At 46.2% G+C, this 72,089-nt stretch overlaps 1 protein-coding gene and 1 long non-coding RNA gene across 2 annotated transcripts; both read left to right on the forward strand.

Moving 5' to 3' along the window:
• Window positions 1–1,066: 1,066 nt before the first annotated feature.
• On the forward strand, window positions 1,067–6,386 carry LOC141152970 (uncharacterized). The gene is made up of 3 exons (XR_012247207.1): window positions 1,067–1,155; window positions 2,260–2,349; window positions 4,973–6,386. It is a non-coding gene; the product is annotated as an uncharacterized lncRNA (long non-coding RNA).
• Window positions 6,387–20,870: 14,484 nt separating this feature from the next.
• PLEKHO1 (pleckstrin homology domain containing O1) lies at window positions 20,871–59,021 on the forward strand. The gene is made up of 6 exons (XM_073639423.1): window positions 20,871–21,209; window positions 29,355–29,501; window positions 54,269–54,409; window positions 55,847–55,951; window positions 56,192–56,293; window positions 57,214–59,021. The coding sequence occupies exons 1-6, from the start codon at window positions 21,183–21,185 to the stop codon at window positions 57,910–57,912; spliced, it is 1,221 nt and encodes a 406-aa protein (XP_073495524.1). The 5' UTR covers window positions 20,871–21,182; the 3' UTR covers window positions 57,913–59,021.
• The last annotated feature ends 13,068 nt before the right edge of the window (window positions 59,022–72,089 follow it).

Below are 72,089 nucleotides of genomic sequence, written 5' to 3' on the forward strand. Positions count from 1 at the left end.
GGTGGTTATCTGAAAACTACCACATTAGGGGTGACCATGCACTTAGCAATTTGTGTCACAGAGCTTTGTGCTGCAGTTTTCAAGTCCCAGTTTGTACGGGTTAAGTATATTAAAACAATGTGTTCAATCTTTATGGCGGTTGGATCTACAAAACATTGCTGATCCTGTATTGTATGACGGCGCACAGTGGGGTTTTTATCACGTACTTGTACATAAGTTATTGGTGTGGCATTTGTGGCCACTTTCCATTTTCTCCCCCTGTGACTGAGCATCTTCTGAATGACATGTCCACAGACAGCAAAGAAACACAACCGTCCTGGCCATTGTTTCCTAAGAAAACTGAGCATTGTGTTGCCTCCAGATTCCCAGGGTCTATTATCTTGGAAAACAGCAGGGCTGCAGTGGGGATATGTGATGTGTGAAACTCCCTCCTATTGCAATAATGAGTTAAAGGGACAGCGCCATCAAGAACATTGCCTTTTAGTGTTCACTTATCGTGAGCTGTAGGTATAGGTCATATAAGGGGTATTCTGATTCTTCTTCGTATTATACATTTCTATTTTAACCCTTTAATCTTCACATTATATGTTTCTATTTTAACCCTTTTAAGCTTATTGGAGCTTAATGGCATGTAAACTTTTAATAGGTTTGCCTCATTGCTTTTCTTAACTTTTTTTTTTTTTTTTATTGACGTTACTGTATGAGGCTTTGTTTTAAGCAGGTGTAATTTATTATTTTCTACTGTTCGGTGATACATATACATATAGTATCATGTCAATTCATGTATGATGATGTGGCGGAACTACCGACCGTGCAGCCGGTTCATTGAACGGGGGCCCCGAGGGAGAGGGGGCCCCTCCAGCCTCCAGCAGGGCCGCCATCAGGGCATGACTGCCCTGACTCCAGTATGGGGCCCGGCCGGTAGGGGCCCCCTCGGAGCCCCCCCTCTTGTGCGTCTCTCTCCTCATGGGGCCCCCGGCCCCATGCTAAGCGCCGGGTCCGGGACATCAGCGCTGCGCTGCTCTGCTGAGGCAGCGCCTTTATGATTCCCCTGACTTCCGGTCATGTGACCGCGCCGTCACATGACCGGAAGTCAGGAGAACCTGGTGTCAGCGATTTGGACGAGCGCCAGGATTCTGCAGGGATCGCATGGGGGTAAGTATAACAAGTTTTATTTTTTTTTTTTAAATACAATTAACTAGGAGTGGGGGGAAATGGGAGATGCACATGGGGGGGAAGGGGAATGGGAGATGCACATATGGGGGGGGGGATGGGAGATGCACATGGGGGGGAAGGGGAATGGGAGATGCACATATGGGGGGGGGGATGGGAGATGCACATGGGGGGGAAGGGGAATGGGAGATGCACATATGGGGGGGGGAAATGGGAGATGCACATATGGGGGGGGGAAATGGGAGATGCACATATGGGGGGGGGAAATGGGAGATGCACATATGGGGGGGGGAAATGGGAGATGCACATATGGAGGGGGGGGGGGAAATGGGAGATGCACATATGGGGGGGGAATGGGAGATGAACATGGGGGGGGAATGGGAGATGCACATGGGGGTAGGGGGATGAGAGAGGTGCACATGGGGGGGGAATGGGAGATGCACATGGGGGGAGGGGGATGAGAGGTGCACATGTGGGGGAGGGGGATGAGAGAGGTGCACATGTGGGGGAGGGGGATGAGAGAGGTGCACATGTGGGGGATGAGAGAGCTGCACATGGGGGGGGTGGTGAGAGCTGCACATGTGGGGGGGATGAGAGATGCACATGGGGAGGGGGATGAGAGATGTGCACATGGGGGGGATGAGAGCTGCACATGGGGGAATTGGGAGAAAATGAGCTGCACATGGGGGAATTGGGAGTAGGGGGATAATGAGCTGCACATAATGAATGTGGGGTGGGGGAGAGTAAATGATGATGGGGTGGGGAGAGCACGGACATGATATAATGAATTGGGGCAGGGGGTGCATGTAAATAATGAATGCGGGGAGCAGGAAGTATAGAGTAGGGGGCGTTGCGGATGCAGGAGTGTAACTGGTAACAAATTGGTGGAAAGAGTAGAGGTTCTAATTAAATTATATATTAAGTGCCTATTTACAGTTAATGGAGGCACCGTGGTGGATTACAATTTATATTTGGAATGGTGGGTGGCATAATAACTATATATTAATGGTGGGTGCACGTCTGTATTCAGCTGCGTAATGTAGAAGTTGGGGAATGTGCTCTAGATAACTGTGTTATTTTATGCAGAGACGAGTCCTGGCTGGAAGACGTGATGGCGGTCTGTGCTGGATGAAGGAGAAAAGCGTAGCTGAAGGACTTCACCTAGAGACGTCACCAGTGAGTCAGTGTATTACATGTACACTTACACTATATACTATGTACCGGGCTCCTGTGTATAATGTCACTGGTGATCACTGTATTACCTGTACACTGACACTATATACAGAGCTCCTGTGTATAATGTCACTGGTGATCACTGTATTACCTGTACACTGACACTATATACAGAGCTCCTGTGTATAATGTCACTGGTGATCACTAGATTACCTGGACACTTAAATTATACATACCATGTATAGAGCTCCCGTGTATAATGACACTTATGGTAATATTAGTAATGTGGTGGTAATATGTGGTCTGGTCATGGTGTGGCAGTTTTTCTTCCTTCTGTGTGGTATTATTCGGTCACTATGTTGTGGTAATATGTGGTCTGGTCATGGTGTGGCGGTATTCCCTGTATGTGGTATTATTGGTCATTTAAAAAAAAATGTATATGACACATTCCCTTAAAGAAAACGAAATAAAAATATATCTAAAAAGAGTATTGGATGTTTTAAGAAAATTTTAATAGGTTAGAGTAGGGCCCGGCCAGAAGAGTCTACCTTATCGTGGTGGCGGCTTTAAAAATCTTTTGGCCAAAACAAAAGCTGCTGGCTATGTATGTGCCGCCGTCACATGGCCGAACGTCAGGAGAACCTGGTGGCAGCGACGTGGACGAGTGCCAGGATTCTGCAGGGATCGCATGGGGGTAAGTATAACAAGTTTTATTTTTTTTAAATACAATTAATTAACTAGGAACGGGGGGGATGAGATGCACGGGGGGGATGAGATGCACGGGGGGGATGAGAGATGCACATGGGGGGGGGGTGAGAGATGCACATGGGGGGGGATGAGAGATGCACATGGGGGGGGATGAGAGATGCACATGGGGGGGATGAGAGATGCACATGGGGGGCGATGAAAGATGCACATGGGGGGCGATGAAAGATGCACATGGGGGGCGATGAAAGATGCACATGGGGGGGGATGAGAGATGCACATGGGGGGCGATGAAAGATGCACATGGGGGGCGATGAAAGATGCACATGGGGGGGGATGAGAGATGCACATGGGGGGGTTATGTTTACATAACTTTGTTGCCTTATGAAGGGCAGGGGGGGGCCCCAAAAATTTCTTGCACAGGGGCCCACTACAGTCTGTGTCCGCCCCTGATGATGTGTGGGGGTAATTAGAAAGTAGCTGATTGATTTGCAGGTCTCTTGTCCAGTGGCCAAGTCAGTATTTCAGCTGGATGGCAGTAGTGTGAACTGCCTCCTAAATGCTGGCATCCCCATCTCTTCTTTTGATTGCATTGCGTGACGTCATTGTTACAGAATGGATCAATTGTTGAACCAGTGGTGCTGCCATTTCTCCAAAGTGCCCCAGAAGCTGTTTTTGAACACGACAACTGCAGGCCGCATGTTGCTGGTGCTACTGTGAGCAGCATGTGTGGCCTAAACCTGCTACCATGGCCTGCAGCGTCTCCAGACTTATCTCCCATTGGTCGGCAATTGTAGAGAGATCTGCCATCAGGGGATCTTGATGATTTGCCCAAGTGCATTCAGCGCACTCGAACCTTCCTCATAACCATTAATAACCTCAGTGATAGCAGCCGGGGCTGTAAGTGCGCGGATTTCTGCACGTGGCTCATACTCCAAACTGAATAAATTGAGATGTTTTGAAAAATTTTGTTCCCATTTTTTTCATCATTTGCAGATCAGTAACGTCTCCATCCTGTGATTTCCATCATTCCACAACTTTTCCTTCTTGGTGTTACAATATCACTCTTGAGAGGTTGATCTAAACACACGTAACACAGCATCGAGCAGAGCCTCAGCGCGTGGCCTGTCCTCCGTGCACATGTACAGGGTCTTGTTGTGTCCCTACATCAGCCGTGACGTGTAGTGTTGATGCTGATCTCTCAGACAACCCTCCATTACGATTGTTCACACAGACAGGAATCTGATAGATGTTTCCTGTTAGAACTTTCCCACGATTGTGACTCTTTTTATGGGAAAAACATCATAATCCTGTAACTGAAAGGGGTCATTTTTTCTCATTATTATATGTTCTAAATATTTATATTTTTGGTAAATTAGGCACAAGAATTTGTATACATACAGTATATATATATATATATATATATATATATATATATATATATATATATACACACTACCGTTCAAAAGTTTGGGGTCATTTAGAAATTTCATTATTTTTGAAAGAAAAGCACATTTTTTTTCAATGAAGCTAACATTAAATGAATCAGAAATCCACTCTATACATTGTTAATGTGGTAAATGACTATTCTAGCTGCAAACGTCTTGTTTTTACTGCAATATCTACATAGGTGTATAGAGGCCCATTTCCAACAACCACCACTCCAGTGTTTTAATGGTACACTGTGTTTGCTAACTGTGTAAGAAGGCTAATGGATGTTTAGAAAACCCTAGAAAACCCTTGCACAAGTATGTTAGCCCAGCTGAAAACGGTTTGGCTGATTTGAGAAGCTATAAAATCGACTTTTCTTTGAGCTAGTTGGGAATCTGGAGCATTACATTTGTTTGTTCTATGAAACTCTCAAAATGGCCAGAAAAAGAGAACTTTCATGTGAAACTCAACAGTCTATTCTTGTTCTTAGAAATGAAGGCTATTCCATGCGAGAATTTGCCAAGAAACTGAAGATTTCCTATAATGGTGTGTACTACTCCCTCCAGAGGAGAGCACAAACAGGCTCTAACCAGAGTAGAAAGAGAAGTGGGAGGCCCCGCTGCACAACTGAGCAACCAGACAAGTACATTAGAGTCTTTATTCTGAGAAATCGATGCCTCACAGCTCCTCAACTGGCAGCTTCATTAAATAGTACACGCAAAACGCCAGTGTCAACGTCTACAGTGAAGAGGCGACTCCGGGATGCTGGCCTTCAGGGCAAAGTGGCAAAGAAAAAGTCATATCTGAGACTGGCTAATAAAAGGAAAAGATTAATATGGGCAAAAGAACACAGACATTGGACAGAGGAAGATTGGAAAAAAGTTTTATGGACAGACGAATCAAAGTTTGAGGTGTTTGGATCACACAGAAGAACATTTGTGAGACGCAGAACAACTGAAAAGATGCTGGAAGAGTGCCTGACACCATCTGTCAAGCATGGTGGAGGTAATGTGGGGGTCTGGGGTTGCTTTGGTTCCGGCTAAAGTGGGAGATTTGTACAAGGTAAATGGTATTTTGAATAAGGAAGGCTATCACTCCATTTTGCAACGCCATGTCATACCTGTTATGATCTGCAACATGTACTAAGGCAAGATAGGGGAAGCTGTCCCTACAGTAAGACTAAGCTGAATCCCTACGATGTAGCGGGCTGCCTGTTCCTAGCGAACAGACCCGCCTTAGTCCTCGGCTAGTCTGAACGAAGACCTATAGCATAAGGGGAGGGGTCCCTAAAAGAACTAAGGACTGGAACAAAAATGGGACACCTCCTAAACAGAGAAGTTGTTGCAGAACACAAAAAGACAAACTGACAAAAAGGTACTAGAGGTCCCAGAAGGACCAAGCGAACTGACAGAGATAAGCACAGAAGCACCTGGCTAGAAAAACAGTCAAACACTGAAGTCCAGCACAGCCAGAAGGGCGGAGCTGGAATATAAAGGCAGGTGGTCACGTGACCGCAATACACAAGATAGTAAAAACAAACAGGAGGGTTCTAACAGTACCCTGTGGACAGCGCTTGATTGGAGCCAATTTCATCCTACAACAGGACAATGACCCAAAGCGCACCTCCAAATTATGCATGAACTATTTAGGGAAGAAGCAGGCAGCTAGTATTCTATCTGTAATGGAGTGGCCAGCGCAGTCACCAGATCTCAACCCCATTGAGCTGTTGTGGGAGCAGCTTGACCGTATGGTACGCAAAAAGTGCCCATCAAGCCAATCCAACTTGTGGGAGGGGTTTCAGGAAGCATGGGGGGAAATTTCTCAAGATTACCTCACCAAATTAACAGCTAGAATGCCAAAGGTCTGCAATGCTATAATTGCTGCAAAGGAGCATTCTTTGACGAAAGCAAAGTTTGAAGGAGAAAATTATTCTTTCAAATAAAAATCATTATTTCTAACCTTGTCAATGTCTGGACTATATTTTCTATTCATTTTGCAACTCATTTGATCAATAAAAGTATGAGTTTTCATGGAAAACACAAAATTGTCTGGGTGACCCCAAACTTTTGAACTGTAGTGTATATATATATATATACACTGCTCAAAAAAATAAAGGGAGCACTCAAATAACACATCCTAGATCTGAATGAATGAAATATTCTCATTGAATACTTTGTTCTGTATAAAGCTGAATGTGCTGACAACAAAATCACACAAAAATCATCAATGGAAATCACATTTATTAACCAATGGAGGCCTGGATTTGGAGTCACCCCCAAAATTAAAGTGGAAAAACACACTACTGGCTGATCCAACTTTGATGTAATGTCCTTAAAACAAGTCAAAATGAGGCTGAGTATTGTGTGTGGCCTCCACGTGCCTGTGTGACCTCCCTACAACGCCTGGGCATGCTCCTGATGAGGCTGAGTATTGTGTGTGGCCTCCACGTGTCTGTATGACCTCCCTACAACGCCTGGGTATGCTCCTGATGAGGCTGAGTATTGTGTGTGGCCTCCACGTTCCTGTATGACCTCCCTACAACGCCTGGGTATGCTCCTGATGAGGCTGAGTATTGTGTGTGGCCTCCACGTGCCTGTGTGACCTCCCTACAACGCCTGGACATGCTCCTGATGAGGCTGAGTATTGTGTGTGGCCTCCACGTGCCTGTATGACCTCCCTACAACGCCTGGACATGCTCCTGATGAGGCTGAGTATTGTGTGTGGCCTCCACGTGCCTGTATGACCTCCCTACAACGCCTGGGCATGCTCCTGATGAGGCTCAGTAGTGTGTGTGGCCTCCACGTGCCTGTATGACCTCCCTACAACGCCTGGGCATGCTCCTGATGAGGCTGAGTATTGTGTGTGGCCTCCACGTGCCTGTATGACCTCCCTACAATGCCTGGGCATGCTCCTGATGAGGCTGAGTATTGTGTGTGGCCTCCACGTGCCTGTATGACCTCCCTACAACGCCTGGGCATGCTCCTGATGAGGCTCAGTAGTGTGTGTGGCCTCCACGTGCCTGTATGACCTCCCTACAACGCCTGGGCATGCTCCTGATGAGGCTGATTATTGTGTGTGGCCTCCACGTACCTGTATGACCTCCCTACAACGCCTGGGCATGCTCCTGATGAGGTTGCGGATGGTCTCCTGAGGGATCTCATCCCAGACCTGGACTAAAGCATCCGCCAACTCCTGGACAGTCTGTGGTGCAACGTGACGTTGGTGGATGGAGCGAGACATGATGTCCCAGATGTGCTCAATCGGATTCAGGTCTGGGGAACGGGCGGCCAGTCCATAGCTTCAATGCCTTCATCTTGCAGGAACTGCTGACACACTCCAGCCACATGAGGTCTGGCATTGTCCTGCATTAGAAGGAACCCAGGGCCAACAGCACCAGCATATGGTGTCACAAGGGGGTCTGAGGATCTCATCTCGGAACCTAATGGCAGTCAGGTGCTCAGTGTGAACCTGCTTTCATCTGTGAAGAGCACAGGGCGCCAGTGGCGACTTTGCCAATCCTGGTGTTCTGTGGCAAATGCCAAGCATCCTGCACGGTGTTGGGCTGTGAGCACAACCCCCATCTGTGGACGTCGGGCCCTCATACCACCCTCATGGAGTTGGTTTCTAACCGTTTGTGCAGACACATGCACATATGTGGCCTGCTGGAGGTCCTTCCTAAGTGGACATGACGCACCCCTGGGCCTGTGTCGCGCAGCGTTGCGCACGCGGGAGCTTACCCGGAGCCGGATCTGTTGAGGGTTGTAGTCTCGTGGCGGTGACCCGGTCCGTGCCCAGGGAGTCAGACTAAGTGGCGCTGTATTAGTGGTAGATGTTGTACGACTACGCCACCCGTTGAATGCAGCGAAGGAGCTGCCGCTGCAGGGCAGACCGCTGAGGCCGGTGGTAGGATTGTGCAGCGTGATAGTATCACCCCCAACGGGAGGGGTATGGCCTCAGGGCAGCCGACGTGGATGATGGGGGTAGCAGGAACCACTCGGAGACGGTACGGTGTAGTTCAGGGTCTTTACTGGTGACAAAGATAGACCCTCCCGGAGTACTGGCTAGCGATTGGGGCCTGGTCAGTCCTTGAGCAGATGGGATCTCCCCTAGCCAGGCGGAGTTGTAGGCCTCCCAAACTAACTGTACTCTTCTGGCTACCTTGCTAGAGGCGGGTATAAGTAGCCCACGTCCCTGAGTGTACCGTGTGGTGCTCACCCGTATGGCCGGTGACTCGGGGCCTTCTAGTAGCTTCCGCTCCACGACGGCGGTGCTGGTCCCACGCGTGTGACCGTGCCTTCGGGTTTCTTGGCCAGAGGACCTGAAATCCCCTGCCGGTCGGTTTCTGCTGCTGGATAGGAGTTAGTCCCCACAGCCTCGGACTTCGGGTCCGGTGATAGCTTCTCAGTCAGGGCGAGTGTTATGCACACGCCCGGGCTAAGCGGCGTGTGCGTGTGATTGTAGTGATTCCACTGGACCGTGCCGGAGAGTGAATGCCTGGAGGGGCGTGACTAAGTATTCACCCGATCCGACCAGGGTCGCACGACGGCATACGACGCCAGTGCACCAAGGAGGAACCGAGCAGAGGGACCAGGTGCTACTCCAGGACAGACCCCGGACACGGCTGTTGACCCACACAGGGGAATACAGGAACAGGCTGGTAGGCTGGCACACAGACTGGTGGGTATAGGCAGGCACGACTGGTATGCAGGCAGGCGGGTATGCAGGCAGGGGGGTAAAGGCAAGCACAGCTAGAGTGCAGACAGGGAGGCACTAGCAGGTAGGAACACAGGCGGGATAGGACCCAGTACACACCGGGACTCAGGAACAATACAGGCAGAGGGTTACAGGCAAGCACAGCTAGAGTGCAGACAAGGCTGAGCAGGGAGGACAGGGCTCTGTTCACACGGAACAGACAGGAAGGGAAAGACAGAGCCAGATACTCACACAGTACTTGCAGAGACAACAAGCAGGAGTTAGGTACGAGTTCAGACTCTGCAGAAAAAGGAAGGGAACGGACATAGAGGCAAAACAGGTAAAGGACAGGAGAGAGTTCAGACTGGAACTGAGTGTACGGAGGAGACCGACACTGCAGAGGGATACAGGAGCGGGTCTGGGAATACGGCCCCCAGAGAGGCGGAACGAACAGGCAAGGAGCGTGTTCAGACAGGACAGACCAGACGCAGGAGCGGGTCTAGGAAATCGGCCACAAGAAGGCGGAACGAACAGGCAAGGAGCGTGTTCAGACAGGACAGACCAGAGAACACAAAAAGGACACAGTTCAGACACGGGAGCTGATACCGCAAAGCAGGAGACATACAGGACTCAGTTCAGACACGGGAGCTGAAACCGCAAAGCAGGAGACATACAGGACTCAGTTCAGACACGGGAGCTGATACCGCAAAGCAGGAGACATACAGGACACAGTTCAGACACGGGAGCTGATACCGCAAAGCAGGAGACATACAGGACTCAGTTCAGACACGGGAACTGATACAAAAAGCAGGAGACAAGAGACGGGACCTGGCACCTTCAGAGTGCAAGCATACACTGAAGGAAACACTATGCTCAGGCAGGGATAGAAGGGAGCTGCTGAGCTATATACCAAGTGACAGACAGCAATAGGCTGAGGACGCACAAGGGGTGTGACCCACAGCAGGTACAAAAGGCAGGAAGTGATCGGGCGCCGCCCTTAAGCAGCAGAAACAGACACAAACAGACAGCATGGAGGGAAGCCAGAGAGACATTCTGGACAGGAGATCAAGTGCGCCCTCTTGCACAGTGGGAGATGGACCACCATGCAAGGACGCCGCCAGGTATGTTACAGTACCTCCCCCCTTACGCCCCCTCTTCTTCAGGCCTGCCAGAATCTTCCGCAGGGAATTCGAGGGCCAGTCGTTCACTGGGTTGGAGGGGGACAGAGACTTAAGGGTAATCTCTGCTTCGAGGTACATCTTGTCAAGCTCACAGGAAGAAATAGACGGGTTATCAGGTACATAATGAGGAAAAGTCACTGTCTCTTTGTTATCTGGTGGTATCCCGGAGGATTCAGGAAACAACTGGAGGTCCTCCGCCGGGTCAGAAGAGTGCAGAGGCTCAGAGAAAACAACTGCTTCAGAGTACACTAGGTCGGACTCACTGGAGGAAGCAGGCGAGGTATCGGGTACCGAGTATAGGAAAGTCTCTGTCCATTCACCACCAGGTGGCACCCCGAAGGGTTCTGAACACAACTGGAGGTCCTCCGCCTGGTCGGAGGGGTGTAGAGACTCGGGAGTAACCTCTGCTTCGGAGTACACTAGGTCGGACTCACTGGACGAAGCGAGCGAGGTATCAGGTACAGGATATAGGAAAGTCTCTGTCCATTCACCACCAGGTGGCACCCCGAAGGATTCTGAACACAACTGGAGGTCCTCCGCCTGGTCGGAGGGGTGTAGAGACTCAGGAGTAACCTCTGCTTCGGAGTACACTAGGTTGGACTCACTGGACGAAGCGAGCGAGGTATCAGGTACAGAGTATAGGAAAGTCTCTGTCCATTCACCACCAGGTGGCACCCCGAAGGATTCTGAACACAACTGGAGGTCCTCCGCCTGGTCGGAGGGGTGTAGAGACTCAGGAATAACCTCTGCTTCGGAGTACACTAGGTTGGACTCACTGGACGAAGCGAGCGAGGTATCAGGTACAGAGTATAGGAGAGTCTCTGTCCTTTCGCTACCAGGTAGCACCCCGAAGGGTTCAGGAGACAACTGGAGATCCTCCGCCTGGTCGGAGGGGTGTAGAGACTCGGAGGTAACTACCACTTTGGGGTACCCATTGTCAGGCTCACAGGACGAAGCGGACAAAGTATTGTGTACCGGGTGTAGAGAAGTCTCTCTCCATTTGTCATCGAGTGGTATCCCGGAGGGTTCAGGAGGCAACAGGGGATCCTCCGCCAGGTAGTAGAGGTGCACAGACTCTGAGGTAACCACAGCTTTGGAGCATCCTTGGACATGCACACCGGTTAAAGAGAGAGAAGCATCTGATGCCGGGTGCAGGAAGTTCTCCTGTGTGGAGTCTGGATGGGCAGAAGTCTCTTCAGCCAGGAGAACTGGTGCACTACCCACGCACATTACCCATTGGGGTTTCTCCGGGATACAGGGAGATGAAGCTTCAGTAGGGACTTCAAGGTTGGGGTCAGGAGGTCTCAGGGAGGACAGACCCTGGCGTGACGACTTGCCTCTAAGTCTAGCACGTCTGGACTGCCTCTTGAGGTTGAGAGAAGTATTCCGGAAAGCGTAGTCACCCTGTGAGGATTCTGGGTGGGCAGTAGTCTCATTGGGCTGGAGGACTATTGCGCTACCCACACACATTACCCGTCGGGGCTGCTCCGGGATATTGGGAAGTGAAGCTTCAGCAGGGGCTTCAGAGTTAGGGTCCTCGAAGACCATACGAAAGGCCACCAGGAAGGCCTGCAGGTCAAGGATGACAGGATCCCATGCTTCCCATAGGGGGGTGACCCATTTCAAGGCATCACCCGCTAGGTAGTCAATCATAAAGGCCACTTTAGCCCAATCGGAAGGAAAATAGAGAGGGTAGGCCTTAAAGTGTAGCATGCATTGCTCCACAAATGCACGACACTGTCTTGGATCCCCATAGTAACGTGGCGGATCCGCAGGAACGAGAGCTGATAGATCCATCTGGACGGGTGCGTAATTCGCCTGGAACTCAGCTAAAGGGGGAAAAAAATTTATTTATTTATTTTAATGCATGTATTCGCTGGAAAAACTTCTCAAAGAGCGAAGGCCGTGGGGCTCAACGGGAACCATGGCCTGAGCATGCTGTTATGCACACGCCCGGGCTAAGCGGCGTGTGCGTGTGATTGTAGTGATTCCACTGGACCGTGCCGGAGAGTGAATGCCTGGAGGGGCGTGACTAAGTATTCACCCGATCCGACCAGGGTCGCACGACGGCATACGACGCCAGTGCACCAAGGAGGAACCGAGCAGAGGGACCAGGTGCTACTCCAGGACAGACCCCGGACACGGCTGTTGACCCACACAGGGGAATACAGGAACAGGCTGGTAGGCTGGCACACAGACTGGTGGGTATAGGCAGGCACGACTGGTATGCAGGCAGGCGGGTATGCAGGCAGGGGGGTAAAGGCAAGCACAGCTAGAGTGCAGACAGGGAGGCACTAGCAGGTAGGAACACAGGCGGGATAGGACCCAGTACACACCGGGACTCAGGAACAATACAGGCAGAGGGTTACAGGCAAGCACAGCTAGAGTGCAGACAAGGCTGAGCAGGGAGGACAGGGCTCTGTTCACACGGAACAGACAGGAAGGGAAAGACAGAGCCAGATACTCACACAGTACTTGCAGAGACAACAAGCAGGAGTTAGGTACGAGTTCAGACTCTGCAGAAAAAGGAAGGGAACGGACATAGAGGCAAAACAGATAAAGGACAGGAGAGAGTTCAGACTGGAACTGAGTGTACGGAGGAGACCGACACTGCAGAGGGATACAGGAGCGGGTCTGGGAATACGGCCCCCAGAGAGGCGGAACGAACAGGCAAGGAGCGTGTTCAGACAGGACAGACCAGACGCAGGAGCGGGTCTAGGAAATCGGCCACAAGAAGGCGGAATGAACAGGCAAGGAGCGTGTTCAGACAGGACAGACCAGAGAACACAAAAAGGACACAGTTCAGACACGGGAGCTGATACCGCAAAGCAGGAGACATACAGGACTCAGTTCAGACACGGGAGCTGAAACCGCAAAGCAGGAGACATACAGGACTCAGTTCAGACACGGGAGCTGATACCGCAAAGCAGGAGACATACAGGACACAGTTCAGACACGGGAGCTGATACCGCAAAGCAGGAGACATACAGGACTCAGTTCAGACACGGGAACTGATACAAAAAGCAGGAGACAAGAGACGGGACCTGGCACCTTCAGAGTGCAAGCACACACTGAAGGAAACACTATGCTCAGGCAGGGATAGAAGGGAGCTGCTGAGCTATATACCAAGTGACAGACAGCAATAGGCTGAGGACGCACAAGGGGTGTGACCCACAGCAGGTACAAAAGGCAGGAAGTGATCGGGCGCCGCCCTTAAGCAGCAGAAACAGACACAAACAGACAGCATGGAGGGAAGCCAGAGAGACATTCTGGACAGGAGATCAAGTGCGCCCTCTTGCACAGTGGGAGATGGACCACCATGCAAGGACGCCGCCAGGTATGTTACAGCGAGCTCTGCAGCTGCCAGCCCCTGACTCCTTATAGCACTGCTCCCACAGAGCTCCTGATGTTCTTTTCCTAGATCTGCTTCTCTTCTCTACTTCTTCTCTACTCACTAACCCTGCCTCAGCCCTAGGTTTATATAGGGGAAGTTCTTCCCCTCCCAGGACTGGGCAGGAGGTGTGGCATGCACAGGATCCCTGACCAAGAGACCTCCCACCTGCTCTCAGACATAACATTGCCGTTACTGTGGAAACCAGACCCCTGGGGTGCCACATTCCCCCCTAGTGAAATTTAGTACTCCGGGACTAAACATATTTTTAGAAAAACATAACAAGGTATAAACAATAATAATACAATAAGAAAAACACATAAAGATGGTTACGGCGTGTCCACAACCGGGTGCAGTCTTTGAAGAAAAGCAAGGTGTCCATTTCACCAAAACAGGGAGACGTAACCAGGTAGGGGTCTGTCCTGCCCCGAGTCCTTAACAGTCTTTAGTCCATTCCTAGGTTACGCTCCAACCATGTACAAGGATTCCCGGTAAATCCACCAAGGACTCCTATAAATAACTAGAAACACATAATTATACACAAGCAACAAGAAAAACAGGTAACCACAAATAAAACAATTTATACACTTCAAATCCTCCAACGTGCGGGTAACTGGCCTCTAGTGGCCCTAGTGGACCTACGGAGCTGACTGTCTAGCCCTGAACTACAGGGTGTAGGAGCTGTCAAGGGTAAACTGGGCAGCTGTCTACCGGCTCTTTGGCTCACTAGGGGTACGGCAGGCTCACTATAAGCAGAGGGTTGATCCTCCTGTTCTGCTCGTGTGGAGTCTTCTGCCTCCTGGACCGGCTGCTCTTCCAGCTCTACCTGTTGCTCCGTAGGCACTTGGGATGCTGGTTGGAGGAACGTGAGGATGGGTACCACAACTGCACCATTGACTTGAGTCCAGGACCGAGGGAAGTCTCCGAGCACAGTACTAACCATATCTTCCCTTTCCTCTACGGGTCGATGGTCTTCTTGTTCCTCTTCAGGGTTCCGTAGCTGTTCAGGACACTTCTTCAGGTGATCCCGGGATACAATGGCTATGGTCTCCCCTCCGTCTTTACTGATGGTACAGACTTTCGGGTTCTCGTGGCTTGAGGGCAGTACGGTGTACGGGTCCTTCTCCCACTGGTCGTCCAACTTGTGGAGCCGTCTTTTCCTCTTCAAGACCTGCTCTCCGGGTACCAGGGGAACAGCGGGAGCATACTGGTTGTAAGTTTTCTCTTGTCTTTCCCTAGCCTGACAGAGACTTCGCTCCACGCTCTCCTGTACTTTCCGGTACTGCTGCTGCCTCTCTGTGTCCCAGTCTGCTTCTGGTGAAGTGTCCTCGGGTGTCAGGACTCCCATTTCCAGGTCAACAGGTAACTTACCAGGTCTCGCCCTCATTAGGTAAGCCGGGGTACAGTTGGTGGAACCTACCGGGATGTGGTTGTATAGGTCCACCAGATCGGGCAGCTTCTCAGGCCACAGACTGCGTTCTTCCAGGGGCAACGTTTTCAGGAGATCCATTACCACCTGGTTCATTTTCTCACAAAGTCCATTAGTTTGCGGATGATAGGGTATCGTCCTTATCTTCCGGCAGCCATACAGATTGCAGAATTCCTGGAAGACCTCCGCTTCAAAGGCAGGTCCCTGGTCCGTCAGCACTTGGTCCGGGTACCCGTGTGGACGGCAGAAGTGCTGCTGGAAGGCTCTAGCTGCTGTTTGAGCCGTTAAGTCCTTAACGGGGACGACAACCAAGAACCGGGAGTAATGATCCACAATGGTTAACGCGTAGACGTAGCCACTTCTGCTTGGGGTCAGTTTTACATGATCCAAGGCTACCAGTTCCAACGGCTGCCGGGTGACGATGGACTGCAGGGGAGTCTTCTGGCTGGCACGGTCCTTCCTTCTTAGGTTGCACGGGCCACAGTCTCTGCACCACCTCTCGATGGTTCCCCTCATGCCTACCCAGTGGAACCGCCCACGCAGCAGGAACTCCAGCTTCTTCCATCCGAAGTGTCCAATAGGGCACTCATAGGGATGCCATCCAGTACCACAGGCAAGACTGGACGTCCTCCCACATATCTGTCGCGCCAGTTCGATGGGCCTGATGATCTTTTTCCTGGGGGTTGGCCCTCTACCCCAGGTTGTGCCAGTTTAAAGGACAGTACCTTGCCATATGTCCGGGTTGATTGCAGCGGCGGCAGATGGGTTGTCCGTCCTCGTTGTATCGGTCGCTGGGTCTTCCTCTGGCCGGTGGGGTCCTCCTTGGTCGACGCCACGGGATGTCCTCCGGTCCGGATGCCAGCTGGATCTTCCCTGGAGTGGAAACCTGTAAAGACTGCACAGTTCGGGTTAGCGCAGCAACGCTTTTAGCTAGCTCTTGGACCTGATGGTGCAGGTCTGGAGCCGGGTCATTGTTCAAAGCCTGCGCATCAGCTCCCACAGGCCCTGCCGACAAGGGCGCCGCCTCCTGGTGGTAAGTGGTAGTGGGGCGTCTGTGGGTCACAACGCCACCTGGTGCTGGTTCTCGGAGCACCCGGATGGCTCTGTCCTTGAACTGTGCAAATCCCAGATGAGGGTCCTGTAAGGCCATTGCCCGCAACTGGGTTCGGTGGGCATTGCAATATAAACCCTCTATAAATTGTTCAGTCAACAGCCTGTCCTCGTCTCCCACGCCGTCAGGGTCGGTCTGCTTAATGGCTCTCAGGGCCTCTTGTAGGTTCAGGGCATAGTCCCTTATACTCTCGTGTGCTCGCTGCTTGCACCCGTAGAATCTAAGCTTGATCTCGGCTGAGGTGCGGGTATCAAAGGTGTCCCTCAGCCGGGTTAGTATCCCCGCAACAGTCCTTCCCCCAGGTGGCCAGGACTTTACCTCCCTTTGGGCTGCCCCGCTTAATTGGGCCACCAGGATGCTCACTTTTTGCTCTTCTGTGAGGGGATACACCTGGAAGAGGCTATCCAGCTTTTCTCTAAAGTCATGCAGGGTATGTGACTCCCCTGAGTACTGGGGTAGCCAGGCTGCCCCCGGGATATAGGGCATGGTGAAAGGCATGACTGCAACAGCGGTGGCGCTGGCGGGGGTTGAAGCGGTGAAGCTCTCCTCCGTATCCGACATCCTTCTCCCCCCTAGTGGACCGTGGCCTACCTTGCGATGATCCTCTTCCGTAGGCCGCGGCTCCGCAGTGGATCGTCAGGGTTGAGGACCTTCCGTCGCGCTCCTGTGACGTCGGCGTCTGCTGGGCTCCTTCCAGGACCTTACGCAACGTCCGGATGTGAGGCGGGGCTTCAGTTTCTCGCGCGCTTTCGGAGTCCACGCCCCTCTTCTTCCCGCGCGGCGTCCTCAAGATGGCGTCCAATGGCGGGAAAACTCCACGGCTGGCGGGAAGAAGGCCGAAGATGGCGCCGAATGGCGGGAAAACTCCACCGATGGTGGGAAGGAAGCGGAAGATGGCGCCGGATGGCGGGAATCTTCACCACAGGTAAGTTTGAACAGTCTTTTTCAGGCACGCAGTACCCGGTGGTTGCGGGCACGAAATCCTGCCGACTACGCCAAAAGTTGACGCACCCCTGGGCCTGTGTCGCGCAGCGTTGCGCACACGGGAGCTTACCCGGAGCCGGATCTGTTGAGGGTTGAAGTCTCGTGGCGGTGACCCGGTCCGTGCCCAGGGAGTCAGACTAAGTGGCGCTGTATTAGTGGTAGATGTTGTACGACTACGCCACCCGTTGAATGCAGCGAAGGAGCTGCCGCTGCAGGGCAGACCGCTGAGGCCGGTGGTAGGATTGTGCAGCGTGATAGTATCACCCCCAACGGGAGGGGTATGGCCTCAGGGCAGCCGACGTGGATGATGGGGGTAGCAGGAACCACTCGGAGACGGTACGGTGTAGCTCAGGGTCTTTACTGGTGACAAAGATAGACCCTCCCGGAGTACTGGCTAGCGATTGGGGCCTGGTCAGTCCTTGAGCAGATGGGATCTCCCCTAGCCAGGCGGAGTTGTAGGCCTCCCAAACTAACTGTACTCTTCTGGCTACCTTGCTAGAGGCGGGTATAAGTAGCCCACGTCCCTGAGTGTACCGTGTGGTGCTCACCCGTATGGCCGGTGACTCGGGGCCTTCTAGTAGCTTCCGCTCCACGACGGCGGTGCTGGTCCCACGCGTGTGACCGTGCCTTCGGGTTTCTTGGCCAGAGGACCTGAAATCCCCTGCCGGTCGGTTTCTGCTGCTGGATAGGAGTTAGTCCCCACAGCCTCGGACTCCGGGTCCGGTGATAGCTTCTCAGTCAGGGCGAGCTCTGCAGCTGCCAGCCCCTGACTCCTTATAGCACTGCTCCCACAGAGCTCCTGATGTTCTTTTCCTAGATCTGCTTCTCTTCTCTACTTCTTCTCTACTCACTAACCCTGCCTCAGCCCTAGGTTTATATAGGGGAAGTTCTTCCCCTCCCAGGACTGGGCAGGAGGTGTGGCATGCACAGGATCCCTGACCAAGAGACCTCCCACCTGCTCTCAGACATAACATTGCCGTTACTGTGGAAACCAGACCCCTGGGGTGCCACAGACAGTTTGATTTCACAGAAGTTTGATGATTTACTTGGGAGTAATATTTTGTTGTTTAAGCGTTCCCTTTATTTTTTGAGCAGTGTATATATATATATATATGCACTTTACTAATAATATTTATGATTTTTCATGTAACATCACTAATGAGATGATGATATGTTGGATTGGCACAGCTATATATTCCCTTGTAAAACATTCATGTACTACTTGAAAAAGGTTCTGTGAAGCGAATTTTCGCCACATGGGCTAATTAAAGTCTGCTTTTCCTTCTGCACAGTTTATTGGAATGCTGCCTCTTTATCTTTTTATATAGATAGAATCCAAAATTAGACAGCACTCCAGAAAATATTTCCAACAGTAGCCAACTTTTATTAGCAAATATGTGGTGAAGTGATTAATAGGGTCCATTCTCGAGGACCTGAACATGTCTATGAATGGATCTATTTTGGAGGACCTGCACTTAGCTATGAAGAGGTCCATTTTCACGGACCTGTATTTATCTTTGAAGGCATCCATTCTCAAGGACCTGCACGTACCTTTGAAGGAGTCCATTCTGAAGGACATGCTCTTATGTTTGAAGGGGTCCATTCTCAAGGACCTACACGTACCGATGGAAGGGTCCATTCTTGAGGACCTGCACATACCTTTGAACGGATCCATTTTCAAGGACCTGCATGTACCTTTGAAGGTGTCCATTCTCGAGGACCTGCACGTACTTATGAAGGCGTCCATTCTCGAGGACCTGCACATACTTATGAAAGCGTCCATTCTCGAGGACCTGCACGTACCTATGAAGGTGTCCATTGTCGAGGACCTGCTCGTACCTATGAAGGAGTCCATTCTTGAGGACCTGCACATATCTATAAAGGGGTCTATTCTCAAGGACCTGCATGTACCTCTGAAGGGGTCCATTCTCGTGGACCTGCATGTACTTATGAAGGGGTCCATTCTCGAGGACCTGCATGTACCTATGAAGGTGTCCATCCTCAAGGACCTGCTCGTACCTATGAAAGTGTCCATTCTCAAGGACCTGCTCGTACCTATGAAGGAGTCAATTCCTAAGGACCTGCATGTACCTATGAAGGGGTCTATTCTCAAGGACCTGCACGTACCTATGAAAGGGTACATTCTCGAGGACCTGCACGTATCTATGAAGGGGTCCACTTTCAAAGACCTGCACGTACCTCTGAAGGGGTCCATTCTAGAGGATCTGCACATACCTATGAAGGGGTCCATTCCTGAGGACCTGTATGTACCTATGAAGGGGTCTATTCTCGAGGACCTGCACGTACCTATGAAAGGGTACATTCTCGAGGACCTGCATGTACCTATGAAGGTGTCCATCCGCAAGGACCTGCTCGTACCTATGAAAGTGTCCATTCTCAAGGACCTGCTCGTACCTATGAAGGGGTCTATTCTCGAGGACCTGCACGTACCTATGAAAGGGTACATTCTCGAGGACCTGCACGTATCTATGAAGGGGTCCACTTTCAAGGACCTGCATGTACCTTTGAAGGTGTCCATTCTCGAGGACCTGCATGTACTTATGAAGGCGTCCATTCTCCAGGACCTGCACATACGTATGAAAGCGTCCATTCTCGAGGACCTGCACGTACCTATGAAGGTGTCCATTCTCGAGGACCTGCTCGTACCTATGAAGGAGTCCATTCTTGAGGACCTGCATATATCTATAAAGGGGTCCATTCTCGAGGACCTACATGTACCTCTGAAGGGGTCCATTCTCGTGGACCTGCATGTACTTATGAAGGGGTCCATTCTCGAGGACCTGCATGTACCTATGAAGGTGTCCATCCTCAAGGACCTGCTCGTACCTATGAAAGTGTCCATCCTCAAGGACCTGCTCGTACCTATGAAAGTGTCCATTCTCAAGGACCTGCTCGTACCTATGAAGGAGTCAATTCCTGAGGACCTGCACGTACCTATGAAGGGGTCTATTCTCGAGGACCTGCACGTACCTATGAAAGGGTACATTCTCGAGGACCTGCACGTATCTATGAAGGGGTCCACTTTCAAGGACCTGCACGTACCTCTGAAGGGGTCCATTCTAGAGGATCTGCACATACTTATGAAGGGGTCCATTCCCGAGGACCTGTATGTACCTATGAAGGGGTCTATTCTCGAGGACCTGCACGTACCTATGAAGGGGTCCATTCTCGAGTATCTGCACGTACCTATGAAGGGATTCATTTTCGAGGATCTGCACGTACCCATGAAGGGGTCCATTCTTGAGGAAGAACAATTGCATTTGACACTAATCTGACATGTAAACAATAAAGTGCCGATTGCTGACGTTATTTTGGACAGTCTGAATATTTCTAGCCTCAACCTGAGGTTTATTGGGGGTATTCTTTCTCCCTACTGTATCTGCTGCTCTTTGTCTAGGGTCAGGGTCGTGTGTCTGTCAGGCGGGAATTATCCCTCGTTTGTTTCGTAGTCACCGTGTCCTTATGATCGATGGCATTCGTGGATGCTGAAGGGTTACATGGAGCAGGTTGGGGAGGAGGTTTCTTCTAGTGGTGGGGATGACTGAGAGTCTGAAGGCATGAGGGGGTCTCAGGATTACACAATCCCCACTCCTCTTCCAGGAGGAGGTTAAAATGAGAAACAAAGGAGGAAGCCTCCTCACTCTCTCACGTGTTGTCATGTAATGTGATGTGACATCAGAGCTGCCTTCCATAGATGGAGCTACTGCACAGCAGAGCAGAGAGGGGGCTGTGTGCTGGGGACAGCTCTGGATGCTGGAGAGGCTTGGCTGCACTCACTGAAACCAGATCCTCTGTCTGATCTGCACAATACCAGGAGCCAGGCTGCATTACACCCACTCTCTGCAGGAGCTCCTCACACCCTGCCCGCAGCCTGGCACTGAGAGCAGCAGCATGAAGAAGAACATCTCTGCAAAGAGGGTAAGAGGGGTGCACTGTTTTTAGGAGATGGGGGGGTCTTATACATGCACCCTAGCTATGGGGAGGGCATGCATAATATTATATGGGGCTCTTTGGCCTGGCACCAAGGGCTGAATACCTGCACCCAGTCTTGTATATTATGTAGCAGCAATAGAAACTATATCTGTGATCACTGCAAACAGCTGCACTGGGGAAGTCTGCAAATGATTGTGTGTAGGACTTGGGGGCAGAGCCGTGTATTATAGGGGTCCCTATGTCTCTAGAGAAGCAGATCCTTGTACTATAGGGGTCCCTGTGTCTCTGGAGGAGCCGATCCTTGAATTATAGGGGTCCACTGTCTCTGGAGGAATATATCCTTGAATTAGGGTGTCCCTGTGCCTCTGGAGGAGTAGATCCTTGTATTATAGGGGTCCTGTGTCTCTGGAGGAGCAGATCCTTGTGTTATTGGGGTCCTGAGCTTCTGGAGGAGAAAATCCGTGTATTATTGGAGTCCCTATTTCTCTGGAGGAGCAGATCCTGGTACTATGGGGGGCCCTATGTCTATGGAAAAGCAGAGCCTTGTATTATAGGGGACCTGTGTCTATGGAAAATCAGAGCCTTGTATTATAGGGGTCCTGTGTCTATGGAAAAGCAGAGCCTTGTATTATAGGGGTCCTGTGTCTATGGAAAAGCAGAGCCTTGTATTATAGGGGACCTATGTCTATGGAAAAGCAGAGCCTTGTATTATAGGGGACCTATGTCTATGGAAAAGCAGAGCCTTGTATTATAGGGGTCCTGTGTCTATGGAAAAGCAGAGTCTTGTATTATAGGGGTCCTGTGTCTCTGGAGAAGTAGATCCCTGTATTATAGGGGTCCTGTGTTTCTGGAGGACAAGATCCTTGTAGTATGGGGGTCTCTGGAAAAGCAAATCCCCATATATGGGGGTTCTGTATCTATGGAGAGCAGATCCTTGTATTATAGGGGTCTGCTATCTGGAGGAACAGATCCTGGTATTATGCCCCCCCCCCTGCATCTATGGTGGAGCAGATGACTGTATTATGAGGTCCTGTGTCTCCAGAGGACCAGATCCTTGAATTAGGGGGGGGGGGGGGGGGGGCTGTGTCTCTGGAGGAGCAGATCCTTGAATTAGGGGGGGGGGGGGCTGTGTCTCTGGAGGAGCAGATCCTTGTATTATCAGGATGCGCTGTCTCTGGATGAAGAAGATACTAGTATTATCGGGGTCCTATGTCTTTGAAGGAGTAGATCTTTGTATTAAAGGAGTCCCTGGGTCTCTGGAGGAGCAGATCCTTATATTATGGGGGTCCTGTGTCTCTGGAGCAACAGATCCTTGTGTTATGGGGTTCCTGTGCCTCTGGCGAAGCAGCTTCTGGCATTATGGGGGTCTCTACGGAGTAGCAGATCCCTGTATTATGGGGGTTTCTGTGTCTCTCCAGGAACAGATCCTTGTATTATGGAGGTTCCTGTGTCTGCAAGAGCAGATTCATGTATTATGGGAGTCCTGTGTCTCGGGAGAGCAGATCCCTGTATTATGGGGGTCTCTGTGTGTCTCTAGGAAAAAAAAGCTGTATTAAGGGGGTCCTGTGTCTCTGGAGGAAAAGTTTCTTGTATTATGGGGTTACTGTGTCTCTGGAGGTGGATGATCCCTGTATTATGGGTGTCCTGTGTCTGTGGAGGAGGAGAGCGTTGAATTTTGTGGGTCCTGTGTCTGTGGAGGAGCAGATGTCTGTATTATGGGGGTCTCTGGAGCAGCAGAGCCTCGTATTATGGGGTCCTGTGTCTCTGGAGGAGAAGATCCCAGTATTATGGGGGTCCTGTGTCCCTGGAGGAAGAGAGTGTTGTATTTTGTGGGTCCTGTGCCACTGGAGAAGCAGATCCTTGTACTATGGGGGTCTCTGTGTCTCTCGAAGAACAGATCCCTGTATTATGGGGTGTCTCTGGAGGAGCAGATCCTTGTACTATGGGTGTCTTTTTCTCTGGAAGAGCAGATCACTCTATTAAAGGGTCTCTGTGCCTCTGGAGGAGCAGATCCTGGTATTATGATGATCTTAAGGAGCAGATACTTGTATTATGTGGGTCCTGTGTCTCTGGACGAACAGATCCTTGTACTATGGAGGTCCCTGTGTCTCTGGAAGAGCAAATCCTTGTATTATGGTGGTATCTGTATTTCTGGAGGAGTAGATCCCTGTATAATGGGGCTCTATGTCTCTGAAGGAGCAGATCCTTGTATTATGTGGGTCCTGTGTCTCTGAACCAGCAGATCCTTGTACTATGGAGGTCCCTGTGTGTGTGTTTGGAAGAGCAGATCCTTGTACTATGGGAGTTCTGTGTCTCTGGGGGGGCAGATCCTTGTATTATGGGGTCATGTGCCTCTGGAGGAGCAGATCCTTGTATTATGAGGATCATATGTCTCTGAAGGTGCAGATCCTTGTACTCTGGGGGTCCTGTGTCTTTGGAGGAACAGACCCTTGTACTATGGATGTCTTGTGTCTCTGGAGGAGCAGATCCTTGTATTAAAGGGTCCCTGTGTCTCTGAAGGAGCAGATCCTTATATAATGGTGGTCCTGTATCTCTGGAGGTGCAGATCCTTGTATTATGGTGGTCCTGTGTTTCTGGAAGAGCAGATATTTGTATTATGGAGGTATCTGTATCTCTGGAGGAGTAGACCCCTGTGTTATGAGGGTTCTATGTCTCTGGAGGAGCAGATACTTGTATTATGAGGGTCATGTGCATCTGAAGCAGCAGATCCTTGTACTATAGGGGTCATGTGTCTCTGGAGGAGCAGATCAATGTATTAAAGGATCCCTGTGTCTCTAAAGGAGCAGAACCTTGTATTATTGGGTTCTGTGTTTCTGAAAAAGCAGATCTTTATATTATGGGAGTACAGTGTCTCTGGGATAGCAGATCCTTGTATTATGGTGGTCTTGTGTCTCTGGAGGAGCAGATCCTAGTATTATGAGGGTTTTGTATTTATGGACTGCAGATCCTTGTATTATAGGGGCCCGCTATCTCTGGAGAAGCATATCCTGGAATTATAGGGGCCCCTGCATATCTGCTGGAGCAGATGACTGTATTATAGGGGCCCTTGTCTTTGGAGGGGCAGATCCTTGTATAATCGGGATCTGCTGTCTTTGGATGAACAGATACTTGTATTATGGGGGGTCCTGTATCTTTGGAGGAGTAGATCTTTGAATAAAGGGGTCCATGGGTCTCTGGAGGAACAGATTCTTGTATTATGGGGGTCCTGTGTCTCTGGAGGAGCAGATCCTTGTATTATGGGGTTCTGTGTCTCTAAACGATCAGATCTCTGTATTATGGGGTTCCAGTGTTCCTAGAGGAGCCGATCATTGTATTATGGTGGTCCTTTGTCTCTGGAGGAGCAGTTCCTTGTATTATGGGGGTCTCTGTGTCTCTGGAGAAGATGCATGTATTATGGCGGTTCAGTGTTCCTAGTGAAGCAGATCCTTGTATTATGAGGGTACTGTGTCTCTGAACCAGCAGATCCTTGTACTATGGAGGTCCCTGTGTGTGTTTGGAAGAGCAGATACTTGTACTATGGGAGTTCTGTGTCTCTGGGGGGGCAGATCCTTGTATTATGGGGTCATGTGCCTCTGGAGGAGCAGATCCTTGTATTATGGGGATCATATGTCTCTGAGGGTGCAGATCCTTGTACTCTGGGGGTCCTGTGTCTTTGGAGGAACAGACCCTTGTACTATGGATGTCTTGTGTCTCTGGAGGAGCAGATCCTTGTATTAAAGGGTCCCTGTGTCTCTGAAGGAGCATATCCTTATACAATGGTGGTCCTGTATCTCTGGAGGTGCAGATCCTTGTATTATGGTGGTCCTGTGTTTCTGGAAGAGCAGATATTTGTATTATGGAGGTATCTGTATCTCTGGAGGAGTAGACCCCTGTGTTATGAGGGTTCTATGTCTCTGGAGGAGCAGATACTTGTATTATGAGGGTCATGTGCATCTGAAGGAGCAGATCCTTGTACTATAGGGGTCATGTGTCTCTGGAGGAGCAGATCAATGTATTAAAGGATCCCTGTGTCTCTAAAGAAGCAGAACCTTGTATTATTGGGTTCTGTGTTTCTGAACAAGCAGATCTTTATATTATGGGAGTACAGTGTCTCTGGGCTAGCAGATCCTTGTATTATGGTGGTCCTGTGTCTCTGGAGGAGCAGATCCTAGTATTATGAGGGTCTTGTATTTATGGACTGCAGATCCTTGTATTATAGGGGCCAGCTATCTCTGGAGAAGCAGATCCTGGTATTATAGGGGCCCCTGCATATCTGGTGGAGCAGATGACTGTATTATAGGGGCCCTTGTCTTTGGAGGGGCAGATCCTTGTATAATCGGATCTGCTGTCTTTGGATGAACAGATACTTGTATTATGGGGGGTCCTGTATCTTTGGAGGAGTAGATCTTTGAATTAAAGGGGTCCATGGGTCTCTGGAGGAACAGATTCTTGTATTATGGGGGTCCTGTGTCTCTGGATGAGCAGATCCTTGTATTATGGGGTTCTGTGTCTCTAAACAAACAGATCTCTGTATTATGGGGTTCCAGTGTTCCTAGAGGAGCCGATCATTGTATTATGGTGGTCCTTTGTCTCTGGAGGAGCAGTTCCTTGTATTATGGGGGTCTCTGTGTCTCTGGAGAAGATTCATTTATTATGGCGGTTCAGTGTCCCTAGTGAAGCAGATCCTTGTATTATGAGGGTACTGTGTCTCTGGAGGAGTAGAGCTTTGTGTTATGGGGGGCCAGTGTCTCTGGAAGGCCAGGTGCTTGTATTATGGGGGATCCTATGTATTTGAATGAGCAGATCCTTGTATTTTCAGGGTTTTGTGTCTCTGGAGGAGCAGATCCTTGTATGGAGGACCAGGTTCTTGTATTATGGGGGTCCAGTGTCTCTGGGCTAGCAGATCCTTGTATTATGGTGGTCCTGTGTCTGTGGAGGATCAGATCCTTGTATTATGGGGGTATTATGTCTCTGGAGGAGAAGATACTTGTATTATGGAAGTCCCTGCGTCTCTGGAGCAGTAAATTCTTGTACTATAGGGGTCATGTGTCTTTGGAGCAGCAGATCTTTGTACTATGAGTGTCTTGTGCCTCTGGAGGATCAGATCCTTGTATTATGGGGGTTACTTTGTTTCTGAAGAACAAGATCCTTGTATTATGGGGGTCTCTGGAAAAGAAAATCCCCATATATGGGGGTCCTGTATATATGAACAGGAGATCCTTGTATTAAAGGGGTCCGCTATCTTTGGAGGAGCAGATCCTGGTATTATACGGGCCCCTGCATCTCTGGTGAAGCAGATGACTGTATTATGGGGTCCTGTGTCTCTGCTGGAGCAGATTCTTGTATTATTGGGATCCGGTGTCTCTGGATGAACAGATACTTGTATTATGGGGGTTCTGTGTCTCTGGAGGAGTAGATCTTTGTATTATGGGGTTCTGTGTCTCTGAACTAATAGATCTCTGTATTATGGGGTTCTAGTGTCTCTGGAGGAGCAGAACCTTATATTATGGTGGTCCTGTGTCTCTGGAGGAGCAGTTCCTTGTATTATGGGGGTCCTGTGTCTCTGCAAGAGCCGATTCTTGTATTATGGGGGTCTCTGGAGAATATCCATGTATTATAGGGGTTCAGTGGAGTAGATCCTTGTATTATGAAGGTACTGTGTGTATGGAGGAGCAGCGCTTTGTATTATGGGGGGGGCCAGTGTCTCTTGAAGGCCAGGTCCTTGAATTATGGGGGACCCTTTGTATCTGAATGAGCAGATCCTTGTATTACCAGGGTTTTGTGTCTCTGGAGGAGCAGATCTTTGTATGAAGGACCAGGTCCTTGTATTATGGGGGCCCTGTTTCTATGAAGGAGTAAATACTTGTATTATGGAAGTTTCTGTGTCTCTACAGGAGCAGATCCTTTTGCTATCGGGGTCCTGTGTCTCTGAATGAACAGATCCTTGTATTATGGGGGTCCTGTGTCTCTGGAGGAGCAGATCCTTGTATTATGGGGATCCTGTGTCTCAGGAGGAGAAGGTCCTTGTATTATTGGGTCCTGTGTCTTTGGAGGAGCAGATCCTTGTATTATGGGAATCGTGTCTCTGGAGGAAAAAATCCTTGTTTCATGGGGGTCCTGTGTCTCTCGAGGAGCAGATTATTGTGTCATAGTGATCCTGTGTCTCTGGACGAGCTGATCCTTGTACTATGGGAGTCCTGTGTCTCTGGATGAGCAGATACATGTATTATGGGGGTTCTGTGTCTCTGGAGGAGAAGGTCCTTGTATTATGGGGATCCTGTGCCTTTGTCTCTGGAGGAGAAGGTCCTTGTATTATTATGTTTCCCTGGTGGAGCAGATTCTTGTAGTATGTGGGTCTTGTGTCTCGGAAGGAACAAAGCCTTATATTATGGGGGTCCTGGCCTAATGTCTTCATTATCTACAGTTGAAACCAGAAGTTTCCATACACTATATAAAAAGACACATCTGCATGTTTTTCTCAATATCTGACATGAAATCAGAATAAACCTTTCCCGTTTTAGGTCAATTAGGATTACCATAATTTTTAATATTTGCCAAATGCCAGAATAATGAGAGAGAGAGAATGTTTTAAGGCATTTTATTACTTACTGCAAAGTCAAAAGTTTACATACACTAAGATTACTATGCCTTTAAACAATTCTGGACTGCCCATACGATGATGTTATGTGTTTGGAAGCTTCTGATAGGTTTTCTTTGCAACATCTGAGTTAATTAGAGACACACCTGTGAATGTGTTTTAATGCACACCTGAAACAGACTGCTTCTTTGTGTAGCATCATGGAAAAGTCTAAAGAAATCAGCCAAGATATCAGGAAGAGAATTGTGGACTTGCACAAGTCTGGCTCGTCCTTGTGTACAATTTCAAGATACCTGAAGGTGCCTCCTTCATCTGTACAAACAATTATACACAAGATGGGAATGTCCAGCCATCATACCGCTCAGGAAGCAGACGGGTTCTGTGTCCCAGAGATGAACGTGCTTTGGTCCAACATGTGCATATCAAGGACAAAAGCAAAAGACCTTGTGAAGATGATAGCGGAAGCCGGTAAGATTGTGTCAATATCCGCAGTGAAACGAGTCCTGTATCAACATGGGCTGAAAGGCCACTCTGCCAGGATGAAGGCATTACTCCAAAAGAAACATAAAAAAGCCAGATTAATGTTTGCAAATGCACACAGGAACAAAGACCTTAATTTTTGGAGACATGTCCTGTGGTCTGATGAAACTAAAATTGAACTTTTTGGGCATAATGACCATTGTTAAGTTTGGAGGAAAAAGGGAGAAGTTTGGAAGCCTAAGAACACCATCCCAACTGTGAAACATGGGGGTGGCAGTATCATGTTGTGGGGTTGTTTTGCTGCAGGAGGGACTGGCACATTTCACAAAATAGATGGCTTGATGAGAACAGAAGATTATATGGCAATACTGAAGCAACATCTCAAGACATCAGCCAGGAAGTTAAAGCTTGGGCGGAAATGGGTCTTTCTATTGGACAATGACCCAAAGCATACTGCCAAAAAGGTAACAAAGTGGCTTAATGATAACAAAGTCAATGTTTTGGAGTGGCCATCACAAAGCCCTGATCTCAATCCTATTGAAAATTTATGGGCAAAGCTGAAAAGGCAGGTGCGAGCAAGGCGACCTACAAACCTGGATCAGTTACACCAGTTTTGCCAGGAGGAATGGGCCCAAATTCCCACCAACTATTGTGAGAAGCTTGTGGAAGGATATCCCAAACGTTTAACCCAAGTCATTCAGTTTAAGGACAATGGTACCAAATACTAATGAAATGTATGGAAACGTTTGACTTTACAGTAAGTAGTAAAAATGCCTTAAAACATTCTCTCTCTCATTATTCTGGCATTTGGCAAATATTAAAAATTATGGTATAATCCTAACTGACCTAAAACGGGAAAGGTTTATTCTGATTTCATGTCAGATATTGAGAAAAACATGCAGATGTGTATTTTTATATAGTGTATGGAAACTTCTGGTTTCAACTGTATGTATCTGTCTATATGCTGCTTCTCCTGTGAAATAATCTCATTTTGTCCCTCATTTTTGTATTAATAATCTCATTATGGCCTCATGTTTCTCTCCTATGTGTAGGGCCCTCTGGATGGGAATCAAGCCCCCAGCCAGCCGGAGAAAGTGGGCTGGATTCGGAAATACTGCGGGAAGGGCATCTTCAGGGAGATCTGGAAGAACAGATATGTGGTGATAAGGGGAGATCAGCTCTACATGTCCGAGAAGGAGGTAAAGACTTTATATGATCTTCAGGAATTAATGGACTGTCTACGTGCCATGGAAATGGCTGCCGGATGGGCAGATGCAGGATTTGGGTTATTCTATGTGATCGGTGACACTTTAGCTACCCTATAGATTGTAAATTCTTCTGGACTACGTTGGTGGTCACTCAGCTTTCCTAGAATCATATAATATTAGCATTGCAGCTTTTGTAATATGATTGTTTGATGGTTGCTATGACCTGGTTACTTTGATTGTTATCGTTCCTAGTGATAATTTAGATATGGTTTCATGTGGCATCGTTACTGCATTATGATAAAGTATAGGAACTAAGTATGGCTCCGTGAGCTCATCGTCTGTGATGTAACGGGTTACGGATTTATATATTTGATGTTTATTTGGAGGGGATCAATGCTAATTGTCCTTACGCTGCTTTTTCTGGAAACTAAAATGAGATTAGATTACAGGATGAGAGACAGGGATGGGGAGGTACGATTCATTCTTTATGTCCATATTAGGTGGCGCTCACTTTAGTTTGGCGGCTGTGCCATCGAGGCTCACAATCAATACAATAGAATATTGTGAACAGTATGTTGTTCTTGGGGAGCAGTAGAAAAGAAGCAAACCGGGGACAAAATACAAACTCCTTGGAGATGTCGTCCATGGTAGGATTCAAACCCAAGACTCCAGTACTGCAAAATCATGCTGAATGAGTGTGCGACAGTGCTGTGAGTGGTCTGATGCTACCTTTAGGCCTCTCAGCTGTAAGGGACAATCTACTTTAATCCCCAATAACTCCACAAGGCTTATTTTTATTACATCTAAAAACCCCATTTGCATTAGAAAAAAAGTTGTCATTACTCACCAATTCCGGTGGGATTGTCTGACAAATTTCTATTGTGGTCTCCCGACTCTACCTCAACAGATGACTGGGCATGTTGAATTTTAATACCCAATCTTTTTTTGCTTCGCACTTCGCATGCAGAATACAAGGACTATTAACAGAACTGAGTGTGCATGTTTCGGTCAGTAGTGATAGCTGCCTATGGAAAGAATGTTCATCCAACAGTCATTTAAGGTTGATGTGCACCCTTAGTGTGCCCTTCGTTGCAATGTATGGATATTTACAGTTGAGTCTGAGTAGGCACCTTTACCCTATTAATTTTCTATGTGACTGCCAAAAAAAAGCCAAGTATAGTGCTCTGCTAACACCAGTAGCGCCATAGGGAATTAATGGAGTGGAGGCTCATATACTCGTAGTTTGCACATTTACGATGATTGGCACATGAGGAACCAGCTCTGATTGACTTCTTATATGGTCGATCACTGCTTTTCTAACCCGTATAGAACAACCCTTTGCCTAGAAAATTGCTGCCTTTATTTAGAAACTTGATAGAGTTGGACTTGTTTAGGACTTGGTGGTAAATTTCGAGAGGATTAAAATTTGTCCTACGTGTCGGAGATAATACAAAAATAAAGCTGTTAATGAAATCACTTGTCCCGACCTTCTGTTGAAATTTCAGACAAAGAACTATCTGTCAACGTTGGCCGGACAAATTTGGAAATCAACGTGAGAAGAATTTGATTGGATATCAATGTCCATATTGGTCAACACTGTTAGGTAGAGCCTTCACTAGTCAATAATAGTTCGATATGTTGGTAGTTGTCAAGATTTCACTTATGATCCAGTGTTGCGTAAAGGCAGGTTTACATGAGCGAGCACCGACAGATGATATAGCAAGCTGATTGGCGTTTGTTTGAAGACCCTTTTACATGGGCCGATCACTGAGAATGATGGATGCCGAATAGTTATCAAGAATAGTCACTGCTGCTGATAGTTGACTAGATGGTATGGGGTTCACCATGCAAACCATTTGTTGTATGGGTAAACATTATCCAAATCAGACATCCACTTTAAGACTGGGAAAGTACTAAACTTCCTAAAAATAATGCTGGCAGTGTTATCATAGTGGTGGAAAGGGAACCTGGAGTAATGGGGTGATAAACTGTTGTTTGGGGTTGCCAAAGCTGAATTACAGCATACTGTATCATTACCCTTCCAACTACTAGAGTGCCCATGCATTTTATTCAGACAGGGGATTGCCGTCTTGATGAAACCTCTCCTCTATAGTCAGCGTCTTTCTGTATTTGTAGGAACGCCAACAATACTGGCTCCTGTAGTGCTCCCTTTCTCTTAGGTTGAATATAATGTTCTCTTTCTCTCTGTATTGAGCTTGTGAATGCATGGTGCTTTGGCACGGTAAGCCGTCTTTTATATCAGGTACTTGGAAACCGTCCAGAGTATATGCAGGTGTGTGTAATAATCTGTGCAGGGTACCAGCCTTGTACAATGCGAATATGGGATAGTGGACGAGTCGGCAAATGTTGATCTGTTTTTATGGAATAAAGTTTTGTCTGCTGCACTTCAGAAGCTGGAATTCCTCCTTTTTTTCCGGCAAATGTTGAGGGGCTCCATTTCTGGTGGTACTGGGTTTTTGAAAATAAATGTATTCATAGATACTGCAACCAAAGATGGTTTTTCTCCTCTCTTGACAGTCTAGCTGCTAAGGATACACTTCCTATCAACTACATTTCTTTCATTGGGGTTGTCCTCTCTATATCCAATTTGTCTCTGGAGATCTGATTTTTATTTTGCGGGTGGTGCCCATGAGATATCGGCTTGTGGCACGATAACTTTTTAGAAACTTTGGCCCATTCATACTCATTCTTCATGTACCCCTTGCCTCTAAAATGTGTGATTGGACAATGAGGTCCATCTTAAGCCGGAGCATCATGTTATAAGAAACCCTCTCAAAGCGTTGGATCTTGGTGATTTCTGCAATGCCCGGGAGATATAGCAACTTTTTCAGGAGTCTTGGACATCTTCATTTTTTCCAGTTGTCTTCCTTTTTGTTATAAATGATTTTACTAAAACCTTTGTAGTATTATTTACTATTATTAAAGGTTTGTTTTTTGATATCAAGAGAAGTTAATTCCTCCCCATGAAGAACTCTGTGCTGCTGTGAGAGAAAAATTCTGATGTTGGTCACTAGAAATGTTTTTTTTTTGTTTCTTAATATAAAAATGCTCCATCTAGACTGGTCAGTTGATGTGTTAGTGAGGTTGATCCGCTGCCGTTTAGTCCTCCTTTGTGCACCATAACATCATCCAAGTCTTTGATTTTAACCTTCAAAGGCTGGTGTGCTTGTTTCCAGCTTTTCTATAAATTCTCAAAACACTCCAGAATGATAATCAGGGAATATGTAGGTGGGGAATTACTCACTGTGTAATTGAAAGAGGATTATGGGAAATCTGAAACCTCACTTGAAGCAAGAAAAATCCCAAGTGTCTATGTTGAGTTTCCTTTTAATCTAGGGATTTGTGCAAATCAGATGCTTACATCAGCCTATTTCTTCACTTTAGTATTATCGCAATCTATTATTTTGATATAGCACCATATGTAATTTAAAAAAAGACATGTTGGGGGGTCCTATATGGAAATTCAAGATGTCTACCAAGACATTTAGCCAACCAGTCCTTGGGTAAAGTCGCTCACTTTGATCAATAATATTCACCTGTTGTACCTGTTTATAGCTGGTTGACATCATATATTGTCCCCATTATGGTTCCCCAAAGGCCATCACCCGCTATTACATGAAGGGCCCCATATGATCATATGGCATAAGGCTTCTCCCCTACAGCCCTAATAACATTATTTAGGAAGTAAATCTTAACTACAAGCTTTTGTAGCAGTATTCAAAAAATGCTGAAAAGCCCCTTAAAATTTTTGATAGTTCTATATTTCTATAGTCATGTCTTTCCCATCATGGAAGGGCAAGGCCAGTAATATGCTGCTTTGTGAAGGAGACGTCCTGCACATTTACAAATCTACCAGCCGCCGCTGTTTTCTGAGTTCAGGGCTTCAGGCTTGAATGTTCCCACGTGTATCTCAGTTAATCCGTATGTGAAAGCTTCTTTGCACTGGGATGACATCACCTGTCACTCAGCTATAGATAGTTACTGCACGCTGTGACTTTCTCATGTGACCTAGTTACTAATGGATGTCTGCTTTTTGTCTTAATTCGTGACTGATAACAAATGCAACGTAGAAGGTTTATTAATGTATGAGTAGTATAAAAACCTACAGGACAATTAAAAGTTTAAAATAAAAATAATGTAAAAAAAAAAAAAAGTTAAAAAAAACCCCAATATAATAAAATACAAAACAATGGCGCTAAAAAGAAAAAAAAAATAAAAAAAAAAAATCATCTGCACAAAAGCAACGATGTTGGAGTCTTTAATTCTATTTAATGGTGTACATTTTGATAGTATGTGTTACTTTCTCCTTTTCTATTGTAAAAATAGATGATTTCCAAAAGTTTTAAAAAATATATACACGCACTATGGGGTGCAATGCATTGTAAATCCACAACACAATCCATAGCAATGTTTTTTGTTTTTTTTTTAAATTGAGTTGCGTAATTTTCCCTAGTATTCCTGAGGAACACATTAGATTAAATTTAGATTAACTTTCCATTTTTGGTTGGACTGTCCAACCTGATTGACATGAGGTTTCTCCCGAATCTCCCACAACAGATAAGAGGAGAGAAGAATTGGGTAGCTTAAAATTAAACATCTGATCTTTTCTTTTCAGGGAAGATAACCCGTCAACCACAGGTATCTGGCAGTGACCTTCTTTTCTCTCCCCGTTGAAAACACATGAACGCTTGGCTAAGCTGACTGTTCGTGTGTATGGAGGGGTCAGGAGAGTGTTCATCTGACAGCTATCTCATATGTATGGGCACTGTAAAGGGTTATTCCCAAAATACAAGTTATCTGCTATCAGTTAGAGAGGGGATAACTTGCTGATCGCTGAGGGTCTGCCCACTTGGAACCCCAGCGATCCTGAGTATGGGACTACCAGAGGAGGCCGAGCACTGTATGAACTGGTAAGAAAGAAAACATCTTCCCCCTTTCGTATAAAATTGGAGGTATAGCGTGGGGCCCTATATTTTTATGAGCACTGTAATAAGAATGTGTGCATGGAGCCTTTCGGTCTGCCGCTCTTTTGAGGTGCTCTGCTATAGTTTGTGACGTCTATGTAACGATGCTTAAACTTGGAACAGTAGATTTCTGCAATTGGAGCTTAACCGAAGGGCATTTCAATGTCATCCCATCCTCCCTGTTTTTGCAGAATATTGAGGATTGAGATTATGTAACATGGTCCCTGGAGCTAATCATGGTGGCACATGGGGAAAGGAGTGTCCAGTCGAGAGAGAGACAATTTGCAAATCGCTTTAGAGGTCTTCCTTTTGGTCTATGTTCCTGTCTGAACCCTTCCACGTATCATTGCACCTACGATTCCTGCTGATAGTTAATCTTATAATCTCAGTGTACAATACCGTATGAGATTTACTCTCTGTAGAGGAGTAATGTGAAATGAAACCTTGCTTTTAAGTCTCTTTTCCTTCCCGTTCTGCAGCTTTGCTCCCTGTTGTGCAGGATGACTAGATCAGTTGAGTGGGCTCCGTAATGAAAATATATTCTCCCTTCACACTGACTGTTGTATAAACTTCCCAGCCCCCTGATGGTGACTAATACGAGGGATTCTGTGCTCTCGACCGGGCATGGTTTACATTCATTCTTCATCAGAAAATAAGAAATTAAGAGGCTGCAAAACATCATTACTATTTCTCCCCAAGTAATATAATCATCGACCCTGGATGCCACGAGAGTCCATTATGTGGTCCAGAATTTAGGACCATGATTATTAGCGCAAATGCATTCAAACCTATTCCTTTTCATCGCCTTAGAAACAAGACTCGCTGCTGTGAATGGCTGAGACATGATCATACACTTCCTAGAGTACGTTTTCTTGACTAGTTTAACAAGTTTTCCATTACATGGTGGCCCAAGGAATGATGTGAAGAATTTCCAACAGGTCACTTTTAGCATTTTTGTGAAAGGGTGTTTAGGAAGTTCTATGGTCTTGGAAATTGGTGGAGATCCAAGTTCAATGACTCAACCACCATGATGTTTCAATACGGTTCAACCTAAAAGATTTCACCAGCAGATCCAGTCACAAGAACTTCACTGTCACAATTTGTTAATGAGGTCCAACCTCAAGAATTTCACCACCCAGATCTGTTGATAAGATCCAAGCACAAGAACTTCACTGCCATGATCTACTGATGAGTTCCAATCTAAAGGACTTCACCGCCATCATCTTCTGATGAGGTCCGACCTAAAGGATTTCACCACCATGAACTCTAAGCACAAAAACTTCACTGCCATAATCTTTCGATGGACTATTTCTTTCCAAACTCATGAACTCTCTTTTTATATAGTGAATATCTCCACCACCACCAAAAGGTCCAAGCACAAACATTGCACTACCATGACCTTTTGATAAGATCCAAGCTTAAAGACTCTACTTCCATGACTCCATAGTCATGATCTGGTGATCATGAGCAAGCATATTGACTCAATTTATTTATTTATTTTACTCACTTATATATCGCCATTAATTCCACAGTGCTTCCCAGACAATATCGCCACAAGACTCACTTGTTATTGTATTAAGGGTCCAAGCTCAGGGACTGCACCTCCATGTTCTTCTGATTATGGAAGTGATCTGCTGTGGGTAGGACTGTTCATATACGTGTGCTATTTTTTGGTGTGTTTGTAAATTAAAGTTGGACATGTCTAAGGAAACAAAAATGCAAAACACCTAGTAATTGTCTAGCTTTGTGGGTTGTTTTCTAAAGGTGTCTAAAAAAGTTCTTACTGGGAGACAACTAAAAAATGTAAAGAAGCTACAGTAGTCAAACAATCATGTCTTAGGGTATAAGATATTGGCCAGTTGAAAAGTACTTCCATCACATGGTAGGTCAAACCATTAATACATGTGAAGAAGACCTAATAGGTCACTCCTGACAACTTTCCTGAAATGGAAATGGTGGATAGCAAGAGCATTGGATGTTCTTTGTTTTGGAAATCATTGACAGGCCAAGCATAAGGACTCCACTTCCAGGATCTTCTGATAAAATATCAGCACAAGGACACCACCGCCATGAACATCTAGTACTGTCCACTTGCAAAAACTCCACCACCATGATCTTCTAATAAGGTCAAAACTCAAGGACTCCTCTGCTGTGATCTAAAGGTTCTAGCAGAAGTCCACTGTGGGTTCATCTGCCTTTTGACATGTGCTAGTTTGTTGGCTAATTCTTTTCGGATTTAGGATTTAAGATGTACTTGATTTTAGCCATCCTTGTTGGACAAAATATCTGCACACAAGATAAAGGAATGAGATTTTATACTCTTCAATTCGTGAGTTTGTAAAAGACATATAGGAAGTTTTCGATTCCGTTCTCATCAGCACCGAGTACCAGATGTGCGTTCCTCCAGAATGTACACTTGGATAATATTTTCTGATAGTTTCTGAATAGTTAAAACAAGTGGATGGAAGTGTCCTCGGGCTGGCGCAACTCCAGCGCTGTTACTATTTTTTTTTCCCCCAAATTACTCCCCAAGGCGAAAGAAGCTGCTCTGTGTCTTATCAGATGGTTACACTTATTTTTCAGACCTTTACAATGCTTTAACTACAATCTGCCAGATTTTCTTCGGAGAACACATTGAGTGTCTTAAAAAAAATACTGGCAATGGGTGACAGTAGGGTAGCCCCGTAGCACAGCATGGTCCTGACTGGGATCCCTGAATCAGGCTCTAAACAGTTTCTTGGTGAATAAAGGAACCCAGATTTTCATTAGATAACACTAGGACAGATCATGGTCTTTTTTAGCTTATATGACGTAATTGACCATAAGAGAACTTTTTCCCTTCTAGGAGTCTACAGGGGCTCACCAAAGGTCATGAGCCTTAGCAGGCCTTTTGGTGGAGCCAAATGTATCCGCTGGTATAACTTTTTTCGAGTGTTTTTTACTTGTACAGTACGTCATGCATTATCTGTTTGCTATTTTTGACTTCCTATGAAACGTCCAATTATTTTTATCACCAGTTGAGCACATAGTGATATGCCGCTTTGCAAAGATAAAAGCAATGGGGGGGTTTATCCAACCGAAGATCCAGTTTGAGACCAGTAAATTTTCTAAGCCTTGGTGCAGCTTTTGGACAGATTGCCTTTAACAAATACGCGTTTGCAAAAATGTTGGTAATTTAGAAGGTAACAACCACCGGTGTGAAGCTTAGAAGAAAAGTAGAAGTTAAAACCAGGATGTAAACAAGTCCAGCATTTTGTGGGTTAAGGGTTTTACAGTTCAGAATGGGCCCCCCAGGACTGTCTGCATCTGTCTGTCTTTCGCAGACTGTTTGAAAAGTCTGAGCTCCCAGAGGCCAAATCAAGGGTTCCTACTGCCTTCCCAAAGGTCGAGCAGTCGAGAGAGGCTTGTCAGGTCTGAAAGCATATCCTACAACAGCTGTGGTCACAATGGCTGCATTGTATGGTGACAGAGACACCACATTGCTATCTTGCGGTACCCATCTTCATGATGTCATATAGTTACTATCACTCTGATGATGTCATGCGTATACCAACATGGCTCCTTATTATAAAAATAAATACCTAAAGATTAGTCTTTGTTCTGTGGGGGGACTTTTTTCACCAGTTTGAGTACGGAGCCTCATATTTTCGGTAATGCTCCTTGGGAAAATGGTTGGAAAATTAGCTCTCATCCAGAGACAGATACCAAACAAGAATATTAACCGAATGATATCTTGAAATGTCTAATGTTTTGTTTTTTTTTGGCTCTCGTCTGTGTAGGTTCTGGGTGAGAGGTCTTTGACATAGGTCTTTGGGGTTCTATTTCTCCTTGTGGAGACCACCAGGTGGCACAGAAAGTTTTAGGGAGCCTTTTAAAATAAACTTAGGGAGTCTCAATCCAAAGCTCATGAGTCCCAATGTAAAATTTAACAGCTTGCTCACCCAACATGTGCCACTTATATCACCAGTGTCCTTTTATATGAGAGGGTCACCGGGGTGCAACGTGACCCCTAATTATTACTAAATATTAATCTTTGAGTGATTACCCATAAACATGGACGCCATTACATCTCTTAAAGCCAATTTGTGGTTCAAGAGACTGAGAAAGATAAATAACATCACCAAAACATTTCTGGGTTTGTAAGAACACACATTTTTTGGAGAGTGTTTTTTTAATGCATTTTTTCTCTTTTTTTTTGCCCCACTTTTGCAGCAAAATCCTCCTTAAAAATGCATCAATAGAAAATCACAGCAAAAACGTGAATTTGCATGGGGAAAATAAGCCCAAAAAATTGACAGGATAATTTTTCATCTTCTCCTGGACTATTTAGCCTGAGCATATGCAAAGCAAAGCGGTGTTACAATAGAAATGAATAGGAATTTTTGAATGAATAGGGTTTTTGAAAAGATTTTTCAGACCCTTTTTTTTTTTATGCTGACCCATTTACAAAAACTCTGTGTGCACGTCCCCTAACTAACCCTCAGCTGTGGGAAGCATTAGGTCTTCAGACCCTGGAGGTAGGAGTTAGATTTTGAGGCTGCAGCGTAGAAGGAGCTGGAACTGAATCGTGTTTTTCAGTCGTTCACTGCAGATTTTCTGAGATGCTCTGCGGATTTGTCGAATCCTAAAATGACTCGGAGCATTTTGTACCATCCGCGCCCGTAATGCAGCACTTTTATATAATAATAAGCCGCGTCCTTCTTGCATTCTCCGTTTGTAGTGTACAGTTTTTATCTTTTGTTCCTCGTTCAGGGGCTTGCAAGGTCAAGGTAACTTGATTTTTCTTTCTTTCTTTAATAGATGAACAGAACTTAGATGTGGGGGAGGGGGTTATCTTCATCTCATGACAAATGACTGGAGGAGGATGCATCAAAATCTGCATCACCGGGCTACGCAGATACCAGTTAATATGTTTTGTTCCAGAGGGGTCCTATTAAAAATTGGGGGGGTTGGAATGGCTTCTGGGGCCTATACGCGACACAGCTATACTTCCAGGTTGTATTAGGTTATGTAGGGGGCTGGGAGCCTGTGTATACATAGCAGTAGCATTTGATGACATGCGGACCATACCCCATAATAACACTGTCGGACTGCGCCCCTTTAAAGAGTGCCAATCAAAGAGAGCCCAGGTATGTTCCATACAAACCTTGCCTCCTATAAACAGTGTCAGACAAAAATATCCCCATATAGTGTCAAAAAGAGAGTGCCCCTATAAACAGTGGTTATTATCCCTTTACTCAGTTAGACAGTGACCCTATAAACAGTGCCAATCAAAGAGCGCACCAAACACCGGCCTCATTAACAGTGTCAGCCAGAGAGTACACCTATGAACAATTCTATCTAGATAGTAGTCCGAAAAGCAATTTGAGACAGACAGTACCACTATAAACATTGATATCTGGCAAGTGTATCAATAAATTGTATCAGACTAAGAGTTCCCCCATTATCATTGGCCCTATAAACAGTGACAGTCTATAGAGTGCTCTTATAAGCAGTGCCAGAGTGCTTATAAACATTACTAAACTGAGAATGACCTTATAAAAAGTGTTAGTTTCCCATAAATGCTACAAGACAGTGAGTGCCCTTTTGAACAGTGTGTGTCCTATAAACACTACCAGACGTAGAGTGCCCTTATAAACAGTGTCAATGCCACATAAACAATACCTGAATGTGCCCTTGTAGATAGTGTGAGAGTGCCCCATAAACACTACAAGGCAGAGTGCCACATACATACTAGCCTACCAGATATTGAGTGCCTTTATAAACAGTTTCAGAGTGGCCCATAAACACTACCACATAGAGGGTGCACTTATAAACAGTGTGTGAGTACCCATAAACACTACCAGATAGTGAGTACCCTTATAAATTATGTCAGAAACACACCCAGTTAGAGTGCCCCATAAACACTAGAGACAGACGGAGTTTAATTTTTTTTTTAAAGATCTTAAAAAACTTTTTTTTTTTTTCGTTTTTATGGTTTGCAATTTTTCCTGAAAACCAAGTGTTTCCTCACTTTTGGAGTACGCTTTCCGATCTTGCTAAAAATTCTAGCTGAAGCGTACGTCTCGTGAGATGTACGGCTGCGAGCGTCTCCCCCGTGACGAGGGGCTTCACAGGCCGCTTTGATTATGTCTGACGGGAGAGCTTTGTTCTGAGGTTCACACCATGGAGAGAGATCACAATGTTCTGCATTTTAATCAGATGGATTGGGATGGTTATCATTTCGCTGTCCTACTTTACCAAAGAACAGTTCACTTCACTTGCTATAAGCAAACCACATTAAACGAAGAAAAAAAGAAAATTGCAGATGGTGCAGCTTCTATAGGTCCCTGGTGTGTGGAAATCCTACCTATCCTGTGCTACTAAGCGGCGCTGAGGATTCACCTATCCATATTATCATAGAAATTATGATGCATGTTGATATGCTAAGCACCAAAGCCAACGACCCTAATCTTCAGGACAATCCCAGGATCCAGGCATGCCTGATTGTGAAGGCTCTGTGGTCCTCTGAGGCGTATTACACATGGATATACCAGCTTCATGGGCTGTATCACACATGAATGGCTAGGAATCATTTTTTTAGGTATTAGTATACTGCTAAAGATTGCTGTTTTTCCCCATTTTTGCAGTGGGTTTAGGGACTTCCATAGGTGGCTGAATGAGGGATTTCATTGGCAGACGATGACCACTGAAGCGCTGTTGATGCTTGCGTAACGGTTTCCAAAAGAAAAGGATCAACTTTTGGAAAAAATAAGGGAATGTGGAAAACCCACACAAATAGCCATATGAATTTGACTAAGGTGAATGGCCTAATTATTTTTCTCATTCTTTATGTTTGACAGTCTGTTGCTTTTTTACACTTTACCGAACAACTAGCCTTTCCTAGGTGCTTGTAACTAATCAACACAATTTGTTCCTTACAGGGGCTGTCCAAACATTATTTTATAAGGGGCTAAGAGCCCCCCCCCCCCCCTAAAAAAAATGAGAAAAACCTTCACCAGTTCCCCACAACTTCGATTTTGACATCTACCAAGTCCCCTCTAATTCTTTGTCCCAGAAATGCACGCTCAGCCGATCACAACCCAACTCAGCCACTGATTAATGTGACAACAATTGTTGAGATCGGCGTTGACCGAGTAAGCCTAAAAATTAGTGGCTCTTGGGATAAGGGAGGGTGAGTGTTGCTTTTTTTTATTATTTTTTTTCCACTCTGAGCCCCTTTCAAAAGGTTTTCCAGTCTCAGAAAACCATTCTTCCCCGATGCAGTTTTTAAAAAAAAATTCAATATTTTACTCGACGTCCCTGGTTCCAACGCTGAGCCTACACTGCTGCTCCCAAAAATTGGGCTCAGCGGATGAGCTCACTGATTGTCTGCTGCCCTCTTGACATCAGCGCCGTACACAATAACAGACAGTGGGAGCTCTGCGCTGGACCTGGAGAAACTGCAGCCGGAGGAGCAGTATTTTCTGAAAGTGGAAAAACCCTTTTATCCACTGGAAACCCCCTTTTAAAGTTATTCATTTTTTTTGGGCTCACCTCACTGATTGACTTAAGTCTTCTTATGTCTTGTAGGGTTATGAGACATTTCCTCAATTCTTACTTAACACACAGTTCAAAGAAGGAAGTGAACTGTTGCACAAAGTCACCCACAAATCATGCTATCTTCCAAAAATAAACTGTTTGCCCATCGCCCTTTAGAAATCTGGCAGAAGAGACTTCCCGTTTCTATGCGTGGGCCGGTCTGTGAAACAAGATGTCACCATTGGCACCTGTTATTATGGTGTCTAGATGTGTAGGACCCTCTAAGATAAGAAAAAAATCTTCAATAAAAGTCCCTGTATCATTGTCATTTGTTCCATTTTTGAAAATGCAACTCAGTTATATTAGTTTTTGGATAAGTTGAGTGAGCAGGGAATGTTTTGGTGCCAGATATCGCCTTTAGGCCACGGCCGCACTATCAGTATTCGGTCAGTATTTTTACTCAGGAGTGGGAGCCAAAACCAGGTGAGGAACAATCAGAGAAAAGGTATAATAGAAACAAGTCACCAATTCTGCATTTATCACCCACTCCTGGTTTTGGCTCCCACTCCTGAGAAAAAATACTGACCGAATACGGATAGTGGGGCCTTAGAGGTTTTGTGGTGTCAAGGCTTCGATGGGAAAGAGCTGTTTTGATGGAACGAAGGAGCTCTACGCTGGTGGTAATAGTGAATGATTTGTCATCCCTCAATCTTCATTTCGGGAGCTGTTTTTATTTATTTTTCACACGTCTTAATCTTTTTCCTCTCCATGAAGTGTTCAGAAATAGCATTTGATAATCCTGCAGTCTTTAGAGAAGGAATGTAACGCTTGGTATAGCAGCTGACATGGGTTTATCACCACATTTACTGTCCAGGAGTGAAGCAAGATCTGGCTGTAGCTTTGTGACTGGAAAAAGTAAATCATCTATCACTTCACGATAAGAATATATAGTGGTCAACACATTCTGAGCCTTTCCAGTTGGTGTTGATTGAAGACCATCTCTGAGTATGCACTCTGTGATCACGTAGTCTTCTATTATCCGCTGTCTCGGAGTAAACTTTGATTCCTCCTTGTCTTTTAATCAATACATCCAAGCCCTTACAATGTCCTTTTGCCTCTGATCCAAAAACATTTCTCAAATTTGCTCTTTCCTCAACTTTGAGTGACTGAAAATGTTATAGCACATGCCCTCATCATCTCCCTCCAAAACTATGGCAACATCCTTATCTGTGGTCTTCCTTCTAACACTCGTTCACTCCTCCAATTCATCCTCAACTCTCAATCTACTACTTGTTAATTCTTAATGGTAGCTCCTCTTCCTGTATCTTGCCACGAGATAACTATCGCTTCTTTCTCCCCTACTCTGGTTGGGTAGGCTGAACGAATGTTGTTTCTTTGATGGCTCCACTTATTTTGGAGGAACCAAAATGATGTCATGGTTGAAGTTGAAACCTCTCACACTTCAGTTTTCCCTTACAGTTATCATAGACATTTAGCCCGGGACCAGCCAATAAAGTCCAATGGCTGTCTTTAAGATACATCTCTTCAAAATTAGTACTTTCGGGTGATGTTTGGATGATTGTTTAGCCTTCTTAGGACATCCCATAATTTACGACAGCAAGCTTGCCCATATACAATACATTAAATGAATGTTGGGGCGAAATTTGTCAAGACGGACCACCTTATGTGCTTAAGTGAGTCCCAATTTTCCCCCAATGTCAGATATCAGGGGAAAGTATGAGAAGACATGGATTTCAACATGGATTTTTGTTCTTAACGGGTCTGTCCAATGAGCAGCATTTATAACCTTTCCATTGGATACGTGATAATTGAATAATTGATGTGGGTCAATCCGTCACTTGCAATGGAGCAAAAGTGCGAATGCATGACCACCACTCTATTCATTGTCTTTAGGAGTAGTTGTTCCACTGAAACTTGAGGATACAGGACCCCAGTATGGATTCCAGTGGTCGAACCCCACTAATCATATGGCCGAGCCAACAGCTAACTAAGGTGTATGGGCACCAGATAGATTACCTTCTGTATATCTATTCTATGTTGACAGGCTGCAGTGAAGGTGTAAACCTCTGCTGTTGGCTCGATATGGCTATTTGGCATGGTGGACTTGTGGGCTGTAGGGATGGACTAATCCCACTAACTAGGTAGTCAATGAACCAAAAAATTGTCCGAATTTGACCAAAGGAAACATCTACATGGAGATTATATGATGTCTCTGTGTTTATATGGCCCCCTATGGTTTTCTCTTTCCCCGATAGATCCGTAGTGTACGTGGGAGATGGAGAAATTAGATTGTAAGCCCCATGGGAGACAGGGACTGATAGGAATCATGAAAAAAATCTGTACATCGCTGTGGGATATACCGGCGCTATACAAAGAACTGGAAAAACATACTTGGTGGTAATTAGGTTCTTCTAATGGGTATCCTGTGGATTGTATTAAGGCTTTAACCTCCCCCTACTCCATAATAGCTTAGGCAGAATACTTTTATACATTTAAAGCCATAGCATCTCCAATTTAAACTGTCACTGACTAGTATTTGTAGCTGGGAAGGAAGAGGTTAACGCAACATGTGCTTTCTCGGAAGCTCCATTTGGAAACAAATGCTTTATTGATGGAATATTGACCGGTACCCCAGACATACAGCTATGCTATCTATCATGGGATCAACAAGGGGAGGGGGAAGTTTCCCAGGATGCTCTGCTTCCTCTTATCCCAGAACGCTAATTATCTAGCAAAGCTTCTTTATAGAAGAGACTGCGTCCCGCAATCAAGAACGGAAACTGATGATTACCCTGTCAGGTCCTGTCATTTTTCATTTTGCCTTTTACATTGGTGGCAGGAATAAGAATTATCTTGAAGGGCATGCATGGCGCCCGTTGGTGGGTTGGTAGCGTGTAAGCATCCATGACTACTACTGACAACGGATTTCTGAGATATATTATTGTTGTCTAGGATAGGTTATCCACGTGTGACCTATAGGGGTCCACGTCACTGCCATACCAGACAACGTCACGGAATACAGAGGAATTGTATTAGTTCTTCTGTGGGGGTAACAGAACCTCCTCAAACTTATGTCAGAAAAACTTTTAAAGTGCCTGGACTCACTTATGACTCTATACAAAGGCATGCTCAGATTGCCATGTTATCTCAATAAACCTCTAACCTCTGGGGGGGGAGGATAAGGACTAAAATTCAGGTTTCTTCAAGTTGACCATGTACTCATTAGACTATGTCCACATCTTACTTTTCCAAGACATGCTGGAATAAAAAGACTAAAGGACCTTGTACACATTAGATGAAAGTCGGCCAAAATTGCCGATTTCAGCGGGATGGAGCACTGACCATCTACTCTGGGCCTCCCAATTCAACTGGCAAAGGGGAGAAAGGGAAGAATCCTGAAAACAAAGGGATTGTTTGCATCTCTCTGATACTTTTGTCTTCCGAGGAGATAGGCTGCTGATAGAGACGTCTGGCAGCGACTTTCTCTTTTCTGCCTATTGGGAACACTTGACTGCTCAGTCAGACTGATTGTCCATGTGTATTGGGAAGTCTTGTTGTACATAGATTAAAATTGGCCAAAAACACAATTTCAATAGGACGGTCCACTGACCAACTAATGTGTATGGAGGCCTCCCAAATTAATGGGTAGGGGGGGGGGGGGGAGAATCTGCCAGTGGTTATTTTGCACACAAAGTTTTTTGAGGAGTTTTTGGAGTAGAAACTGAGCAGAAACTCTTCCACAGAACTCCTCAAAAACTTGGGAGTTTCTGCTCAGTTTTTCGCTCCAAGGACATAGGAAGTTTCCCTCCTTGAAGGAATATGCATCCGGCCTTGTTAACTTGAATGGGCCTGGCTGCAGATATCCTGCACAGTGGGTAGTCGGGACAATCTGCGCAGTCATAGAAGAACATTTAAAAAAAAACATCACAGAAAAAAAGATGCAGCCTTACCAACTCCAGGTCAGATTACCAATGTACCAGCAGGATGCAGCTGGCCCCCATGGTGCATTCGTAATCTGACTTGGTATTGGTAAGGCTGCATCTTTTTTTCTGTGATGTTTTTTTAATCTGTGCAGTGAAAAAACAATGAAAAGGGCTCAGAGATAGCGTTGCAGTCCTTTCATTTGCAGGATTGCTCGGGGTCTCAGTTGTCGGGTTCCCATCGATCATATCCTACATGCCACCACTTTATAAGATGGAAATATCCCTTTAAGTTGCAGTTGGAGACAAAAAACATAGGTGGAACAGGTGGCCTATTATAAAAATCTACTTTTTAATACCTCCCCAGTGAATTGTATAGAATTTAGTCCAGAACAAAACTTTTTTTTTACAGATTTTACCCAAACTCCTGTTTGGTGATTCTTGCCAAGGCCACACAAGGAATAGAAGCCTGGGCGTCGTACAGATGGCCCACACACCGCCCTGTAATGAGAATTCCTGTGGCTGACTACCAAGACCTTCAGGGAGATAGAACCCGGAATACGCCAATATAGTCACAAATTACAGAGAAATCTTCACTGTGGCCAATGGGATCTAACTACATGACGGGAACCCTGAATGAAAACAAGTACAGATCAAGAATGGAGCACATGTCTGTAGCAATTCTATAATTGTGATATTTTCTTCCTGCCCCCCCCCCATACACATGGACACTCAGTCCAGTCAATCATTCATGTGTTCACAATAAGGAGAGGGGGAGAAAGTTGTTATCAGACCCTTCAGTCCAGAACTTCATTTTGTAAGGATAAAAGGATGAGGCATGTAGAAATCCATAGGATAGGAGAAAAATATCTGATAGCCCAGAGGCGGGCAGCTTTCTCCACTATGTGGGTCCTCTCATAGGATTGAAGAGAGAGAGAGATGCACATGTATCAGGAGCACATGCTCACCTCTGTCTTATTTGCTTTCGAAAATTTGCAACTCCAGTGGAAAATTGTTAGAGAGATCTGCACATGTGTAGGCATCTCTCCATGCGTAGCATTGTCCATTTGCTTATGAAAAATGTCGAGCAAGTTCGAAACTCCCAACAGAAAGTTGGTAGAGAGGGAACCTCTTCAATCACCCCAGCTATGGAGGAATAGGTGGGACCCACTTCTCCTGTACACCATCCTGTGAATAGGTCCAACATGTATGTGATGAGAATGCCCTTTAAGCCTTCAAGTAGTTGCGTCCTAGTTACAGGGGTGACTTAAGCCCCCAATGCTTAATCTTTTAAAAGCCAAGCAAATATCGGAAATCAGGCTTCCAAGCCCGGATGCCACTACTGCCTCTGCTCTTGATAAATCACTCAACACATCCTAGATCTGAATGAATGAAATATTCTCATTGAATACTTTGTTCTGTACAAAGCTGAATGTGCTGACAACAAAATCACACAAAAATCATATGGAAATCAAATTTATTAACCAATGGAGGCCTGGATTTGGAGTCACCCCCAAAATTAAAGTGGAAAAACACACTACAGGCTGATCCAACTTTGATGTAATGTCCTTAAAACAAGTCAAAATGAGTCTCAGTATTGTGTGGGACCTCCACGTGCCTGTATGACCTCCCTACAACGCCTGGGCATGTTCCTGATGAGGCTGAGTATTGTGTGTGGCCTCCACGTGCCTGTATGACCTCCCTACAACGCCTGGACATGCTCCTGATGAGGCTGAGTATTGTGTGTGGCCTCCACGTGCCTGTATGACCTCCCTACAACGCCTGGGCATGCTCCTGATGAGGCTGAGTATTGTGTGTGGCCTCCACGTGCCTGTATGACCTCCCTACAACGCCTGGGCATGCTCCTGATGAGGCTGAGTATTGTGTGTGGCCTCCACGTGCCTGTATGACCTCCCTACAACGCCTGGGCATGCTCCTGATGAGGCTGAGTATTGTGTGTGGTCTCCACGTGCCTGTATGACCTCCCTACAACGCCTGGACATGCTCCTGATGAGGCTGAGTATTGTGTGTGGCCTCCACGTGCCTGTATGACCTCCCTACAACGCCTGGGCATGCTCCTGATGAGGCTGAGTATTGTGTGTGGCCTCCACGTGCCTGTATGACCTCCCTACAACGCCTGGGCATGCTCCTGATGAGGCTGAGTATTGTGTGTGGCCTCCACGTGCCTGTATGACCTCCCTACAACGCCTGGGTATGCTCCTGATGAGGCTGAGTATTGTGTGTGGTCTCCACGTGCCTGTATGACCTCCCTACAACGCCTGGGCATGCTCCTGATGAGGCTGAGTATTGTGTGTGGCCTCCACATGCCTGTCTGACCTCCCTACAACGCCTGGGCATGCTCCTGATGAGGCTGAGTTTTGTGTGTGGCCTCCACGTGCCTGTATGACCTCCCTACAACGCCTGGGCATGCTCCTGATGAGGCTGAGTATTGTGTGTGGTCTCCACGTGCCTGTATGACCTCCCTACAACGCCTGGGCATGCTCCTGATGAGGCTGAGTATTGTGTGTGGCCTCCACGTGCCTGTATGACCTCCCTACAATGCCTGGGCATGATCCTGATGAGGTTGCGGATGGTCTCCTGTGGGATCTCCTCCCAGACCTGGACTAAAGCATCCGCCAACTCCTGGACAGTCTGTGGTGCAACGTGACGTTGGTGGATGGAGCGAGTCATGATGTCCCAGATGTGCTCAATCGGATTCAGGTCTGGGGAATGGGCGGGCCAGTCCATAGCTTCAATGCCTTCATCTTGCAGGAACTGCTGACACACTCCAGCCACATGAGGTCTGGCATTGTCCTGAATTAGGAGGAACCCACGGTCAACCGCACCAGCATATGGTGTCACAAGGGGGTCTGAGGATCTCATCTCTGTACCTAATGGCAGTCAGGATACCTCTGGCGAGCACATGGAGGGCTGTGCCGCCCTCCAAAGAAATGCCACCGAACACCAGGATTGGCAAAGTCGCCACTGGCGCCCTGTGCTCTTCACAGATAAAAGCAGGTTAACACTGAGCACATGTGACAGACATGACACAGTCCGGAGACGCCGTGGAGAGCGATCTGCTGCCTGCAACATCCTTCAGCATGACCGGTTTGGCAGTGGGTCAGGAATGGTGTGGGGTGGCATTTCCAGCCCTCCATGTGCTCGCCAGAGCTAGCCTGACTGCCATTAGGTACTGAGATGAGATCCTCAGACCCCTTGTGAGACCATATGCTGGTGCGGTTGGCCCTGGGTTCCTCCTAATGCAGGACAATGCCAGACCTCATGTGGCTGGAGTGTGTCAGAAGTTCCTGCAGGATGAAGGCATTGAAGCTATGGACTGGCCGCCCATTCCCCAGACCTGGATCCGATTGAGCACATCTGGGACATCATGTCTTGCTCCATCTACCAACGTCACGTTGCACCACAGACTGTCCAGGAGTTGGCGGATGCTTTAGTCCAGGTCTGGGAGGAGATCCCACAGGAGACCATCCGCAACCTCATCAGGAGCATGCCCAGGCATTGTAGGGAGGTCATACAGGCACGTGAAGGCCACACACAATACTCAGCCTCATCAGGAGAATGCCCAGGCGTTGTAGGGAGGTCATACAGGCACGTGGAGGCCACACACAATACTCAACCTCATCAGGAGCATGCCCAGGCGTTGTAGGGAGGTCATACAGGCACGTGGAGGCCACACACAATACTCAGCCTCATCAGGAGCATGCCCAGGCGTTGTAGGGAGGTCATACAGGCACGTGGAGGCCACACACAATACTCAGCCTCATCAGGAGCATGCCCAGGCGTTGTAGGGAGGTCACACAGGCACATGGAGGCCACACACAATACTCAACCTCATCAGGGGCATGCCCAGGCGTTGTAGGGAGGTCATACAGGCACGTGGAGGCCACACACAATACTCAACCTCATCAGGAGCATGCCCAGGCGTTGTAGGGAGGTCACACAGGCACGTGGAGGCCACACACAATACTCAACCTCATCAGGAGCATGCCCAGGCGTTGTAGGGAGGTCACACAGGCACATGGAGGCCACACACAATACTCAGCCTCATCAGGAGCATGCCCAGGCGTTGTAGGGAGGTCACACAGGCACATGGAGGCCACACACAATACTGAGCCTCATCAGGAGCATGCCCAGGCGTTGTAGGGAGGTCATACAGGCACGTGGAGGCCACACACAATACTCAGCCTCATCAGGAGCATGCCCAGGCGTTGTAGGGAGGTCACACAGGCACATGGAGGCCACACACAATACTCAACCTCATCAGGGGCATGCCCAGGCTTTGTAGGGAGGTCACACAGGCACGTGGAGGCCACACACAATACTGAGCCTCATCAGGAGCATGCCCAGGCATTGTAGGGAGGTCATACAGGCACGTGGAGGCCACACACAATACTGAGCCTCATCAGGAGCATGCCCAGGCGTTGTAGGGAGGTCATACAGGCACGTGGAGGCCACACACAATACTCAGCCTCATCAGGAGCATGCCCAGGCGTTGTAGGGAGGTCACACAGGCACATGGAGGCCACACACAATACTCAACCTCATCAGGGGCATGCCCAGGCGTTGTAGGGAGGTCACACAGGCACGTGGAGGCCACACACAATACTGAGCCTCATCAAGAGCATGCCCAGGCACTGTAGGGAGGTCATACAGGCACGTGGAGGCCACACACAATACTCAGCCTCATCAGGAGCATGCCCAGGCATTGTAGGGAGGTCATACAGGCACGTGGAGGCCACACACAATACTCAGCCTCATCAGGAGCATGCCCAGGCGTTGTAGGGAGGTCATACAGGCACGTGGAGGCCACACACAATACTCAGCCTCATCAGGAGCATGCCCAGGCGTTGTAGGGAGGTCATACAGGCACGTGGAGGCCACACACAATACTCAGCCTCATCAGGAGCATGCCCAGGCATTGTAGGGAGGTCATACAGGCACGTGGAGGCCACACACAATACTCAGCCTCATCAGGAGCATGCCCAGGCGTTGTAGGGAGGTCATACAGGCACGTGGAGGCCACACACAATACTCAGCCTCATCAGGAGCATGCCCAGGCATTGTAGGGAGGTCATACAGGCACGTGGAGGCCACACACAATACTCAGCCTCATCAGGAGCATGTCCAGGCGTTGTAGGGAGGTCACACAGGCACGTGGAGGCCACACACAATACTCAGCCTCATCAGGAGCATGCCCAGGCATTGTAGGGAGGTCATACAGGCACGTGGAGGCCACACACAATACTCAGCCTCATCAGGAGCATGCCCAGGCGTTGTAGGGAGGTCACACAGGCACGTGGAGGCCACACACAATACTCAGCCTCATCAGGAGCATACCCAGGCGTTGTAGGGAGGTCATACAGGCACGTGGAGGCCACACACAATACTCAGCCTCATCAGGAGCATGCCCAGGCGTTGTAGGGAGGTCATACAGGCACGTGGAGGCCACACACAATACTCAGCCTCATCAGGAGAATGCCCAGGCGTTGTAGGGAGGTCATACAGGCACGTGGAGGCCACACACAATACTCAACCTCATCAGGAGCATGCCCAGGCGTTGTAGGGAGGTCATACAGGCACGTGGAGGCCACACACAATACTCAGCCTCATCAGGAGCATGCCCAGGCATTGTAGGGAGGTCATACAGGCACGTGGAGGCCACACACAATACTCAGCCTCATCAGGAGCATGCCCAGGCGTTGTAGGGAGGTCATACAGGCACGTGGAGGCCACACACAATACTCAGCCTCATCAGGAGCATGCCCAGGCGTTGTAGGGAGGTCATACAGGCACGTGGAGGCCACACACAATACTCAGCCTCATCAGGAGCATGCCCAGGCGTTGTAGGGAGGTCACACAGGCACATGGAGGCCACACACAATACTCAACCTCATCAGGGGCATGCCCAGGCGTTGTAGGGAGGTCATACAGGCACGTGGAGGCCACACACAATACTCAACCTCATCAGGAGCATGCCCAGGCGTTGTAGGGAGGTCACACAGGCACGTGGAGGCCACACACAATACTCAACCTCATCAGGAGCATGCCCAGGCGTTGTAGGGAGGTCACACAGGCACATGGAGGCCACACACAATACTCAGCCTCATCAGGAGCATGCCCAGGCGTTGTAGGGAGGTCACACAGGCACATGGAGGCCACACACAATACTGAGCCTCATCAGGAGCATGCCCAGGCGTTGTAGGGAGGTCATACAGGCACGTGGAGGCCACACACAATACTCAGCCTCATCAGGAGCATGCCCAGGCGTTGTAGGGAGGTCACACAGGCACATGGAGGCCACACACAATACTCAACCTCATCAGGGGCATGCCCAGGCTTTGTAGGGAGGTCACACAGGCACGTGGAGGCCACACACAATACTGAGCCTCATCAGGAGCATGCCCAGGCATTGTAGGGAGGTCATACAGGCACGTGGAGGCCACACACAATACTGAGCCTCATCAGGAGCATGCCCAGGCGTTGTAGGGAGGTCATACAGGCACGTGGAGGCCACACACAATACTCAGCCTCATCAGGAGCATGCCCAGGCGTTGTAGGGAGGTCACACAGGCACATGGAGGCCACACACAATACTCAACCTCATCAGGGGCATGCCCAGGCGTTGTAGGGAGGTCACACAGGCACGTGGAGGCCACACACAATACTGAGCCTCATCAAGAGCATGCCCAGGCACTGTAGGGAGGTCATACAGGCACGTGGAGGCCACACACAATACTCAGCCTCATCAGGAGCATGCCCAGGCATTGTAGGGAGGTCATACAGGCACGTGGAGGCCACACACAATACTCAGCCTCATCAGGAGCATGCCCAGGCGTTGTAGGGAGGTCATACAGGCACGTGGAGGCCACACACAATACTCAGCCTCATCAGGAGCATGCCCAGGCGTTGTAGGGAGGTCATACAGGCACGTGGAGGCCACACACAATACTCAGCCTCATCAGGAGCATGCCCAGGCATTGTAGGGAGGTCATACAGGCACGTGGAGGCCACACACAATACTCAGCCTCATCAGGAGCATGCCCAGGCGTTGTAGGGAGGTCATACAGGCACGTGGAGGCCACACACAATACTCAGCCTCATCAGGAGCATGCCCAGGCATTGTAGGGAGGTCATACAGGCACGTGGAGGCCACACACAATACTCAGCCTCATCAGGAGCATGTCCAGGCGTTGTAGGGAGGTCACACAGGCACGTGGAGGCCACACACAATACTCAGCCTCATCAGGAGCATGCCCAGGCATTGTAGGGAGGTCATACAGGCACGTGGAGGCCACACACAATACTCAGCCTCATCAGGAGCATGTCCAGGCGTTGTAGGGAGGTCACACAGGCACGTGGAGGCCACACACAATACTCAGCCTCATCAGGAGCATACCCAGGCGTTGTAGGGAGGTCATACAGGCACGTGGAGGCCACACACAATACTCAGCCTCATCAGGAGCATGCCCAGGCGTTGTAGGGAGGTCATACAGGCACGTGGAGGCCACACACAATACTCAGCCTCATCAGGAGCATGCCCAGGCATTGTAGGGAGGTCATACAGGCACATGGAGGCCACACACAATACTGAGCCTCGTCAGGAGCATGCCCAGGCATTGTAGGGAGGTCATACAGGCACGTGGAGGCCACACACAATACTCAGCCTCATCAGGAGCATGCCCAGGCATTGTAGGGAGGTCATACAGGCACGTGGAGGCCACACACAATACTCAGCCTCATCAGGAGCATGTCCAGGCGTTGTAGGGAGGTCACACAGGCACGTGGAGGCCACACACAATACTCAGCCTCATCAGGAGCATGCCCAGGCGTTGTAGGGAGGTCATACAGGCACGTGGAGACCACACACAATACTCAGCCTCATCAGGAGCATGCCCAGGTGTTGTAGGGAGGTCATACAGGCACGTGGAGGCCACACACAATACTGAGCCTCATTTTGACTTGTTTTAAGGACATTACATCACAGTTGGATCAGCCTGTAGTGTGTTTTTCCACTTTAATTTTGTGGGTGACTCCAAATCCAGGCCTCCATTGGGTAATAAATGTGATTTCCATTGATGATTTTTGTGTGATTTTGTTGTCAGCACATTCAGCTTTATACAGAACAAAGTATTCAATGAGAATATTTCATTCATTCAGATCTAGGATGTGTTATTTGAGTGTTCCCTTTATTTTTTTTGAGCAGTGTATATATATATAAAGATTCTCATAAATCTTCCTTTACTAAATAGTTTTTTTTCCCTGTGTAATGTCTGCCGTGGTATCTTCTTAGGTAAAGGATGAAAAAAACGGACAAGAAATTTTTGATCTGAGCGATTATGAGAAGTGCGAGGAACTCCGGAAATCAAGGAGCCGATCTAAGAAGAATCACAGTCGGTTTTCACTTGTTCGATCGAAACAACCTGGAAACACGGTATTCATTGTTCCTATATAACTCACTTTTCAATATATTTGTCAATTGTTCTCCTCTATGAGTCTGCGAAAAACGGCATCCGAGTGCTGTCTGATTTTTTTCATGCACCATAAACTTTCATTGCCAAGTTTGATCCGACGCTCAGATCAACATCGGACATGTCTCTGCGATTAAGCCCAATGAAAAACACAGATATCACTTTTACACAAAAAGCTGACACGTGAATGAGCCCTTAGTAAGGCTGCAGTTTGATTACAGCTCTTGTGATGGCGATCATTGCAGACAGCTATCAGCACAGAAGGATGTGTTTTCCACAATCGGCACCGTTCTCGCTCTGTTTTGCTGGTGGTTATTCTGTGCTGTGGGAGGAACACTCCCGTCTCTGTATTGTCCTTTTTTCTAATTAATTTGCTGGATAATATCTGCCGTAGTCAGCACACGAGACAGAACGGGCAGCTGTTGTTATTGCTGGATCATTTCTTCAGTCGGGCGCTCTTATCCCTTTTGGCTCTCATCTTGTTGGGATTATTTAACCCCTTTTTCACTGATTTGTGTCCATCTGGTTCTCCATGATTCTTTGCAGGATAATGGACTGTAGATATTATACATGTGATGTTTTCAAAGACACCAAGTGTTTTTTTTTTTTGCAAAATAGGATATCCACCTTGAAGATTATGGACTTTAATGGAGAGTGAACACATACGTGTGCCCTTTTCGAGATTGCTGCTGGGAAACGCCGTTCCTTATCCCAGTAGTCAACCATGCTACCAATCATAGATAGCATTAAAAAGGTTTTATGGGAAAACCTTTTATAATGGAACCTATCAGCTGTTGAATCCTACCCGATCTACAGGTGCCACGAAGTACAGACTGGCTCTTTCATTACAGAAAGTCATTTTTACTCTGAAATGCTATTCTAAAAAAAAAAATTAGCCAGGAATGGGGAGTAGAGTCCAGTGGGACTTAGCCTTGCCAAGCTTAGCTTCATCGACAGGTCTCTCCCTTCTGACAAACAGGGAGAGACCTGTCTATTAAGTAAAGCTGGATAGGAGGATCCTGAAAGGAGCCGCCCACCGAACTCCTTTCTCCGTTCTTACCTTGTTTTACTGCAGCATTTCAGAGAAAACAAGGCTTCTTTGTAATGAGGGAGCTGGTCAGTGTTTCATGTTGTCCGTGGGTCACTTTAAAGAGGTTGTAGCACAAATCTCCTAGAAAAAAGAAGACCTAATCCAGGACCGTTACATAGAATTAATGGTCATCTACTAAATACATTGGTGATAGTCTGTTCATAAGGGGAACCCCAAGCGGGATTTTAAGACAATGTCTTTTAACTTCTCCCTAATTTATCATCTGATGTTGTTGTATCGTGTCTGTCCTCTTACATTATTGAACCAAGTATATTTCAAGTAAAATAACGGGAGCCCTTATTTCTGTCAGGCACCAAACCTGATCTTCCTTGCTGTCAGCCCCGAGGAAAAAGAATCTTGGATCAACGCCTTGAACTCTGCGATCACACGAGCCAAGAACCGCATCTTAGATGAGGTAAGCAGTATCCACCTGGGCTGCGTCCATGCAGATGGCTGCTCTTTGTGCTCAGTATTAACAATCCCTGCATCTGCGCTGGACCCCACACATGGAAAATAGGAATAAAAAAAAAAAAGGAAAGATTTTCTCTTATTTCCTTAAACCCCTAGTCATAATTCATATCCAGTGTTTGCCATTTTGGGGTTTGGTATTGTTGGTAATTGTATCCTAAAGGACTTTTTCACATTGTTACAATAGGTTACGGTAGAAGAAGATAGTTATCTGGCCCATCCAACCAGAGACCGAGCGAAGATACAACACACCAGACGTCCGCCGACCAGGGGTCACCTCATGGCTGTGGTATGTGTTAAGATTAAGTATGTGACTACTTGAGATGAACGGAAATCCCATGATACTGAGACCCCCACCGATCGCTAGAATGGGGGTCTCAGTAAGTCACCCTTTTGAATGGGGGAGTGGTTAAGCATGGAGATAGCCGAGCACCTTACTTAACTATCTCCATCAGTCATGGGATTCAAATGGTATACATGAAACCCCTATGTTTGTGATGGGTGAAAGTCCCGGATATCTGTAAGCAATATGATAACAGTGTAAAAATAAACAGGTTGGGACACAGGGATAATCTTACTCAATATCAGGAACCAGGTCTCTGTGAACAGTCCCCTAGTATATCTTGGTGTGCAACCATAAAAATTATGCTTATGAGTCTTCGTCTCCTAGCAAAGAAGATGACTCCCATTTCTGATAATTATGACTGCAAATAACTTGGCAGCTTGTCACCAGTAAATCAGAACTAATTATTAATAATGAGGAGACTATTAGGACTTTTTTCCTGCATGTTTTTTTCTCTCTCTATGTGAGTTTTGCACCTTCTGCATTTCTGTTTGAGCTGTCCACATGGCGTAATAATAACACATCCCATGTTTAAAGGATCAAGTGGTTTTAATGCTTTATCTAAAACAAGTGGCCTGTTTGGTCAACAGGTGTAAAAATTGGGGACGTTAGGGTTTACAATGACCTCTGACCTGTCAATTGGTCTTTGATGCAGATGCCCTCTCAGCTGTAAACACAGAAGTCTTCACCTCTCATGTACTCATTTTCATTGTACATGGCAGGTGTCTGATCTGTGTAATGCATGGACAAGCCAAACAACCTTATAGTAAGGAAATTAGCCACTTGCAAGTTTAGATATAAATAGTAAAAGACAAGTAAAGACCACCATTGCACTGATGATGTCTGCACTATTTTTTTTTTTGCAGGCATCTACCTCAACGTCCGATGGAATGCTGACCTTAGACCTCATCCAGGAAGAAGATGCCTCTCCAGAAGATCATAGCTGTGATCACAGCTTCAGAGTGGACCTAGATAAATCTGTGGCACAGCTGGCTTCAGTCCGCCGCAGATCAGACTCTGAAAACCTCAAGTGCCCAGAAAAAGGAAGGTCGGAAAACCTTTCACAGGGAAGAGACCAAATACCCTGGGATAAATGGGCTTCACACCGCGATTCATTTGGAAAGGGCACAACCTACACACCTCAGGTTCCAAAAAAATTGTCCTATTCCGAGAAGAACAAATGTGCCTCTATGGAGGAGATCTTGTCCCGTTCGGACTCTTCTGGACAGCGACCGATACCAAAAAAGGTACCGGAGTCAGATAAGCTGACACGAATACAAGAATTGATTGCTCAGAAGATTGATAAAACTCAGGAACTTCTTACCGAGGTGACAGAATGTGGGGATGGGAAAAAAAAGGGAAAGGAATCTTTTGGGAAGGTGGACTCTGAAAATGCTCTCCAAGAGGCCGAGAGGTTATTAGAAGAAGCCTCTTCCAACTGGAAGCAGGCCAGGAAGGTTCTGCAGGAAATTAAGGAGCTGAGGGACCTATATAAACAAGCAGACCTTCAGTCCTCAGACCCGAAACAGAAACTGAGCAGTCTTTACAGAAAAAGCCTCATGTGAAGGGTGTTAGCATTTTTTTTCAATGTCCTCATCTCCAAAAAGGAATATTTCCTGCTTTCTGGCTTCACAATGCAAAGCGAAAGACCACGGAGAGCCAAGGTGTCCAGAAGAGGGGAGAAGTCGGTCTGTCTCTGGGAGGGTCCCTTGGCTTTGCAATTTCTTTACCAACCCACTCAACTTGGGGTGGCTGTACATGCTGTCAAACACAGCAAGCTGTTGATATATATGCAGGGAGCCCCATGGTGGGGTTTGGGATCCAATAGCATTTGCTTGCAACCTGTACATCCTGAATGATTAGGCTCTGCATTGTTAACAGCGCTGTCTAGGAGGTTGCAACGAATTGTGGGGCAACTGGACCAGGCACGTTTCAAACTGTATAGTCTTGTAGAATGTGCTGTCCAATACAAGTTATCCCATCTCCATTGTTCCTTGTGTTTACATCTGCTTAGTTACAGTGCATTTTACCTTCTTTTTTCTGTAGGCGGCACCATAACAGTCAAGAGCAATCAATCTCTACCACTTCAGACCACCACCTGCATTAAGCTGTAGCATAAATAGGTACTAAGTATGACTATGCACTTTTGTATCCATGTATGTTTACCCTCTTTGACGATTTGATATGCGCTTTCCCTTTGGCTGAACCCGTAGTGATTATGTCGTGCATCAGTTGGTGTGATACTCTTGACATCATATTGGCAGAAGGCGCCTTGATGATGTCACTAGATGTTAATGAATCATTAGCCCTGATGCTCCTTTTTTACGCCCTCATTCCAGTTTGTCCAGCAATTAAATATGGACGATCATAGACACCTCTACCCAAATATCGGACTTCTGGGGTTGCTTGGACATCACGTAGGATGGAGGCACCTTGATGATTTCACTAGATGTTAAGTTGACTATTGGGATAAACTATTAACCCTGTTTCCCCTCAGTAACACCTTTATTCCTGTTAGTCTCACAGACTTAAAAAATCAAACATGGATCTCTCCACCCAAAGATCAGACAGACGTGGTTGCTTTGACATCACGTTGGAAGGAAGTACTTTGATGATGTCACTAGATGTTAAATTGACTATAAAGAAGAATTATTAGCCCTAATTTCCCTTTAACCATCATTCCAGTTGGACTAAAATCAAATATGGATGATCATACCTCCTTTCCCACACAAAGATGGGATAGCTAGGGAAGATAAGACATCACTTTGGCAGGAGGCACCTTGATGATGTCACTAAATGTTGGATTGACTACAACGATGATCTGTTAGCTCTAAACTCCTTACGCCATTAACATTCTCATTTCAGTGAAGTATTGTTGATCAAAGACCTTCACCACATGAACAGTTGACATCTAGGTCTACTTTGACATCTCATTGGCAGGAGGCACCTTGATGCACTTAGATGTTAAGTTGACTATAGAGATGACTTATTAGTCCTGACCCCCTTTTAACTCTCATTCCAGTTGGTCTAAAAAGCTTAAAAATGAAATATGGTCGATAATACATCTACCTTACTTCTCACTCAAGAATGATATAATCTGGGGCGATTTAACATCACAGATGTAGAAGGCACCGTGGTAACGTCACCAAATGTTAAGATGAATATTAGAATGATCCATTAGTCCTTGACTCCTATCCCAGTAACAATCTCATGCTAGTAGGTCTTACAATCAAATATGATTGATCATAGACCTCCTCCCACCCAATGATCAGTCAGCTTGGGTTGCTTTGACATCACATAGGCAGGAAGCACTTTGGTGTTGTCTCTAGATGTTAAGTTGACTATCAGGATGATCCATTAGCTCTTGTCCTCTAGCACATTAACAACCTCATTCCAGTTGGTCTGACCCCAATGGTTGATCATAGACCCCCCACCAACCAAATATCAGTTAGGTTTGCTTTGACATCATGTAGGCAGAAAGAACTTTGATGATGTCACTAGATGTTAAGCTGACTATAAGGATGAACCATTACCTGTTGTCTCATACCCCATTAACATCTTCATTCCAGTTTGACTGACCGCCATATATAGTTGATTACAAACCAAAACTACCCAAAAATCGGATAGCGGGGGTTGTGTTGACATCATGTAGGCAGGAAACACTTTAGTGAGGTCAATAGATGTTAAGTTGACTATGAAATTTATTAGAGTTGATACCCACATTAAAATCTCATTTTCATTGGTGTCACAGGCTTCAGAATCAAATATAGATGATGATGATACTCTCAATTATCATACTACAAGTCATCACAGTATCTGATTTACAAAATAGTTTCCGATTTTTTACAATCTTCACCAAATTTTCGGAGCTGTCGGGTGAGGATAGAATTTTTTTGGCGCTTCGCTTCTACTGTGAACAGTTTTCATCTCAAAGTTAGGAATTTAAATATGGAATTCATCAGTCTCCTACCTTAAAGTTTACTAAAGCGAAACAGGTTAAGTTAAACTTGAGACATCTGGCAATTATTTTCATTATTTTGTGCCCCCCGTCCCTTGTTTGGGAAGAATGCCAGTCTTGCATGTTAAACGGTAGCTGGCTCTCAGTAGGCAGAAATTATAACGTTGCTGCTTTAAGATTTCTGCTGGAAAATTCCTGGTTGTTATAAATGATGGGTGATTCAGTATTACGCTCTGTGTAGAGATGTACTTGATGTATTGTAGCATAACGTTTCGCTCAAGGACGTCTACCCACAGTGCTGTGAGCAAGTCTTGCAAGAATAATATTAATCAGCATCTGCATTGCAGGAACTGGGCTGAAAAGGCTAAAATTACAACCCCCATGAATCTGAGGCAGACGGTGTGTTACTAAGAATTGTGGGATAGATGGTTTAGCTTTTGCTGACGAGCCCTCAATTGTAATGATTTTATTCCCCGGTAATATATGGATTGATATAGGGAGATTATGTGTAAAATCTGCAGCCAATTAGGGCAGGAGTGTTACCATTGAACGATAATCAGGTTCCGGTTATCAGGATCGACACAATATAAGAGAAGGAGCTGAGATCCACACACGGTCCCTTTACTATAACTAGGCTTATTGATCATGTCGCTATATAGAACGTAAATTGTTGTAAAATAAGAAAACTCAGATTATATAAAAAATGGGTAATTGTTTAATACATTTTTATTACTGATCCTGTACTGATCCTGAGTTACATCCTGTATTATACTCCAGAGCTGCACTCACTATTCTGCTGGTGCAGTCACTGTGTACATACATTACATTACTGATCCTGAGTTACATCCTGTATTATACTCCAGAGCTGCACTCACTATTCTGCTGGTGCAGTCACTGTGTACATACATTACATTACTGATCCTGAGTTACATCCTGTATTATACTCCAGAGCTGCACTCACTATTCTGCTGGTGCAGTCACTGTGTACATACATTACATTACTGATCCTGAATTACATCCTGTATTATACTCCAGAGCTGCACTCACTATTCTGCTGGTGCAGTCACTGTGTATATACATTACATTACTGATCCTGAGTTACATCCTGTATTATACTCCAGAGCTGCACTCACTATTCTGCTGGTGCAGTCACTGTGTGCATACATTACATTACTGATCCTGAGTTACATCCTGTATTATACTCCAGAGCTGCACTCACTATTCTGCTGGTGCAGTCACTGTGTGCATATATTACATTACTGATCCTGAGTTACATCCTGTATTATACTCCAGAGCTGCACTCACTATTCTGCTTGTGCAGTCACTGTGTACATACATTACATTACTGATCCTGTACTGATCCTGAGTTACATCCTGTATTATACTCCAGAGCTGCACTCACTATTCTGCTGGTGCAGTCACTGTGTGCATATATTACATTACTGATCCTGAGTTACATCCTGTATTATACTCCAGAGCTGCACTCACTATTCTGCTTGTGCAGTCACTGTGTACATACATTACATTACTGATCCTGTACTGATCCTGAGTTACATCCTGTATTATACTCCAGAGCTGCACTCACTATTCTGCTGGTGCAGTCACTGTGTACATACATTACATTACTGATCCTGAGTTACATCCTGTATTATACTCCAGAGCTGCACTCACTATTCTGCTGGTGCAGTCACTGTGTGCATATATTACATTACTGATCCTGAGTTACATCCTGTATTATACTCCAGAGCTGCACTCACTATTCTGCTGGTGCAGTCACTGTGTGCATACATTACATTACTGATCCTGAGTTACATCCTGTATTATACTCCAGAGCTGCACTCACTATTCTGCTGGTGCAGTCACTGTGTGCATACATTACATTACTGATCCTGAGTTACATCCTGTATTATACTCCAGAGCTGCACTCACTATTCTGCTGGTGCAGTCACTGTGTGCATACATTACATTACTGATCCTGAGTTACATCCTGTATTATACTCCAGAGCTGCACTCACTATTCTGCTGGTGCAGTCACTGTGTGCATATATTACATTACTGATCCTGAGTTACATCCTGTATTATACTCCAGAGCTGCACTCACTATTCTGCTTGTGCAGTCACTGTGTACATACATTACATTACTGATCCTGTACTGATCCTGAGTTACATCCTGTATTATACTCCAGAGCTGCACTCACTATTCTGCTGGTGCAGTCACTGTGTACATACATTACATTACTGATCCTGAGTTACATCCTGTATTATACTCCAGAGCTGCACTCACTATTCTGCTGGTGCAGTCACTGTGTGCATATATTACATTACTGATCCTGAGTTACATCCTGTATTATACTCCAGAGCTGCACTCACTATTCTGCTTGTGCAGTCACTGTGTACATACATTACATTACTGATCCTGTACTGATCCTGAGTTACATCCTGTATTATACTCCACAGCTGCACTCACTATTCTGCTGGTGCAGTCACTGTGTACATACATTACATTACTGATCCTGAGTTACATCCTGTATTATACTCTGGAGCTGCACTCACTATTCTGCTTGTGCAGTCACTGTGTACATACATTACATTACTGATCCTGTACTGATCCTGAGTTACATCCTGTATTATACTCCAGAGCTGCACTCACTATTCTGCTGGTGGAGTCACTGTGTACATACATTACATTACTAATCCTGAGTTACATCCTGTATTATACTCCAGAGCTGCACTCACTATTCTGCTGATGCAGTCACTGTGTACATACATTACATTACTGATCCTGTACGGATCCTGAGTTACATCCTGTATTATTCTCCAGAGCAGCACTCACTATTCTGCTTGTGCAGTCACTGTGTACATACATTACATTACTGATCCTGAATTACATCCTGTATTATACTCCAGAGCTGCACTCACTATTCTGCTGGTGCAGTCACTGTGTACATACATTACATTACTGATCCTGAGTTACATCCTGTATTATACTCCAGAGCTGCACTCACTATTCTGCTGGTGCAGTCACTGTGTACATACATTACATTACTGATCCTGAATTACATCCTGTATTATACTCCAGAGCTGCACTCACTATTCTACTGGTGCAGTCACTGTGTACATACATTACATTACTGATCCTGAGTTACATCCTGTATTATACCCCAGAGCTGCGCTCACTATTCTGCTGGTGCAGTCACTGTGTACATACATTACATTACTGATCCTGAGTTACATCCTGTATTATACTCCAGAGCTGCACTCACTATTCTGCTGGTGCAGTCACTGTGTACATACATTACATTACTGATCCTGTACGGATCCTGAGTTACATCCTGTATTATACTCCAAAGCTGCACTCACTATCCGGCTTGTTCTGATAATTGCCGTTTTTCTTGATGCACTGTACAGAAATCTGATGTTGGGAACACTACCTGCCCCCCGCCCTCCCCCCTTCAGCATAATATAAGCTCATCTAAGTAGTCAAACAAATGCATGTCAACAAGAATTTGTCCTGTTTGCAATAACAACCAGCAAAATAGTGAATTCAGCTCTGGAGTATTAAACAGGATGTATCTGAGGATCAGTATGATAAATGATATAATGCATTTTTTTTATAGTTGGTCAACTTTTCAAGTAGCTTATAATGGATGAAGACATTTTCAAAAGTGAGCCTGCTTTAAAGCAACCCTCCAGGCTGAAACTCATTGCCTGGTAGCCATTGTTCTTGTGGGCTGTAACAGAAATCTATCCATACACTGACTTCCTCATGAGAGTAGGATAGGCTGGTGTTTATACACAGCAGCCAAACAGAGGAGGCAGGTCTGCAGGGGAGGGATCAGCAGTCTGGTCCAATAATAAGGCAGGGGTGGAGTTTAGACTACCACTGACTCCAATAATAAGGCAGGGGGTGGAGTTTAGACTACCACTGACTCCAATAATAAGGCAGGGGGGTGGAGTTTAGACTACCACTGACTCCAATAATAAGGCAGGGGGGTGGAGTTTAGACTACCACTGACTCCAATAATAAGGCAGGGGGTGGAGTTTAGACTACCACTGACTCCAATAATAAGGCAGGGGGGTGGAGTTTAGACTACCACTGACTCCAATAATAAGGCAGGGGGTGGAGTTTAGACTACCACTGACTCCAATAATAAGGCAGGGGGGTGGAGTTTAGACTACCACAGACTCCCATTATGTACCGGAGATGAACTGTAATCAAAGCCCCATATCTGTAGCTGGCAGAATTGTGTACCTTTACTTTAGATGGTCAGCTTTGTCAAACTGATAGCTGGTGGGTCTTCAAAATTGACAACCAAGTTTCTAACACAGAAATAGTCTGAAAGCAGTTGTCGGCTTCTCATTTCTCTTCCCAAGATAATTATAAATTGATGCCGCCTTCTCATCCATAATGAGAGGGAAGATTAGAGTACAAAAAGTTATTTGTGTAGAACGATGACGCTATCTTTGGTCTTTATATCGACTGTGGCTGAAATCGCTCTTTAATTGGCATGTACAGTAGAAGACAGATTGTATCAGCCACCGATCTATGACCTGCAAGAGAGTAATGGGTCATGTTATGGCCTCAGCTCTTTCTTCACACGTTCTCGGTAAATCATACACTTGGCACATTGTCTCGCATTTCCTCAAGCCCTATATTTGCAGGAAGGAGAAAATCAGCTTCGGACTTGCTCTGGAAAACAGCTGCACCGAGCGTGATGTTGAGAGTTTTCCTCATTTTGGCTTTGTGAGTCCCGATAGCTGCACAGCCCCATATGTGATTCACAGGGAGAAAGGTGTTACTGGCTTCCTGTGGTGAAGAACTGCGGCTTTTTTTTTTTTTTCATTTTCTTTGCTCTCAGCTCTTTTTATATAATATTTTAATTATATTTTATCCTGGAAGAACTAAAAATTAGAGTAGGTGAAACCAAATTTGGAGTGATGCTGGCCCTTTATTCCACTTTTGGACTATAAGTAGGACCTTCACCAATGACTACTCCAAAGCACAGGCCTTAAATATTATGATCAGTACAATATAGTGACGCTGGTCACTCCACCGAAATAACGTACCCGAATGAACGCCTGCCAGATGTTGACGAACCCTATTGTCCGAGATGCCCAGCACTGTTTTATTCTGTATTCCAAAAATGACCTGAATTACGGTCACAAGAAGTGAAAAGCTCCCGTGTCATATTTTTTGCGTTTGTGACACGACCTCCTTACTATAGATGTTGATTCATCGTCTACAAATAACAAGTCTCCATTTCCCGATCTGTCACTTAATTACTATTTTTATGCGCTCAACGTAAAAAAAAAAAGCTCTGTTGTCATGGAAACAGTAAATAAAAATTAGAAAATTGGGCTTAATGAGTTTCATTAAAGGGTTCGTACACTTTTCTCTCACTTTAACACTAGAAATCACACCCTCCTGCAACTTCAAACATCTAAAGGGTAACTAAACTTTATCAAAAAGTTTTCATTTAAACTTGGCCCGGATGAAGGATATATTTTGTTTAGTTGTGGGCTTTGCAGTAGCCCTGTGGGTGATCACTGGCATTTCCGGAGAGTTGGCCGGCCTTGTAACCACAGTACCGTCTCATTTATCGCTCTTGTTTTTACTGAATTTGGTAGGCAAAACCACAGACATCTGTAAGCTCCGGGCTTATTTTAGCCCTCATTTGGTTGATCTTACAACTCGCTGCACTGGACTGTTTCCAGTCATGACTGGCTGTGTACATATATATATATATTGGTATATTTTCTATTGATTTTCCTATGTTGCTATTCCCCTTTGCAAAACCTTTTATTGGCAGCCTTGTGGGTTCTATTATGAGAGTGACAAAAAGACAAGACTAATGTATTACCCCCTTTTCTTGTTTTGTTCTTGTGTCAGCCCAAAAAAAATATCAAAATTAGGTAAAAAAAAACTTTTTTATGGTTGCTGTTTCAATTTTCCAAAATGCCTATGAGAGCTAAAAACTGGACAATGGAGAGATTGGGCAAAAATGATCAACATTGGCCTCAGTCTCTTGGGAGGTACTGGTTCTCCTTATGGAGATCCAACTGGTGTGGAGATGCTGTCTGGGAAAAATATGCAAATTAGCTCTACTCTAGAGGAAAACTGCCTGTTTAGTGCCACCTACAGGTAGCTACCATGCCTCACCCGTTAAAAATCCTTGAAACCAGTAGTGAACTCCGAAATAGTTGATGGGTGTCTCATGTTTCTTCCTTTTGGAAAAGAGCTAATTTCAATAGGCCACAATAGGAGCCAATCAGGGTCAATTCCATATGAGAGCGGCTTTCTGATTGGTCGGTATGTCAAACTATGGAGACATTCGATACATGGGGCCCTTTGTGTCGTTGCAGAGATATACAGGTGTGTGATATACTATGCCTTGTTTTATATCAGATGGTGATTTTTTTTGTACAATTCCCCACATGATATGTAAAAGATATGATTATTTTCAATAGGATAAGAGCTGATTTGTGCTTTTTTGCATCTTTTGCCGCCTCTGACGCTGTCCTGATGCTCTGAGACTTGACCCTTGTTTTATGGTGCTTATGATGGACCTGTCACCTTTATCTAGCAGAAGAAAGCAACATTTCCTATATCAGTGCCTCGCGCCTCCCATTGCGATGCTAGGTTGTATGGCTTTCACTGGATATAGGCGATGGGGTGATTTTTATGGTATTTTTAATGCAACTAGACAGAATGATATACGTTTTTTTTCCTTCTGTTTAAAAGTTTGTACTATGTGTCAAACTTTCTCTTCTTCCGCTGGGGAAGATATCTGCACTGATATTTTTGGGCTCTTGGTCTTTCCCTGGCCAGCCGCCGATAGCAGAAATGTTACAGATTAAAAGCTGTGATTCTAAATAAACAATATGAAGATTTTACAGAAAACTTTCTTGTCTGTGATTATTCTATTTTTTCCTCTTTGGGACTTAACGGGGGCCTTCCTTTTTTTTCATCATCTCACTAGCCCTAAAATGGGAAATTAAGCAACGTTACAATGGTTGTTCCTTAAAAAAGTTCTACTGTTTTGTTTTTACAGCTGTACTGTTTTGTTTCCTCCTCAAAAGCTACAAAATGTGTCTCCATGGTAACAGACTACAAACAATCACTTTGTAGTCTGACCCTGCAATCAGATTTCCTTGGGATTCAGCAGTTGGACCTTACAATATTAAGTTTTTCACTTTTTCTGTGGATAGTTGATAAATATTGTTCTGGTAGGTCACTTGATACAACCATTAGGGCATTTTTTTTAGTTTTCATACTGGTATAAATCTACTCTGGCCTCAGGCACAGCACCCACTGCCCGGCGAAATATTTCTGGTTTAGCTAATGAAGACGAGTGAGGAACTATTAATAGGCCCAGTAAAAAGGAATGAACAGGCAGGTTTTCGGTCCACTGATGGAGCGCTCTCAAGGTTATCTGCTCTATTAAATTACGGTTATGGCTCTTCTGATGAAGCCGGAATAGAAACATTGTCCATTCAGCCCTATGTAAGTATGAAGATAAACTGCGGGGAATTACTGGTGAGCGGAGCAATTTGAGAGAGAGAAAGAGGAATTCCTTCCTAATGAAGTGATGTTATTCCTGTGGTGTTTAATGGCCACCAATAGTCAGATATTATCTATCTATACATCTATCTATATCCTATCTATGTACTGTATCTCATATCTATCTATTATCGATATCTCTTTCTATTTATCTATCTATTATCCATCTGTCTATCTATCCCATATCTATCTATCTATTATCTATCTATCTATTATCTATCATCTATCTATTATCTATCTATCATCTATCTATCTATTATCTATCTATCTATTATCTATCTATTATCTATAATCTATCTATTATCTATCTATTATCTATCTATCTATTATCTATCTATTATCTATCTATTATCTATCATCTATCTATCATCTATCTATCTATTATCTATCAATCTATCTATCTATCTCCATTAGGGATATTTAACCACTTACACCAGTACAGATATTGGCAGTGCCCTTTAACCACTTACACCAGCAGGCATATTAGCAGTGCCCTTTAACCACTTATACCAGCAGAGATATTGGCAGTGCCCTTTAACCACTTATACCAGCAGAGATATTGGCAGTGCCCTTTAACCACTTACACCAGCAGGCATATTGGCAGTGCCCTTTAACCACTTATACCAGCAGGGATATTGGCAGTGCCCTTTAACCACTTACACCAGCAGGCATATTGGCAGTGCCCTTTAACCACTTACACCAGCAGGCATATTAGCAGGGCCCTTTAACCACTTACACCAGCAGGCATATTAGCAGTGCCCTTTAACCACTTATACCAGCAGAGATATTGGCAGTGCCCTTTAACCACTTACACCAGCAGGCATATTGGCAGTGCCCTTTAACCACTTACACCAGCAGGCATATTAGCAGGGCCCTTTAACCACTTATACCAGCAGGCATATTAGCAGTGCCCTTTAACCACTTATACCAGCAGAGATATTGGCAGTGCCCTTTAACCACTTATACCAGCAGAGATATTGGCAGTGCCCTTTAACCACTTACACCAGCAGGCATATTGGCAGTGCCCTTTAACCACTTATACCAGCAGGGATATTGGCAGTGCCCTTTAACCACTTATACCAGCAGAGATATTGGCAGTGCCCTTTAACCACTTATACCAGCAGAGATATTGGCAGTGCCCTTTAACCACTTATACCAGCAGGGATATTGGCAGTGCCCTTTAACCACTTACACCAGCAGGCATATTGGCAGTGCCCTTTAACCACTTACACCAGCAGGCATATTAGCAGGGCCCTTTAACCACTTACACCAGCAGGGATGTTGGCAGTGCCCTTTAACCACTTACACCAGCAGGCATATTGGCAGTGCCCTTTAACCACTTATACCAGCAGAGATATTGGCAGTGCCCTTTAACCACTTATACCAGCAGAGATATTGGCAGTGCCCTTTAACCACTTATACCAGCAGGGATATTGGCAGTGCCCTTTAACCACTTACACCAGCAGGCATATTGGCAGTGCCCTTTAACCACTTACACCAGCAGGCATATTAGCAGGGCCCTTTAACCACTTACACCAGCAGGGATGTTGGCAGTGCCCTTTAACCACTTACACCAGCAGGCATATTGGCAGTGCCCTTTAACCACTTATACCAGCAGAGATATTGGCAGTGCCCTTTAACCACTTACACCAGCAGGCATATTAGCAGTGCCCTTTAACCACTTATACCAGCAGAGATATTGGCAGTGCCCTTTAACCACTTACACCAGCAGGCATATTGGCAGTGCCATTTAACCACTTATACCAGCAGGGATATTGGCAGTGCCCTTTAACCACTTATACCAGCAGAGATATTGGCAGTGCCCTTTAACCACTTACACCAGCAGGGATATTGGCAGTGCCCTTTAACCACTTACACCAGCAGGCATATTGGCAGTGCCCTTTAACCACTTACACCAGCAGGCATATTGGCAGTGCCATTTAACCACTTATACCAGCAGGGATATTGGCAGTGCCCTTTAACCACTTATACCAGCAGGCATATTGGCAGTGCCCTTTAACCACTTATACCAGCAGGGATATTGGCAGTGCCCTTTAACCACTTACACCAGCAGGCATATTGGCAGTGCCCTTTAACCACTTACACCAGCAGGCATATTAGCAGGGCCCTTTAACCACTTACACCAGCAGGGATGTTGGCAGTGCCCTTTAACCACTTACACCAGCAGGCATATTGGCAGTGCCCTTTAACCACTTATACCAGCAGAGATATTGGCAGTGCCCTTTAACCACTTACACCAGCAGGCATATTAGCAGTGCCCTTTAACCACTTACACCAGCAGGCATATTAGCAGGGCCCTTTAACCACTTACACCAGCAGGGATGTTGGCAGTGCCCTTTAACCACTTACACCAGCAGGCATATTAGCAGGGCCCTTTAACCACTTATACCAGCAGGGATGTTGGCAGTGCCCTTTAACCACTTACACCAGCAGGCATATTAGCAGGGCCCTTTAACCACTTATACCAGCAGAGATATTGGCAGTGCCCTTTAACCACTTACACCAGCAGGCATATTGGCAGTGCCCTTTAACCACTTACACCAGCAGGCATATTAGCAGGGCCCTTTAACCACTTACACCAGCAGGGATGTTGGCAGTGCCCTTTAACCACTTACACCAGCAGGCATATTGGCAGTGCCCTTTAACCACTTATACCAGCAGAGATATTGGCAGTGCCCTTTAACCACTTATACCAGCAGGCATATTGGCAGTGCCATTTAACCACTTATACCAGCAGGGATATTGGCAGTGCCCTTTAACCACTTATACCAGCAGAGATATTGGCAGTGCCCTTTAACCACTTACACCAGCAGGCATATTAGCAGGGCCCTTTAACCACTTATACCAGCAGGCATATTAGCAGTGCCCTTTAACCACTTATACCAGCAGAGATATTGGCAGTGCCCTTTAACCACTTATACCAGCAGAGATATTGGCAGTGCCCTTTAACCACTTACACCAGCAGGCATATTGGCAGTGCCCTTTAACCACTTATACCAGCAGGGATATTGGCAGTGCCCTTTAACCACTTATACCAGCAGAGATATTGGCAGTGCCCTTTAACCACTTACACCAGCAGGGATATTGGCAGTGCCCTTTAACCACTTACACCAGCAGGGATATTGGCAGTGCCCTTTAACCACTTACACCAGCAGGGATATTGGCAGTGCCCTTTCACTCTCTCAGCCCAGCAGTGATAACGAGCTTTTAGGCACTTTATGTTGCTAGTTTAACAAGGGGGTGTTGTTTAGCTTAATTTTTTTCTAAAGCACATATCTACACACTTTTGTCTGGCTGTACATCACCTATTGGTTGGCTTACTTAAAAACAATTTTTTTGTGGCAAAGTTTTGACACACATTGATGCACTTAAGTCACTCCCTTTCCCACAATGCCACATCCACTTGGCAGGCGAGCCTAAAAAGGTGTCTAAAACGTATTGCACGTGTGTCTCAAATGTGGTGCAAAGCAGAGTCTGAAATATGGTGCACTTATCTTACTAAATCACCCCCCAATGTGAAAAATTTGACTCTCCGCTTTGGTATTGGAGAACACTGCACACTGAATATATGGTTAAGACCAGAACGGTTCCCTTTAGGGGTTAGGGTGTCTTTTGAAATATTATAGTGCCCTTATATTTTTATCCACATGCTACAGACCATTGTTTACATCAGACAGCAGTCTGGAGCTGTATAGTTGGCGCTGTCTGGGGTCTCTGAATCCCCCTCCTACAGCCACGGTCTGGGGAGTAATTGTTTTGCTTTTTTTTTAAGCAGATAGTACATGGTTATGACATGAGCCAGACATGGCTTCTGCTATAAGCAGAGCATTAATACATGTAGACAGATTTCCCAGGCTGTGCTCATTCATCCCGCCACCCTGCTCTGCCTCCCCATGTAGCCTTCCTTCCCCAGCTCCGCCAATCCCAGGCCGCCGCTTGCTTCTCTCCATATAAGGCCAGGACACAGCGAGGGAGTCCTGGCCTCCACATTGTGAGCTGATGTCAGGGATTGCATTAGGCCTCATTACCAGGCTGCAGTCACCAGGCTTCCCTGTGCCACCGCTCAGTGCCACCTACACCCTGCAGGACCACAGGGAACGCTTAACCCTGTCACAACCAGGACGCGGAGCCTTCTAATGAAGCACGCTATATATTCGATTCTAAATACATTTTATTTATTTTTTATCATAAAGTACACCAGC

This window comes from Phyllobates terribilis, unplaced genomic scaffold (assembly GCF_046119375.1).
Source record: "Phyllobates terribilis strain yellow unplaced genomic scaffold, ASM4611937v1 Scaffold_7__3_contigs__length_470593459, whole genome shotgun sequence".
In the NCBI taxonomy this organism is placed as follows: domain Eukaryota; kingdom Metazoa; phylum Chordata; class Amphibia; order Anura; family Dendrobatidae; genus Phyllobates; species Phyllobates terribilis.

Coding starts and splice junctions, on each gene's coding strand:
- PLEKHO1 (XM_073639423.1), top strand. CDS start 21,183: ATGAAGAAGAACATCTCTGCAAAGAGG. Junction 29,502..54,268: donor TCTACATGTCCGAGAAGGAG/GTAAAGACTTTA, acceptor GTATCTTCTTAG/GTAAAGGATGAAAAAAACGG. Junction 56,294..57,213: donor GGGGTCACCTCATGGCTGTG/GTATGTGTTAAG, acceptor TTTTTTTTGCAG/GCATCTACCTCAACGTCCGA.